This window comes from Hibiscus syriacus, unplaced genomic scaffold (assembly GCF_006381635.1).
Source record: "Hibiscus syriacus cultivar Baekdansim isolate YM2019G1 unplaced genomic scaffold, ASM638163v2 tig00110159_pilon, whole genome shotgun sequence".
NCBI classification, from domain to species: Eukaryota; Viridiplantae; Streptophyta; class Magnoliopsida; order Malvales; family Malvaceae; genus Hibiscus; species Hibiscus syriacus.
The window spans coordinates 950,610-1,022,698 of NW_024062607.1; the positions used below are offsets into that span (position 1 = coordinate 950,610).

Sequence of the window (72,089 nt, forward strand, 5' to 3'; positions counted from 1 at the left end):
AAATAGGAAATTTGTTGTCAGAAAGAGATATTGAAGTTATCGCGGTAGTTGATTCATAAATATTTTTTAGGGTGATCACACTAATATAATAAACATAACATTTTCATATAGATTGTCACAAATAAAATGTTAGGGTGGACACAATCAATAAAATAAATAATTAATCGAAGAAAATTCAAATTTCATGGTAGTCATATGCCCAACCTTAGCAAAGGGTGGATCTACCGCTGTTTACACATATATTTCAAAGTGGTTAAAGAACATGCAATTTAAATTTAGTCAAAAAATAAACTTAAAATAAAAAGGAAATTAAATAAATAAACAAATTAATGATTAAAATATAAAAGAATTAAGCTAAAGACTAAAACGACGTTGCATTAATTTTTGTGTTTTTGTTTATTCGAACATTATAAATTCAAACTCAACTCATGTACTATAATGAAATTATCACTTTAACTCTTTTACGGGGACGGAGCTCTTTTAGGATTCAAAGGTTTCGACTACTGTTAAAATTTATATATTTAATATAATTTTGATTTAATAGTATTTTGATTTATGTAAAAATAAATATTTAAATTTTAAAAATATAAAAATATATTAAATATTTAATTAAGTAGAGGTCAAACTAAAGAATGTTAAGTCCGTGTTCTCAAATTTTTGGTCTAATTACAATTTAAGTCATTATAAGTTTAAATATTAGATAAATTAGAAGCCGTCTTTTGAGCTTTGAGTTTATTTTTTTAATTTATGATGAATATAAGGTAATATATGTACAAAGACTTTCAACTATTTGACAATGAAAGCTCATACCCCTACATACGTGCTTGAACTCGATACCTCAAGGATAACAACAATCTCTTAATCTCTAAGGTCGCTTGGTACATGCTGAATTTAGAGTTTAATATCTAATAAGTCTTTATATTTTTCTTAAATAGTCTAATATTTCAGCCTCAAACCAATATTTAATTCTAACTCCGTCCTTATTTTTTTACTTATTTTTCAAGCTTAACACCTAAATTTTAAAATTATTTTTATTATTTTCAAATTTATGTTATTATAATTTTTATATTTATTATTTACAATATTAGAGAAATATTAAAATCAAATTTTTATCTACAGTTAAAAATTTAAATGAAATATTAATTATTAATTTAATATATCATTTTATCCTCTTAACAACAATTAACAACACGATACTCATTTTATAATAAAATTTAAAATTTAATATTTTATAATATTAAAGAGTTTAATATGAAAGTATTATTTTAAGATAATTTGTCGTGATAGTAATACAAGAGCAAAGGCAAAGCAAAGGCAAAGGCAAAGGCAATCAGAATGCAAGGTGGTTTGGTTCGAGTGTGGGCAGTTCCATATTAACATCACATAGAGGTTGCACCACGTGTTGGGGCAAAGGATGATCAAAGTCTAATCGTCTTCCTGGAAAAGGATAGGGGAGACAAGGATCCCGTAATTAAAATATCAACAGAAATAGGAAAAAAATCAATCCAAAAACAAATCAGGGAAAAGCTATTAAACCTCCACCTGTCCAAAGAAGCATAGAAACGGCTCCCACTACTTACTTTGTCCGCTTTGAATAAACTGTGATCAACCGTCCCTTGCTCTTTCTTTTGAGAAGCTTTTCCAAAGTTTCGGTTATCTCAAAGCAAAATTTGGATTTACATACATTCGTTCTGCTTCTGCACTTGGCGTTGGAATTTTCGGATTACGAACAATCCATGTTCGGTAACGTTAAGAAGCTGGTGGAGAAGGCTTCCACTTCCAAGAAGGTAAAGTTAAATTGCGCTGTTTCTATTCTGATTCTGATTTTCTCTTTTCTTTTTCGATTCACAGCAGTTTGTATCTCGAGATTTATTTACTTTTTCTAAAATCAGAAACTATAGTTTAAGCTGACGGGTTTTTGGTTCAGAGTTTTTGCTTCTTCTTTTCAAGCCTGTAGTAATTTGCAAATCAGCTATAGTTAGCAGAAGTAGATTCATTGCGTATTAGTTGAAATTTGAAATAGTTAATACTTTCGATCCCCTTTACCTCTCCCCAGTCCCCTGTGAAGAGGATTGGTGAAGTTTGTTGGTAGTCTTAGATCACTAGGTTTTGAAAAGAAGAACGCTTTGGTGCTATGCCTTTAGCAGCAGGGCAGAGGTGAAATCAGGAAAATTGTGCTGGGGCCAAAGCTAAAATAAAGTGTGTCAAAGTGTTTGAATTGAATTTTTAATTTTCAAGTGAGGTAAATAAAATGTAATTTTATTCATTTAACCACGGTATTAAAAAAGCGCTTAATTGAATTTTTCAATTTGGAAGGGACTAAAAATATATAACTATTACCATTTGACCAATGCCCTGCCTGCCCCACCATTGCTTCGCCCTGTGCTGGGGCTTTGAACATAGGCAGTGATGGACGTAAAGGACTGGCTGGACATATTTTCCTTTGAAAATTTTAAATTTTTGTATAATTTAAAATATAACTTTGTTTTTATTAATAATTTATTATTCGCTCCTATCATAACTTCATCCCGAATATAAACTTCTTTCATTTCTATCATGATGGATACTTATAATCCTAGTTAGTAACCAAACCTTGGATGCTTATCTTTGATTTGGTCGGTGGAAGTTTAAAAAATCAGCAGTCAAACCTGTCCATGTGATGGGCGGTGCTGTACAGGGGACCCTCATCCCATTCATTTTAATCTCAAATAGACTTTATTTTGTGGACCCACTCAAAAGAAACTTTATTTATTTATTATAATAAAATAAATTAGATTAGTGGAAGAAATTTCATAAAACTTGATCAAGAATCAAGATAATTGTCTTACCATTTCATCATTGCACAACTACTAAATTATCTGTTCTGTTAACAGTTATAAGTTATAGAATTAAAGTATTAGGCGATATAAACATTTATCAGAACCATCCATATTTGATACTAACTTTTTTCAACAGTAACTTTCTGGGTCTAAATTGTTAGACCTGGCAAGAAAAATGCATCTGGGTGTAACAATCTTATGACACAGTTACTGTTTCTATTTCAGCCTGGAGGAAGTTTTGATGGTTTGAAAGCTAGTGATGTGGACCCGCATTTGGTTTTTCATTATGGGATCCCATTTGGTTGTTGCATGTTTGCTTATGATTCCATTCAAAAGATACTTGCAATATCTACCGTGTGAGCCTCTTTTCCCTCTCTTGAACGGCACTATTGAATTGCTTGCTTGATAAGTAATTACAAATTCGATTTTCACTTCATTATTGGACATAGAATTTACAGAAGGGTAATTCTTGGATATCCTTTTTCATCGAGCATTGCAGATGTATCTGAAATCTGATTATGTTGCGATAAGTGATAGCCATATCCTACAAGCTGATTATTATTTAAGTATTTTTTTTCTATTTTCAGGGATGGCAGAATTAAACTATTTGGGAAAGATAACTCTCAAGCAGTACTTGAATCTGATGACATGGTGCCAAGCAAGTTTTTGGAGGTCTTTTGTTACTTTCAATTGTGGTTCTGCCGATACATATCATACTATCATTAATAATGCTATAACAGTATTTCTTTTTGTCTTGTAAAACTTATTATTTTTTTTTCAAGTAATTCCGAGTTACTAATATGAACCTTAATTTTTCTCCAGTTTGTCCAGAATCAGGGCATCCTTATAAATGTAAATTTCAAGAACCATATTGAGGCAAGTTACTTGCTGAGTTTATCAGATTAGATGTGTAGTCTACTTTTACTGTCATCAGAATCAGTATTGCCTATGTTTTCTTGATCTATATTTTACCTATAAATATGTCTTCTTTTTTCACTTTTTCCTATGGGAATTAATTTTTCTATGGAATTTTACTGTAGGTTTGGGACTTGGAAAAGAGGGTCTTGTCTCATGTACATGTCTTTAAAGAAGAAATCACTTCTTTCGCAGTTATGCAAACTGGCCCCTACAAGTAAGTCTATCTTCGGTTCTTAGCTCTACTTTAGGTTATTTTCAAGATAAGCACATGCAGCATTTGAACTTTCTAATTTCTGAATTTGCAGGTATGTTGGAGATTCTGATGGCAACATCAAGGTTTTCAAGATTGGACAAGAAGTACGTCATGTTATACAGATGAAATACACTATACCTTTCTCAGCTTCTCATGGTAAGTAGTAAATACATATCAGCTTAGGATTTGAAGTGTGTTAAGCATAGTCGTGCAGCATAATCTTGTAACAAATAAACTTGACAAGGTTCAAGCCTTACACCTTTAGGATGTTCTTGTTTACTTTCTAGAAGGTTTGGTGACAATGACATCATTATTCCTTCCCTGATTACAAAACCCTCTGAAATGAATAAAACATGCTACTTGATTCATTTGGAGTTTCCTAATGGCTCCTTAGAAACCTACTAAGCCAAACTTCAAAGTTGATTGTTTATTTGAAAAAGAAAAAAAAAACTCTGTAACCTCAATACTGTCCCTGATTACAGAACATACTTTTCATGTGTTAGTTCTGTTTGCAGCCATTCTGAGAATTCTTGAAGTTTACTTTGTGGCACCTTACATTAGTGATATATCAAACTTGATTAACCATCTTGTTTAGGAAATCCAACTGAAGTTTTAGCTGATAGGGCTGTTATGTCCATACTTCCTCAGCCAACAGCTGAAAGTAAAAGGTACTCTTACTTTCTCATTCTGTGAATTTTTGTTTATAATTTAAGTTCCGGGGATATGCAATTTTTCAAGTACCCTTGACTTTTATAGTGAGGATTTCTGACCTCTAAGCACATTTGTGTTCCTATACTTCATTTCTTTACCTTTTATTCAAACTTTATTGTTTTATCTCCGCAACGAATATGTTCTCATGTGTTCCTCAATTCATTACAGAATTCTAGTAATATTTAGAGATGGCTTTATGATTTTGTGGGAAATTCGAGAGAGCAAAGCTATTTTGGTTACTGGTGGAAGTATGTTCCAATCAGTTCATAATGAAGCAAAAGATGTGACTTCTGCATGTTGGGTGTGTCCTTTTGGTAGTAAAGTTGCTGTTGGCTACAATAATGGAGAGGTTCTCATATGGAGTGTTCCTACATCTAAGCAATCCGAAATCGGCATTCAAAATGCTCCCATTTGTAAACTCATTCTTGGGTTTAAATCAGAAAAGACTCCAATAGCATCTTTAAAATGGGTTTATTCTGATGCAAAAGCCACTCGATTATATGTCATGGGTGCCTCTGATGTACCCTCAAGCCTGCTGCAGGTACTTTATGTTTTGTTATCATTATCTATGGATTCCAATATGGTATATATCTTTTAATATCTTGCTTTCAACTTTTAGCCCAGTTAAGAAGAAAGAGAGAACTATTATAGACATTTTGACATGAAAACCTTAATCAATTATTGGATGTAATTTTTGACTATTAAGGTTTGATGAGGCAGGTAATCTTATTAAACGAGCATACTGAAACTCGTACAATTAAACTTGGGCTTCATTTGTCTGAGCCTTGTTTGGACATGGTGATCACTTCAAGTACCACTGAACAAAGCAAACTTAAACAAAAACTTCTCCTTCTGATTGGCAAATCAGGAAAGATTTATATGTATGATGATTGCTCTATTGAGAAGTATCTTCTACAATGCCAATCAAGGTCTCCACCCTCTCTCCCAAAGGAGGTAACGGTTAAGATGCCATTTGTAGATTCAAGCATCACAATCACAGAACTCATCACTGAAAACCTTTATGCATTAAGTTCAGATGAGGTAGGTTAATTGGAATATTTGTTTTCCGTTCTGCTGCAATTTCTTTTGATAAGTAACTTGTCTAACGTTTTTGTGCTGCTTCTTCTGCATTTTCTCGGGTATTGCAGGATTACATTCAAGCTGTCATGGATATTCCATCACTTGTTCCCTTAGAGATGAAGTCGAAAGATGGAGGTCACTCAAACTTGTACCAATTTAGTGGATTTGGGAAGATAAAAAACCTTTACATAACTGGACACAGTGATGGAGCCATCAATTTTTGGGACTTATCATGCTCCTTCCCTATACCAGTTCTGTCATTAAAGCAACAGGTAATATATATTCAAGAAGCTTTTGGATTCCATGCTGCATTAAGATCGCAAGAAAGAAAGCCAGGAGATTGATTATTTTAATTATATATGTTGATTTCTAGATTATTGTAAATTGGTTGGATAGTCCTTTACTTGTTTCCATTTTACATTTTTTCTTAATGCAGAGTGAAGATGATTTTTCTTTAAGCGGTATACCACTGACAGCACTATATTTTGATGGAAACTCCCGAAGTCTCGTTTCTGGTGACCAGAGTGGAATGGTTAAATCTACTGCAGATAGTTCTGTTGAATTTAATGAATTCTTCTCTTATCTAACTATTTCCTTCTTCTATCATGAATACTTCAGGTTCGCATCTTTAAATTTAAGCCAGAGCCACATACAGCAGAAAATAGTTTCATCTCTTTCCAAGGTACAGTTAAGTATACCTTAGGAATGAGAGGTTTTGACGTTGGGTTTAGCTGTTGTTTTTGGGTTTGTGTCATATTACTGCTCTCTTTTTTTCATTTGTATGTGCAACAAAATAATCTTTCCATGTTTTTCCCTTTGGACTTGAAACACAAGTATGAATGAGAAGTAGCTCAGTCATTTATAAGAGATATAGTTCAGATGTTCTATCAAATTTTAGATCTCAATTGCATGATTATTTTCTGCGCTCAATATATCCTAAAAGTGATCACCATGTTATTATTTTTTTTTCTGTTTAATCTTTCTGGTCCAGGAAGCACTAAGAAAAGGAACAATCATATTGTCCACAGTGTAAAGGTCATTAAGCTTAATGGTTCTGTACTGTCTTTAGCCATATGCCAGAAAACAGGACATCTTGCCGTTGGATCTGACTGTGGAGATGTATGCTTATTTTCTTTTGATTCTTTCCTTCCTCATGTAATACGCAAGTTGTTTTCGAAACTTTTGGACGTCCAGCTGATAGTGAGGAAGTAACAGTGGCATGTTAGCAGGGGCGGATGCACTAAGCCCCCTAGGGGGCCAAGTGCATCCCCATTATTTAGGGAAAAAAGTGAAACTTAGTATAATATGTTAAAGAAAAATGGAAAAAATAAAATTTTTTGTACCCCCATTATTTTTAAGAAAAGAAAATTAAAATTTCGGACCCCCATCGTTAAATTTCTAGATTCTCCACTGCATGTTAGTTTAATAATTTTTAACTTTCAACTCTATAAACAGGTTTCACTAGTTGACACTGAAGGTCTCAATATCATATTTCAAAGTCACATTGCAAGTGATATCTGTCCTGGCATCATCTCAATGCAGTTTAAAACCTGCAGTCTGCAAAATTTTGAGAAGAATGTTTTGGTGGTTGCAACAAAGGATTCATCAGTTTTGGCCTTTGATAGTGATTCTGGGAACATGCTGAGTACTAGCAAGGTTCAACCCAAGAAACCCTCAAGAGCTCTATTTATGCAGATTTTGGGTATGTGCCTACTCTTAGCATTCTTCCTAAATTGAGTACCAGATAGCATAATCCATTTATTGAACACATAAATCTGATATTGTGAAGTACAAAATTGTAACTGCTGATTGTTTGGTCCACAATTTAGAACTCAGTGAAAAGTATTCCTTATTTGTATTCTACAGATTGGCAGGATATATCAGTTAGAGGAACAAATATATCTATTGGTAGTCCTGTTGAGGATGGCATACCAAAGCAATCTTTCATACTCGTATGCTCTGAGAAGGCTGCATATGTCTATTCCCTGATTCAAACCATTCAGGTAATCAGCACATTATTTCTGTAGGTACTCGTCATTTGTACCCCGCCCCGCCCTTCAAAACAAAAATGAGGGTATACTTACACCTTTTATTTTGACTCAGGGCATAAAAAAAGTGCACTACAAGAAGAAATTTCATTCCACTTCTTGCTGCTGGGCCTCAACATTTTATACTGCTTCTGATGTTGGTCTTATACTCCTTTTCATTAGTGGAAAAGTTGAAATAAGGTGATGATCATATTACTGTGTTTTTACGAATTGATTTATACCAAATAAAAGAAGGTCCAGACTGAATGACTATTCAATACGTTTCAATGCTTTGATATTGGAACCTAGGTATTTTTTTGCAAATTTATTTCTGGAATTGTTCTCATGTATACAAAAAAAAAAAAAACTTGTGTAATATAAGGTCCTTGCCAGAGTTATCCTTGTTCAAGGAAACTTCAATCAGAGGTTTCAGGTATTCTGCACCAAAACCAAATTCATTATCTGACAGCACAATATGTTCTTCAAACTCTGGAGATTTTGTAATGGTACAATATAATTATTAATTTTACTAATTGATATTCATATATATTTATTTGAGGAGGTAGTTGCGTTACTCTTTTACTCCTAACAGGTGAATGGTGATCAAGAATTCTTCCTTTTCTCAGTTTTGCTCCAGAAGAAGGAAACTTTTAGGTATATAATGTTCTAAAATGTTGTCTGTGTGACTGTCTTTTATCACTTGTCTTTGTAACCATTTTTTCCTGGTCCTGAAAAATGGTTATGTAACTTGGAACTTGGAAGGAGAACACTATTACTTCATTACTTCATATCCTTTATAGGAAAATTTAAATGCAAATATAGCCACGGTGATCATTGTTTTCCGTAAATAGAAAATCACCATCTTCTTCCTGTTCTGCTTTCTATTTGTCTACATGTTTAGAAAACTGAAATCGGAGTTCAAGAAGACTCTTAAGGATCCCCTTGTTCTTTTGTCATATGGGTCTTTGAGGAGGATATAATTCAGTACTAATTTGTTTCATAGGAATTTGGACTTTATCAGCCGTGTGTACAGTAAAGATCTAATGCTTACTCATGAAGTACTTGCCTCTGGAGCCACAGTTCAGAAGGAGAAGAAAAAGGTAGTAATAGATTGCACTGCTTGGTCTCTGCATACTAGATACAACCTTCTGAAACTGATGGTTGTTCCGAAAATGTTACTTATTTGGCATGTCAGGGAATTTTTGGCTCTGTTCTCAATGACATAAAAGGCAGTCAAAAGCATGCTCCTGAAATGGAGACAGAAGATACTAGAGAAAGTATTGAGGAGCTTTCTACCATCTTTTCAACTGCTAATTTTCAATGCGAGGTGGAGATAAAGATAACCAAACTGCAGATGAGGATGAAATAGACTTAAACATAGGTAATCATGTTGCAAGAATCATGATATATTGTATATTTCATGTTGTGGAGTTGAGTATTTCATGTCTCAACTTATTACGTCGAATAGGCTGTTAGTCTACGGCTGGTTTTCATGAGGACTTTGCTATGCATATGGTGGATTGTTATGTTCTTGCATCAGCTTAATCCAATTCTTTTTCACTTTTTATTTTCCCTTTCCTTTGAAGATGATATTGACATCGATGATCCTGGAGAGAAACCAAAAGAGCAGAATATTCTAGCAGCTTTTAATAAGCATAAACTTAAATTTCAGGCTTTTACAGCAGGTCAAAATCCTTTTATCTCCGTGATTCAACAGACCCTCCGTCAGTGTATTCACTTTATAACAAATGATATCATATTTTCAGGTAAACTAAAGCAGATGAAGGTTAAAAATGAGAAAACAATCCTCAAAGAAGAACCACAAGATGAGAAGTCAAGTGCTGTTGATCAAATCAAGAAAAAATACGGGTTTTCTTTGCCAAGTGTGAGTATTTGCTGATTGCAAGCATCCTGAATGTTTTCATTTTGTTAGTTACCACAACATGCATATATAAGCTTGATAATTTTCTGTTTATTTTCTTTGAGAAACGGTGTCATTGATCATGCCAGACCTTGGTTATATGATGAATATCACCTAGTGAGCTTTCCAGTTTATCCTTGCTAGCATGATAATAAATTTCATCTTTGAATTAGATGAGATGAGCCATGATAATACTATCGTCATAGAACATAGTCCTCTAGACAGTGAATAGCAGTGCCGGAGACATTGGATGTCGTATCCTTGTGTAAGCAAATATAACAATGTTCATTTTATCCTCGGATGCAGGAATCAAGTGCGGCTAAAATGGCAGAAAGCAAGCTTCAGAACAATGTGAGAAAGTTGCAGGTACTGTTGTAGTATACTTGTATTGTTGAAGTTTTATTGATTGATATTAGTGATTTATTCACGACATCAATGGAGATGTTTATCGAAAGGAAAAAATGGCATTGATTAGAATATTATGGGGAAAAAAAGTAAGAGAACGTTGAAATATGGATTGGCAGGGAATCAGCTTGAAAACTACAGAGATGCAAGATACTGCTAAATCATTCTCCTCCATGGCAAGAGAACTGCTGCCGCACTAAAGAACAAGACAAATGAATCTCCTACATGGCATACATTATTGTTTTGTTTATTTACATGTCCATGTTTTGTATAGCAGTGAAAAGATCAGAGTACTTCACTGAAATGAATTATATTCTTTCTTTTTTCTTTTACAAGGTATTCGTTTTATTAGTAGGATACAACAATTATAACTTCAATTATTATTATTTTAAAATGCTCATTAAATTAAGAAAAAAAATCACCGCTTGTTGGTGAATACTATGATAATTTATTCTTATTTCCATGAATAGACAATAGTAGAAGAATTGGAAGAGGCCTTGTCTTGCGGATTTATGCAAATTTTGTCAATTTTAATTTCTTTAAAAAATATTAGTTTCTTTAATATTATAACAATTAATAATTTAATTTAAAATATTTTAACATTCAAAATTTTATAATTTTATTTCAACCAAGCACGATTTTTAACCTTATTGTGTTGAAGTAAGACTCGAGGCCGAATGTTGGATTTTATGTTAGAGATGATGTACCTATAAAATTTTAAGGATGAAAATAGTTCATTGATAAAAAAAATACAAAGAGAATATTTAAAGTATATAAAAATTTAAAATTTTCATATCCGCTTGCCTCTTGCCCCTTCTAGGAATATTTGTGCATATGTATATTGTTCGAACTCAAATATTTAAAGAAAAGGAAAATATTACCCAGTTGAAGTATTTTTTTAGTTAAAAATAATAATAAAGGAGGGTTGTTAGAGGTAGGGGTATAAACGAGCCAAGTCAAACTCAAGTATTACTGAGTTTGACTCGAACTCAAAAACTATAAATCTAAGCTCGACTCGAAAACTCGCAAGCCTAAAATTTTCAAACTCTCAAACTCAAAAAAAATTCAAGAACTCAACTGAAGATCAAAAGTCAAACTCGATCGAAACTCGATTTTGAACTCAATTCAAGCTCAATTATGAGCTCAATGGGTTTTATTTTCCTTTGCCGAAACTCATCCACTTTTATACACTCACTCTACCTCTTATTCCCCAACAACCAACGATGTCGGATATCAAACCAACTCAAGTTCAACGCTAAGTCTGACAATCTCAACAATTTGCCTTATCTAATCTAACATTGGTCTATAAAAACAGAAAAAGATCCTATTAGCTTCTGCAATAGCCTTCAATGGCTTCCATCATTATACCAATATTCATCTTCTTTTTCTTCTCTTCAACTTTCTCTCTCAACGTTTCTTCAATAAATTCTCTGAACCCAAATCTCACTTCCATACGAAGCTTCTGCAAATCAACTCCATACCCAGGTTCTTGTTTCGATTCACTGAAGCTTTCCATTTCAGTAAACATTAGTCCCAACATGCTTTTCTACCTCCTTCAAACCCTCAACACTGCATTATCCGAGGCTGCGAAGCTAACAAGTTTATTCTCCAATGGCGGAAATGGAAACGTGATCGTCGAGAAACAAAGAGGAGCATTGCAAGATTGCATGGAACTCCATGAATCAACACTATCTTTGTTGAAAAAACAATGTCGAGAATCGAAGATGAACACAAGCAAACCTAGTATATGTTGCTCTAGTGTCTGAAAATTGGCTAATAAATGAATTGTTTCAGGTGTTTCGAGATGGGAAGTGGATTGAAGAAGATGCATCTGTTCTTGTTCCCGGTGATATCATCAGTGTTAAACTCGGTGACATTATTCCGGCTGATGCTAGACTCCTCGACGGTGATCCGCTGAAAATCGATCAGGTTCTTCTAAAACCTGAACTGATTCGTTTTCTTTTTCGTGTTGAATTTTGTTTTCTTGATGTTAATTCACTTTTTCCATGTTCCAGTCAGAGTTAACTGGTGAGTCTCTTCCAGTAACAAAAGGCCCCGGTGACATTATTTACTCGGGTTCTACATGCAAACAATGAGAGATTGAAGCTGTCGTGATCGCCACCGGTGTTCATACGTTCTTTGACAAAGCTGCTCACCTTGTTGATTCTACAAATCAACAAGGACATTTTCAAAAGGTCCTAAGATCAGCTTATTTTCGATTATTTTCCATGTTCTTCATTTGTTTCATTCATGAAAAGCTTTGGTTCCCGATTTTGTTAAACAGGTGTTGACTGCCATTGGTAATTTCTGTATATGTTCCATTGCGGTCAGAATGATAACTGAAATCATCGTCATGTACTCAATTCAACACCGTGAATATCGTCCCGGAATCGACAATTTGCTGGTACTACTCATTGGAGGAATTCCTATTGCCATGCCCATAGTTCTATCTGTTACAATGGCAATCGGGTCTCATCGTGTTCTCAACCCATGATGCCCAAGTACTTAATGTTGTTTTATAGGCAGCAGGAATTGACATTCCAAGCTTTACTGAGTTCCCAACCTGGAAGTAGAAACCACTGCCAAAGAAGACATTTAGGAAATTTTCTTGCATGTGTATGTAAAAGCATCTGGGAAATGTTTTTTCAGCTAGTCATGGTAAGTTTATTGGATACTAAATGGTAAAAATAAATAATACATTTTAAGTATATTTTTTAAAATATCAATAATTTTGTAACAAAAGGAAATGTTGTTCTCCATAAAGGTTTTGAGTTTAAATAAATGTATCTGTAGGATGTGTGAGCATTGTTAATTAATTAAGAAAATTTTAAATATATATTACTTTATAACTATCCCAAATTCTACTTCCATTCTAAAACTCGTCATCATATTCATAATCTTATCATGTATTTACCTCAACTATTCATATGATTCAAACTCGTCATTTTTCATTTAAAAAATGGTGATTGTATGATATTGATGTTAACTGTTGACTAGGGTATAATAAAATATGATCCTATCACTTTAGTTGTATTTGTACATCAAATCTCCGTTTACATTATGTCGTCGAGTCAGTTCTTGAAATATTATGTTGGTGAGTCAGTGCTTGAAAGCAATGACGGTGTCGATAGTCATCATTAAGATATGATAAAATCATTTCTCAATCACCAAGTTGTGTATATTTATTTTGCATGTTGATATGTTTATGTATAAGTATGCAAATGTTTTATTTAGGAGTCACATAACATCATTTTGCATAATTTGTATGTTACCTTCATGTGCATAACTTAACTCCTATCGCATAACCGGGTTAAGGGTTTAGGGATAAGGGTTTAGGGTTTAAGGTTCATTGCAAAGACATTAATTAACCCATTTATGAGATAAGTACAATATAATATCTTGATATTAAATGCTCAAACCCTTGATATTTATGATATTTGAACTCGAAACCTCAAAATATAACAACAATTTAAAAAATTAGTTATTAAAAATTTGAGGTAGCTGTGTTATAGAATTTTTATTATATTTTTAAAATTTTATAATTATCAATAGTGTATTTTTAATATATTTTTAATAATGTAATTTTAAAAAATCTAAAATTATAATATAACATTTTTTCGAGCTGCTCACGAGCTTTTCGACTTGCGATATGTCGAGTCCATTTTTTTTCCATGCCACTAGAGTAAGTATTGACATTCGTAGCTTGGCTTCCATTTTTTTCCAGAATTGCTCTTGAAGATCTTGTAAAACACTTTGATCTTCCCATAGTGGAATCTTCTAGGAATTTGAATGTTGGCCTCACTGTTATGAAAAGGAAGTGCAGAGAATTCGGAATTCCTCGCTGGCCTCACAGGAAGATCAAGTCCCTTGATGGTCTAATTTGTGATCTCCAGGTCCTTTATCTTTCCTTTTTGCCGTTGAATTGCCACGAATAAAAATGCATGAGGGAGAAGCAGGTTGTTCTTGAATGAACGATCTCTTGGTACACACTTTGGTTCCACCATGCAATCAATCTACTCTTTATCTGCATGCATGTGTATACATACTTGTTCATGAAGAAATTCTTTCGTTTCCTTTCTTAACCACGAAGAAAACAAAATTTATGCAGGAAGAGGTAGATCAGCGGCAGCAGGAGGATGAGGCTGCAGCCTATGCAGTAGCAAAGAGGCGAATGATGTTGGAGACGGAGACAGAAAGTATCGAAAAGGAACCCTGCACCGAATTAAAGAGCGAGATGAAACGGTTTAGGCAGGATATTTTCAAGCGAAGGCATAAAGCTAGAGCTCTTAAAAATTAGTACCTATCAGTCTTCCATGATCAAATGAGTGAAGCAGATGATTGATATATAGAATCAAATATCTTCCTTACTTTTCTAGGACTGTAAAGCTCCCATTAAATGTATGTATGTATAGGATCATTGGCTGGTGCTTATATAATATAGTATTACATTTTCTTATACGTACAGACTATTAATTACATTTTCTCATGTTCAGACCATAGATGCTATATATACACTCACATGTGCTTCATGTGTAGAAGGAAAATGAACTTTCAGAGTATGAAGCGTGTGAAACTGAGGTTGAAAATTTTCAGGTCAATTGTTTCCATTGGTGGATTTCAGAATCTGATTCAGAGGTCCCATTTTTATCCTTTTTAAACTCATCCAATGGGGAGTTTGGTAGTAGTAGGAATGTTTATTATATTAAAAAGTAATTAATTAACAGAGAGAGCAGTCACCAGTGGGTCTCAAAGTGTTCGTCATCCCCAGTTTCCACTTACTTTTGACCACACACGAATGCAGTTGCTGCTCCCCGCTAATTCCGTTCCCATTACTAATTCAACTGGTAACTATGTGATTAGTAGTTAAATTATTAAATTTTGGTTCGTTTTAATACTTCAATTTTTTTTAAATCATACTTAATTTTTATTTTATTTTAATACACGCCGTTAAAAACTTAACAGACGGGCTTATCGGCAGTTTCGTCTACGGTCGACGACTGTCGCATCTGTCGGTTGATGAAGTCCAAACTTTTCAACCTACATTTTTCAACCCTGGAATGCGATTCCGGCCTCTGTTTAGTCCGATGATCTTGAAACTGAACTATGTTGGTCGATTCGTCATTCTCTCGTGATCCATCGTTCGGATTGGTCGTCCATCCACCGGAGCTATGCGATGTCAGCCCATCCATTAAGCTTTTAACGACGAATACTAAAATGAAAAAAAAATTAAATATTAGATATGATTTGAAAAAAAAATAAAAATTTAGATATTAAAACGAATCAAAATTAATAATTTAGGTACTAAACAAGTAGTATACCCATTCAACTAAGCAATTAATCACTTCTGTTTTCACGGCTTTTTTTTTTCCTTTAAAAAAGTACCTTACAATGATTATTTAAGGAATTAAAATCCTTAAGCAAATTATTTATTGAAATCACTCCCTTTTACAATTTTTTTATTATGTCATTATGGTTATAAAGTAATATTTATTTTAAATAATCTTTATCATTTGATAATAAATTATTAGTCATCCTGTTACAGTCGTTGATGTTCGAATCTATGACTTCTATGAATAACAATGATTCCTTTAATTACCAAGATAAATTGATCCGTACTTTTTTTACAAATATGATTATTAATATGTGTCTTAACCTTATATAAGACGTTGCGAACTAAGTCACTTTAATGGTAAATGAATTGTTATTATTCCTTAAATTACTCGGTTTGAACACCAAAAATATTAGAGGTGTAAACGTTTTATGTCAAATAGTTGAGAGTTATGATGATTATATATTATTTATATTATTAAAGTTTTAATTTCGATAATTATATATTAAATTTTTGCTCAATTATTTTTTATTAGACTGCTAAAATATAAATGATAAAATAGAATTTTGATAATGAATGATGTATGACGGGTGAATTTATTTAAAGGAAAACTAACTGCGTATCAAAGGCAGTGTGATTGCAAATTCGCAATATTAAAGTCAACTTTATGGAAGAATTTATAAAAAGCAACACGGTTGCACTACAGTAAAACAGGTATTTTACGGTGCTTTTTTACCTATAGCGGCGTTATGATAAACGTCGTAAAAAGTGTCGCTGAAAATAACGTCGTTAAAGTTAGTGGCTTTTTTTAAAAAAAAATGCCGCAACAACATATAGCAGCGTTTGTTCAACAAACGCCGCAATAGGTTTTGTTATTTAACGGCATTTGTCAGAAAAACGCTGCAATAGGTGTTGATATTTAACGGCGTTTTTCCTACAAACGCCGTAGTAGGTGTTAAGATTTAGCGACGTTTTACTTACGACCACCGCAGTAGGTGTTGATATTTTGCGGCGTTTTTCACAAACATCGCAGTAGGTTTTCATATTTAGCGGCTTTTGTAGCGAAAACGATGCAATAAGGGTTGAGAATTAGCGGCGTTTCTAGTATACAAACGCCGTTAAATGTATGGTATATTGCGGCGTTTTTTTACAAACGCCGCTAAATAACACATAATTTAACAATTCTAAAAATAATGCTTGATTACCCCAAATATGTTTTTCCAACCTGTTCCATTATCCAACAAACAAAACAACAATAATATCAAACTTTATATCCATAACAAACAACATCAAATCCAATATAATAAATAAAAATTTTCATTAACATAATATAAGTTCAGTTAAACAAGGTCCAGTAACATTAACAACATGCTCATAACATAAATGAGACTACGATGGTGGATTATGAGGTTTCATTTTCTGTATCATTAGCATCATATCATTGAGTCGTTTTCCAAATTCTTCATATCTCTACTGATATGTTGTTTTTCTCTGTGTTGCCGCTGCTTCTCTCTGTGCTGCCGCTGCTTCTTTCTCTGCTTCCGTTGCTGCTCTCTCTGCTTCCCTTGCTTCATTTTCCGCTTTCAAGTTAGCCATTTGTTGGTCCATCTCAGCCAACTTTTCTTTTAAACGACTAACTTCATGGTGGGAAGATCGAGACTGTGATGACATGTACTGTGATGAGCTGGATCCAAAATATTTGGTGAGAGTAACGAATGATCCTTGACAGCGCACCCGACCATATCTTTCAGGACCCAAAACGTCATTAATAACTTGGTTTTCAATGTCATCATCATTAACAAGACCTTGACTCAAAGCAGTAGCATGATGCTCCGCCTTTTTCTCCCTCAATTTTTCCTAATAATAAAGTGAATAATTAATTAAAATAAAAAATGTTATGGTACAAATATAAATAAAGTCAGGTAAATTTAAAACATCTACCCAATAAACGTACCATAATTTCTACAGCGTCAGCAGTCATAGGAGTGTCATCCTTCTTCGTATGTGTCATATCGAAGAGTTGGATTCGACAAACTTTAGAACCGGATGTATTTTCCAGCAATGTACCATAATATAATTACTATGAGTTAGTATGTACATGAAATACAAAAAACTATTTCAATAATCTATAATACCTCCTTATGAGCTATACAAGCAAAGCTCGTTGATCCAGCCGTGTGTGTAAACTTTTGTTGTTGTCTGGTAGCAACACCAACATGCTCTCGGTCCTACAATGTCAAACAATCACTTTTAATGATGATTTAAACTTGTTATAATTATTTCTGAAAAATACATCATACCTATCTTTTTTTTGAACTCTAAAATCTGACTGCATCTTTCCATTGGTACCTGAGCATTCCTGGTGGGACTGTTTGCAACTTCTCTTCAAGGCTGAGATCATTCTTGAAGTATTTCTTCTTTAAGGAGCTCTTGTGGTCCCTCCATCTCTTCCCTAACACTTGCTTCACATAATCGTCAGAGACCTCTAAAGAAAATTTCTCCTATACAGCAAATAAGTGTGCACCGTAAGTATAAATTAGTATTGAATTTCTATAGAGTATCTATTATAATGACATTATTACCTTAACAAAATCCAACGCTTGATTTTTGTTACTATTAGGCATTTCGCGCCATGACTCATAATTGATCGGTAACAGATTCACATTACGTCCAACTATGCCTAAGTAACCTACTAGAAGACGTGATTCTGGGCCAATAGGTTGACCGACATCATTTCTTGAAACTTTGACACGATGCCCAGGAGGAAGTTGGTATAATTCTTTCAAAGTTGTACGTCCTCGAGTCTTGCGCGTTCCAACATTTTCAACTATATAATAAATTATTAAATGCCAGTTTTGAAAATGAACAAAGTAGTAAATAATGTTTCGAAGATTACTTTGAATTTCTACTTCTTCTTCAACAGTTTCAGGAACTTCGAATACATGACAAGACTCCTGATTTTTTCGATCACCCCAATACAACATGCAATCATTCAGACAACTATGAATTTTGTCATATCCAAGACCCAAATCTTTTATCATTTTCTTCACATCTTTGCATGATTGAGGGATTTTTGTAAAAGGAAACACTTCTCCTAGTAACTCCAACAATTGTGTAAAGGAGTTACCAGTCCACCCTCCCAGGCATTTTAAGTGGAAAAGACGAATGCAGAAAGAAAGCTTTGAAAACTTTGATCCCTCATAAAGTTGTTCATTCATTTCATTCAGCAACTTGTAAAACTTTTCTTCTTCAATATTTGGCTCTTCATCACATCCAATTCTTCCCGTCTCAATGAAATCATTAACATCATTCTGACAATAATTTTCTGTAACATACGGCTGATGATTGTGCATATTAAATGCATCTCGTAACATCCCTTCCATGTCATCTTCTCTGAAAGTTGGATGGTGAGAATGAGCAGGATAAGTCGAATAACTCGTGGAAGCAGATCTATCTGATACAAACTCTCCATGAAAGATCTATTTTCTATACCCCCGAACAAATCCAAAAACAACTAGATGCTCGTACACAACTTCACGAATGTGCCAATTAATGTTCACACAATTCTTACAAGGGCAAAGAATCATATTCTCTTGGCTTGCATTCAGAAAAACTAAATTTAGAAAGTTTTCGACTCCATTTCGATATTCGACGCTAACCCTTGAGAAATCCATCCAACTCTTATCCATTTCGTATTTTTGGAGTACAACCGTAAGTTTGAAAGGCATATACCATCAAACAATTATATAAGAAGGGCATATACGATAAACATGGAAAGGGAGGAGTACAACCGTAAGTTTTCTTTCAAGTAAGATTCTCAAAGTTTTGTTTTTCGACAAAAAAAAAAAAGCTACAAAGTGATACTCTCTAGTTTACAAGCAAGCAGAGGTTACAAGCAAATTCAGAAGCAAGGGGACTTTCAAAATCTGGTAAGCATTTTTGTTTGTTCTCCTAAATTAATACTATTGGAAAAGGTTATTTGCTGTGTAATCTGCCAATCCTAAATTAATCCCAGCCTTAGATTTAAACCCTGGAGGTAACTAATAATCCTATCTTAATATTTAAACCCTAAAAATATCTTATAATTCTAACCACATAATATATGTATGATTAATATTTATGGCTGAAAGGTTGTGGAAAACATACCTCAAAATCGACCAACGTTGTCGTGACCTTAAACTCCCAGCAACACCGATAATGTAAGGAGAAAGCAAACTGCAGAGGCTCACACGACAAACCAGAGCCGACCAGCTGCTAACCAAGTTGGCTAAGCCTTACCTCAACGAAAACCCAACCCCACGGTAGCCTTAATCGGCCGAAAAACACCCCAACGACGGTGATTGTGAGCCAAAGTTGTTGGTTTCGCACTCCAAAATAGCCCCCAACGAAAACAAGGGTCACAACATGAGGGGATATAGGGAAGAAGATCGAGGACCTTACCCTTAAATACGAATGGTGACGGAGATGGGCTGAGTGGACAACGGCGGGGTTAAAAGGGAGAAAACATAAAGGTGGGGGTGCAACTCGAGAAAAAGGAAAAAGGGATAGGTTTTTTGATATAAAAGATAATTTATTTTGCGGCGTTTTCTAAAAAAACGCCACGATTGATAAAGCCTATTGCGACGTTTGGAGACAAACGCCAATACAGTACACTTTATTGCGGCGTTTGTTACTAAAACGCCACTATGAATGAACCTATTGCGGCATTTTTAGATACAAACGCCACTATTGATGAAACCTACTGTGGCGTTTTTATAAAAATGCCTCTAAATTACCACTCTATCGCGACGTTTATTGGAAAAACACAACTAAAAAATAACCCTATTATGGCATTTTTAGCACAAATGCCGCTATATTATTACTCTATCTTGGCATTTTTTTGAAGAAAAGCCATGATTTGATAAACAATAAATTAAATGTATGTATATACCTATTACGGCATTTTTTTGTAAAAATGCCACGATTGATAAATCTTATTGCGGCGTTCGTCTCCAAATGCCGCTAAAGTACACTTTATTACGGCGTTTGTTACTAAACTGCCACTATAAATGAAACTATTACGGCGTTTTTAGATACAAACACCACTATTGATGAAACCTACTGTGTCGTTTGTATACAAACGCTGGTATTTGATAAACATTAAATTAAATGTATGTATATACCTATTGTGGCGTTTTTGTAAAAACGCCACTATTGATTAACCTATTGCGGTGTTTTTTCTATATAAACGCCGTAAAAGGTCATTTATTTAGCAGCGTTTATATCCAAAAACGCCGCTAAATACCTTTATTTATATAAGATTGACATATTTTAAATATTTCATTTTTTCTCTATACAAACTAAATTAACAACAACCATACATTTTAATTAATACATAAGTTATGCATAAAACTACTTAACAACAAAATACATTATAATTTAGAAACATTAAAGTTATGCATAAACAGTCTTCACCATATTGTTCACTACAATTTAGTCTTCATTGCTCCTTCGTGGGAAACAGACGTAGGAAAGCTGTTTTCCTTGTTTGACAATGCATCGTTAAGTTTTTCCTCCGTGTAAACTCTATATGGAGAAACTCTTCATCCATTTCACCAAATAAATCTCCTACCTCCGGTTCACCAAGAAGACTCCTTGCGCGTTTTAGTGCTTCACTTGAAATAGATAACGACCCTCCACCTACAGTATGAAACTTGATTGGTGGTGGCTTGGGAACTGAATCAAACATTAAAATAAATTTAAATAGATGATATAAACGTTTACTTGGAGTAAAAGTAGAGGAAACATCGTGTTCATTGAGGATCGATACTGCTTTTGCAATTGAAGATTCTTTTGAGTGAGCGTACAAAAAGGGAAATATATCGGTAGAAAGATTCATAGATTATTACCTTCAAGTAGGAGATTGGCCATGGAAGGGTATGGAGCAATAGGACTTCCTTTCGAGTCATCATCGAGTTGCGACGGCGAGACCGGACCAATAGCCTCCCAACAATAATTTAAACCATCTTCAGAGCAAATAAGCCACGTAGACATTCCGACGATAATTACTCTTACTCAATGCAACACCTACTCTCTTTTTTTCTCAAATACGTAAGCTTTTTGGGTTTTCCCCATTTTCATAAAACCAACAAAAACAAAATTGAAAAAGATCATTAGTGATAACAGGGATCAAACCGTGGAATTGTGTTATAGTTCGTCGGTGAGAGGGCCGATTGGATCGTCGGGACAAACAAAATATGATGTCGCTTGGAATCTTGTGATGGTCGTTGTTGTTTCAGAGAAGAAACTGTTAGGGAAGAATAGTTGAAATGGTTTTAGGGTTTAGGTAGGAGAAAAAAAGGACAATATATTAAACATTTTGCGGCGTTTTAAAAAAACACCACTATATCACATGTTTTTTGCGGCGTTTATACAAAAAACGCCACTATTGATCAACACTATTGTGGCGTTTGTCAAAAAATGACGCTAAAGTATTATTTATTGCGGCGTTTTAGATTTAAATGCCGCTAATTTATCACTCTATTGCGGCGTTTGTGGTATAAATGCCACTAATTTACAAATCTACTGCGGCGTTTGTGGTATAAACACCGCTAAATTAACACTATATTGCAGCGTTTTGGCTGAAACGCCACTAAATATCTACTCTATTACGACGTGTTCATTATAAACGCTGCTATTTATTAAAACTTCTATGGCGTTTATTTAAAAACGACGCAAACATAATCTTAATTGCGGCGTTTGTTGTAGAAACGCCACTATGTACCACCCTATGGCGGCGTTTTGGGTAAAAACGCCTCAATATTTCTACTCTATTGCAGCGTTTGCACAAAAAACGCCGCTAAAATCTAAATTTGTGACGTTTGGATTGAAAATACTGCTATATATTTAATTTTTGTGATGTTTACTCTCCAAACGCAGCTAAAAACGTCACTACATAACACTTTTGTTATAGTGTTGCCAACGCATTGCTATTACACTATTCATATTATATACATTATTTATATATTCAAACAAGCGAGTGAACTTCGGGGGAGAAAAGCAAGAAAATTTTTCATTTTCGTCTGCTCAGGGAAGAAACAAAGTCGATTCCTTAATTATCCAAAAAAAAAAGTCGATTCCTTGCAACAGTCAGGAAGACTCTTAAAGCACACAACAACAACAACAAAAAAAAGGAAGCTTGGAACCCCACCTTTTCCACTATCTTTGCTTTATTATATATAAATATCAGCATGCGTTTTACTTTTACCCTACAACTTTAGCAAGCTCCAACCTTTACTGCTGGGAATGCTGTTCTTGTTCTTCACAGAAGCCAAGTGAGATTTAGTAGAGCTGTTGTCGTCCATATCAGTATGGGTAATTGTTTTGGATCTTCTTCTTCTTCTGATCGAAATGCTAGCCATGTTTACAGCTCCACTACCCCAGGTTTGTGTTTGTGTCTGTGTTAACAGGTACATCGAATAATTGCAGCAACAACATCGAGTCTTCGGCGACCAGCTGTGTTAGCAATTGCAGGAGTCAGTTTTCTCAAACAGTGAGTGAAATTGTGGAGGAGGAGAATCCAGATGGGCGGATCCTGGAAACTCCCAACTTGAAGGTCTTCACTTTTGTGGAGTTAAGACCGCAACCAAGAACTTCATTACGCTGTTGGGCGAAGGCGGTTTCGGGAAAGTGTACAAAGGTTGGTTGGATGAGAAAACTTTAGCACCCTCCAAGGTTGGCTCCGGCATGATTGTTGCTATAAAGAAACTGAAACAAGAAAGCATGCAAGGTTTGGAAGAGTGGCAGGTGAGCCAAATATTTCATCTTTGTTTGATGATTATTTGTCTTCCAAACTATTGCTCTGATGATGACTAGTCTGAAAAAGAAGCAAAAATTCAAGTTGCCTTTAGCTTTCTAATCCTTAATCCTACCTACCAGAGAAAATATGTGCTTTTGCAACTGTTTGATGATTTTCAAACCATTAACCCCGAATGTGGGTCATAGACTATAATGGTCCAGCACTGATAACATCTTCTTCTATACAGTTTAACCACACATGACGGTTAGTGGCATTAATGTCTCAATGCCATCGCTTTCTTTCTAGCTTTGTTGAGGCAATTTTCTTGCTTTAAACCGCTTTGAAAAGTCATTTTTTTTATTCAAGACCTTGTCTATCTGAGCCAGCAGATGATGTTGATTCTTCACTATAATTTTGTCATTATTTTTTGCAGTCAGAGGTGAACTTTATAGGAAGATTATCTCATCCCAATTTGGTTAAGCTGTTGGGATACTGTTGGGAGGAAAAAGAGCTGCTCCTTGTGTATGAGTTCATGCAAAAAGGAAGCTTGGAAAATCATCTATTTCGACGTACAGCTTACGACGTTAATAAGAATTAAAGCCTATCTCCAAGGATAAATGTCATGTTGATTGCTTGATTGTTTTTTACGCAGGAAATCCAGCAGTTGAACCTATATCTTGGGAAACCAGGCTTAAAATCGCCATTGGAGCTGCTCGAGGTCTTGCGTTTTTACACTTTTCGGATGTCATTTACAGGGATTTCAAGGCCCCTAACATATTGCTTGATGGGGTTAGTCCTTGATTGCCTCCTGCCTCTGTATTTCAACGGATATATCATATATAGTATGTTTCCCAAAATGAAGTAGAGCACTTAAATGAGCTGAAGTTCAATGACCATTCAATCGAACCAAGCAACATTTTTCCATCTTGTAATGATTTTGGCTCTTGTTTACATCTGCATACCTACAACGCAAAAATATCGGATTTCGGCTTGGCCAAATTGGGGCCTTCCGGTGGTGACTCGCACGTGACGACCAGGGTTATGGGAACATACGGTTATGCTGCACCGGAATACATTGCAACTGGTAACTATGATATACCATTTTATTTCTGGATGTAATTTTCAACTAATACTTGTGCAGATGCTAATGTTTAAGTTTCTGATTCTATGGCAACAGGACATCTATATGTGAAGAGTGATGTGTACGGGTTCGGTGTGTTGTTGCTCGAGATGATGACGGGGTTGAGAGCATTGGATACAAAGCGGCCGGACGGACAACAAAATCTGGTGGATTGGCTTAAACCAACACTATCACATAAAAGAAAGTACAAAACCCTCATGGATGGGCGGATCGAGGGTCAGTATTCATCCAAGGCTGCATTGCTAACAGCCGAGCTCACCCTGAAATGTCTAGAGCATGATCCTAAAAACCGTCCGTCGATGAAAGAAGCCGTGGAGGCATTGGAACGGATTGAATCACTCAATAAGGAAAGATCAACGGACCCCTCTAAATCCGGCTCCATTCATTCCTCGACTCCTCCTAGGCATGGACAACAATCTAGCAAGCGTCGTTCCGCAGGACCAATCCGGGGGAAAAGCTAAGTAATCAAACTGGGGCACAAGATCCTGCATTATGTTACTGTAAGGGGTGTATGAATTTGCATAAATATGTTTCTCCTCTTGGTGGAGTGGTGGTTTTTTACCCCCCCCCTCTTTGGTTTTTGATTCTAATGAAGATGCTCATCATCATTCATTTGGATATTTCTGCATATATAACAATTTAACAAATTTTGTAACAGGAAACCTTCATACATTTGTTTTGTTCTGTGTGGTGAGTGGTGACTATTATAGATATGTCTATAAGTAAATTCTTTTTGTTAGTGTAGAATAGAATGAAATCATTATTGAGTCGAGTCGAGTTATTGATTATTTTAAATTTGTTCCATTTAATGTTATTGCTTGATTGACTTTCACACTTTCTTGCTTGTGGGCGAAAGGAAAGATAAAAGAGATACACATGAATTATTCAAACATATTTACTCTTTTATAAGTGATTGAATAAGATATCTCAACCAATATAAGAGTAGATATTGAACTCTATACATGAATCATCTACCATTGAAAAATAATAATTACTTAAAAGTTTTCTTTAAATTGTTGTTGAGAAATTATAATTATAAAAGAAAATCAAAGCAATGTCAATTTAAAATGCTTTTAGTCTGTGTGATTACAAGATAATATATGTTCATCATATTTTTTTTACTATTGATAACATACATCCTGCAAATGTATCTGTTCGAAACAATTTTTTATGGAGAATAATATTTTCCTTAACCACTAAGATCATTTTATGAATTGTTAATCAAATGTAAAAGTTATATATAAAATATGAGATTTGACGATATATAAAAGATGAGACTTGACATGATTCAAGATGACTATCTTTACGAATAATAGAATAAATAACCTACTATACACTGTATACTTTTTTTGGGTATTAAGAAATACGATATATTTTACAAATGAAATATATTATTAAAATTCTTTTAATATCCTTGCAAAATTTATTTAAAAGGATGAACTACACAAATGGTCATTTAAGTTTGATTAAGCTTTCGTTTTTCCCATTAAAGTTTTAAAAGTTACAAATTGGTCACTAATGTTATCGAATTGAAGCAAATCAGTCACTCAACGTTAACAACCGTTACTGTAGGTGACGGAAAGCTGATGTGGCATGCTAACCACTGATCAGGCATTGTTTGACCGCAAGAGAGCCATTTTGACCGATCTTTCTCTTCCATCTCCACAATTCTTTTGTTGTTGATTTATACTACCAACCCCTTTTCAGTGTATTTTTCATCATATTCTTGTGTGTCTAGTTTAAGGATTAAGGGTAAATTTGAAGGGGAAAATAGGGAAAATGTTGACTATTTTTTTACTAAGCATTTGCTAATCCACCAAAGGAGGTGAACAATCCATCTTCTCAAAAATATTCAAAGAAGCCTAAACAGTCCATCTTCTCAAAAATCTTCAAAGAAGCCTAAATAGCCCCAAAAAACCCTAAATGAATTCCTTTCTGATCACCTTTACAACACTTTCTTTCTGAGCTTTGGCAACGCTACGGTCTTGGCTTATGTCCACCATGAAAGTTAACCTTCAATCAATCAGAGGTAACAAGTTTTGTATGAGAAAATAACTTTAAATGGTTCACATGGGGGTTGCCCAGGTTCCTTTGTTGCGGTGTCTCGTGTCTCTTTACACTCTTACCCTTTACGCTTTCATATTATTTACTCTATTTGTATTCGTTGCACCATTATAGATCTACGCATCATCATCATCATCAATAACTTGGATTTATGTCATGTTATCCGAGTTATTCATCATCAACTAATTATAAATCTCAAAGCAAAGGTATTTGTTTACATGTTTAAAACCAAAAGTGGCATATATGCTTTAAAATATAAAATTTTGCTAGATTTAAAATATTAAGTAGAATAACCATTATCATTCACTATATGCTTTATTAATAATGATCAAACAATTGTCTCTTACAGTTTATTGCATGTAACTGTAAAGGGCACGAAATTTGACAATGGCCAAAAGATTAGGAGCCACATGTGGCTAGTAGATTTGGCTAACAACGAACGTGTGAAAAAGATTGAAGCTGAAAGTAAAATGTTGAATGAATCACAATATATAAATAAATCTCTCAGCACTTGGAAATGTGATTTATGCCCTTGCATCTAAATCTGGCCATATTCCTTGCAAGTTTCTCCATCCCCCCATCACTCTCATGCAAACACAACAAAATGATTGGAGAAACCACCAGCCCCAATTTTTAGAATATAATCAAAATAACAAAAGAAAAAAAAACCAAATGTTATCTCATTGGATCTTGCATATCTATGTGCCCTACTGATCTAACCAACCACTATCCCATTATGAATTAACCAAATGAATAGAGGATAACAAAAAAAAAACTCATAAAATGTTCATAGGAACCTATCATACCTACAACAAGCTTTTGCATTCCAACTACTCCAAAGATGGTATGAATCTTAGGAACACGAACAGAGCTGCTTTCTGCAATAGCATCTATAGAACAGACAAAGACGCCCAGTAAAACATCTAGAACTTTACCAACCAAAGACCAAAATTGAAAAGATAAAAGAAACCCACCAACAAGCTTGATTGAGGCGTCGACACGACTAATTGACAAAGAGGAAGCAAGAGAGCCATCGGTGGGTTCGATCACATACTCATCAGGGAACTCCCATTACCTCAGTATTGTATATAGCCTTTGGCATGACTCTACCCTCTCCATCATTATTGGAATTTTATTTCACTACAAAATCATTTTCCACAATCAAACACAAAAAAAAAGTATTTTTGAAGAAAAAATGACCTTCAATGTATCTGTGTAAGAGGAATTTGCTGAAAGGAATAAAATTGAAGGCATCCAAAGAGAGGAAAGATTCGAAAAAGGAAAGGGTACCTCGTAAAAAGACGAATTAATGCAAATATCCTATGTGGAGTGTGAGATCGAAGTTTTCCTTGGTGAAAAACAACAAAAAGGGGAAAAATCCATTTTTCCCCTTCAAGTGCAAGTGCAAGTGCAAAAACAGAAAGCTGATATATTAACGTTGTTTGAATGTTTTGCTTATGTTTTTCTTGTTTCTCTCTTAGTGTTCTTTTAAGTTTTGTTGAGCGGAGGATTTTTGAACAGTTTTTACCTAATAAAAGCAAAAAACAAAACAAAACAAAGGGCTCGACGACTATTATTATGCTAATGTTCCATTCGATGCTTCCAATTCCTGCCCATTAATGGGGGATCATTGACGTGGTCATTATCCATTGCTAATAATAGTACTCAGTTATTCATTCTCTTCTTCCATTCCCATTAATCTCACTTCTCCATCCCAATATATATATATATTTATCTTTGATCGAATGATAATAAATTCAATATCTTTAAATAAAGTTTCATGTTTGAGTTTTATAGTCGGAAAACAAAAATGGAGAAGTTTTTCCCCTTTAGGGTTCTATATAAACAAGATTCATATCACAATCGAACACCGAAATTTTAGAACAATATTGATATAGAGATCTAAAAGAGAATGTGTGTAACTCTAATTCTGTGTTTAAATTTTTCTGATGTTTTCAAACAACGTGTCACCATATTTTTATAAAAACTTTCAAATATAATTTGAGATCTTCGATGTCAGTCTAACTTAGGTTAACTGTAGAGCCTATTAGATCTGATTCGATGAGTGCTCGAGGTCGTAGAACATGTCATGGCCGGAGTAATGGGCGAGCGACTCAGCCTTCTGTTTCTGTAGAGGACCCACCGTTAGTTAGAGATCCTTCTATTTCATGTGTCCATTCGTCTACTTTCTGAGAGGATACTTTCACACCTGTGAGAGACCCTCCTGTCACTAAGGATGAGTATAGTGAGATGGATCAGGGTGCCATAGACAGAGTTGTCTACCGCATATTTAAGAGGGCAGCTAGAGCTCCTGCTAATATGTTTATTGTGGATATATCTACATCTCTGGTAGCTGCTAGAGTGGTTATGTTTGAGGGCATTACTTGAGGACCTCCGACAGATGTTGAGTATTGGTTAGAGGATACCGAGATGACTATATATAAGATGGAACTGAGGCCCAAGCAGAAGTTGAAGGAAGACTAGCTTTGCTTAAAAATGAAGCGATGAGATGGTGGAATTCAATTTCCAGGAGTATCCCGATGGATCAATTGACTTGGAACTTTTCAGGAGATGTTTCTGGAGTCGCTACATCGGAGAGAGATACTTACAGGAGCGACGTTAGGAGTTTCAGATTTTGGAGCAGGGTGATATGTCTATTATGGATTATGAGGTCGAGTTTATCAGAATGAGTCATTATACTCAGGGGTTGGTGGATACCGAGGTAGATCGATGCTTGAGGTTTGAAAACGGACTGAGGTATGAGATCAAGGATTGGATTGCTATCCACCGGAAGAGGGACTTTGATACCTTGGTAGAGATAGCCAAAACTGTTGAGCAAATGGAGCAAATAGGTATGGAGCGTAATAGGGATAGAGACTGAGACAGAGATAGAGACCGATTCAGGGGTTCTTTTGGTTCTGGTGATATTTCTGTGCGTCCCAGCAAGAGAGTTAGGGACGAGTCTTCTCAGAAAGGTAGTATGAGTTTTAAACCACAGCGTCATCTACTCTGATAGTTTCAGTTTCTAGTCACGGTGGTTCTTATGGAGTACCGTCTCTGCCCACGTTTCAGTACTGTAGGAGGTAACATTTTGGAGAGTGTAGGAAGAATACAAATATTTGTTTCAGACTTGAGTATGACAACCATTTCTTAAGGGATTGTCCAGAGTCAATTCTCATTGTTCAGACACCAGTTCAGACTCCCGATCGTACTCCGAGTACAGTTTAGACTTTAGCTAGGGTACATAGTTAGCAAAGAGCATCTCGGTCATTTAGTAGGGACCGACCTTCTCAGAGTAGGGGTACAACTCGGAATGAGGCCAGACAACCTGGGTTGGTATATGCCTCCAGACGTCGACAGGATCGCAATGAGCCTGTTGTGATTGTAGGTATCATTACTATTTATTCAGTTCCATACTTTGTTTTATTTGATCTTGGTTCTACTTGTTCCTTTGTATTGCATTCTGTATCTGGGGTCTCGATATTCTAGTTGAGAATACCTGGAGCTTTGTAACAGTTCAGATTCCCATAAGTCAGTCCGTAGAGTTGGGCCGAGTTATAGAGTGTGTCCTATAGAGATTAATAAGGAGACTTTGGAGTCTCGCATATGTTCAGACCGAATAAATTTCGAGGATGAAATTTCTTTTAAGAGGGTGAGTTGTCACACTCCAATTATGGGGCTAAATTTTTCTTAATTTATTCCGAAGATTAATTTGAAATTTTGATAAATTTTGGGGACTAAATTACATTTTTTGTTAAATTCAAACCTAAATCAGAAAGTATCAAAAGTTGGGGGACTCATAGCATGATTTTACCATTTTCTTTTTTTGGGTTGGGTTTAAAACCCATTTCCCTGAAATTTTCCATTTCGGGAAACGAATTCTTTCTCTCTCTTCAACCTTCCATTTTTGAAAACTTGAGTTAAATACTTTTAAACGCCGTTTCACTTCATATCGAAGCTCCATTTGATACACTGCCTATACTATGGTGTTCCTTGCATCGTTGTGAGTTCAACGGTGATCATTTTGTCATCTCTGTCGCCGATGTGAGGAGATCTCTGTCGCCGATGTGAGGAGTAAGCGATAGTAAGTTTTTGACGAAGCGTTATCGAGCTCTCCACTGTTCACTGGGGTGAATCGAGCCTTTTAAGTGTCTTTAAATGCTTTAAAATGAATTTTGGTAATTTTTACGAATTTTTTATACTGAAATAAGCCTACACGCACCCCCATGCACCGTCGCTGGGTGTGGGGGAGGCCCACCGCTTGGTGGCATTCTAGAAACGGGTCAAACTGACCCGCTGACCCATCTGACCGCTTAGTATAACTACTGCTTTTCCCCATTTTAGTTGCAGTTTTGTTGGATGTTTTGTTTCTGAATATATGAAAAATTAATGCTTTATCAATTCTGTCTTCCTCAATCCTCAAGTTGGCCTTTGTCGTGGTTGTCTACAAAACTTTGACAATCTTGTGAAGATTTGAGCAGACCAGACTGCTGCATTTGCAAAACTAAAACACTTGACAACCCATTAAAACTAGATCAGAGCAAATTTTGATATAAATGTAGAGTATTTGAATACTTCAAAACTTATACAACAAAATAGTATCACATTTAGTTATACATGTTTTTGCTCAGAATTGCTACATTATGGTCTTATTCCATTGCAGAATGCAGGTATTCAGAACAATATGATTAGTATATCGGAACAATAATATGCTTTGCGACTTCCTCTCCTCACATAATGAAGCGTTTTCTCCATCTGATTCCATCGATATCATCAAATGCTTGGTCTGGCATTGAGGCGAGAAGCAATCTTTTGACCCAAAGATTTGTCAGCCTGAAGTTACAAGTCACAACAAGATGATTAAATTATTAAGCACTACTTAATCATTAACATTGTGTCTTCTTTGGCATTACAACAGATCGAAGTGGTCGTATAAACAACCGCAAACTCATCGTGCCCTAAGAGAATTAGTGTGACAAAAAACACTAAAAAGCTTCATCCTTCCACATTGTGTATGGTTAAATGTCCATACAAGCCAAAGATCAAAGAATGAGATTCTCACCTGAGACCAGTATGAGATCCAAACGCTGCGGATCTCGTGTGTGACCCTCGGATCAGACAAGGCATCAATCCAGCGTTTAATAAAGCGTTCTTGCCTGAGAGACAAACATACAACCAAAATGGAATTCTGTAAGTAAATATGTAAAGAAATCAAGCAATGTCTTGTCCACTATGAAAGTAAAAAGGAAAGAAAAAAACATGTCGGGTGAAAAGGACCGGTATCTATCACCAGCCTGCTTAAAGTTGTTTTCCTTCTCAATAATGCACTGACAATAGTTAAAGAAATCATAAACTGATCATTATCTAGTCGGAAGTAGAAATCAAATCATATTCTAAGTTGGCACCTCTGAGATTCAAGCTCAAAACTTAAATTAGTTGAAATAAGATCTTAGAGAAATAAGTAACCTTCTCTCTTTTGCCGCTACAAATGGAAGAAGGAATAGGGTGCTGCTCAGCATGGCGAACAGGATCATACCTCGAAGGGAAGTAGTTCACCTGAAAGGATATTGTCAACGATAATTATGCAAAAATAAAATGATTCTTGATAACCAATAGACGCAGAATACATATAAAAAGGTTACTAGACCATTAAAGGAAGGACTCTACAGAAACTCGTGATCACTTAAGCGTATCTGCACAACAGGAAAAGAAAGATAGAGAGAGAGACGTAATACCTCCTCATCTCTTTGCATAAAATTCATAAAACCATCATGGTGATTATTGTGGTGAACACATTTGGGAGCATTTGCTGGAAGCTGAAGATAATTCTGTCCAAGACGGTATCTTTGAGTGTCAGAATAGGAGAAGATTCTGGTTTGGAGCATCTTATCATCTGAATAATAGATGCCAGGGACAATGATGGAAGGGCAGAAAGCTAACTGCTCGTTCTCTGCAAAGAAATTATCAATGTTCCTGTTTAACACCAGTCGACCCACTGGCTGCAACGGGAAGATGTCCTCTGGCCAGGTCTTGGTTACATCAAGTGGGTCAAAATCAAACCTGTTCTCATCAGCAGGATCCATTATCTGAATGAATAGCTTCCACTCAGGGTAGTTTCCGGCTGCAATCGAGTCATAACGATCTTGTGTAGCGTGACTGTGATTAGCTCCACCAATTCTTATGGCCTCATCCTCTAGCAGAGATTTTACGCCGCAAGTGGGTTTCCAGTGGAATTTCACATAGTGTGACTTTCCAGCCTTGTTGATTAGAGTGAAGGTATGAACACCAGAGCCATCCATGTGCCTATAATCCTGTGGAATACCGATGTCATCAAAGAGGAAAGTGAACATGTGCAAGCTTTCAGGATGGTGCGAAAAGAAGTCCAGAATCCTCCAGTTCTCCTGAATGTGGGACTTTGGGTTGGGTTTGAGAGCATGGACCATATCAGGGAACTTCATTCCGTCACGGATGAAAAACACAGGGAAATTGTTCCCCACCAGATCAAAGTTTCCCTGGTTGAACAACAAGGAACCAAAAAGAGCAAACAATTAACTTCACTTCTCATAAATTAAAATGGTATTTCTCTGACTCAAATACCTCAACAAATATGTATATGAGGATATTTTCTCTATATGTATGCAGATAGTATATATATAGATATACAAAGAAGGAATAGTGTGGCAATGCTTACAAAATTAGGAAAACAGAAGCAATCAAACAAAACTTTAGATATTGAACCAAATCTTTAGTTACCTCTCGAGTGTAAAATTTCACAGCGAAACCTCGAGGGTCTCTCAAAGTTTCAGGACTACCACGTTCATGAATGACAGTGGAAAATCTAACAATGACTGGGGTCTGAACTCCAGGGCCACGAAGGAAATCAGCACATGTGAGGTGAGATATATCATGAGTGACCTCAAAGAACCCTTTTGCACCGGCTCCTCTAGCATGAACAACCCGTTCAGATATGCGTTCTCGATCAAAATTAGCTAGCTTTTCCACCAAATGATAATCTTCTAGGAGAATCGGACCTGTCATATGATATAAGCATTATTAACACCTCCGATTTTACTGCATGTATCTTTTGCTTTTGCTTTGCCATAGTGCTAGTCCGCCCTAAATCATATAGAACCAATCAAAGAACTTTACCAGCAAAAATGGCTGGCATGATGCAAGAAGCTTTGATGTCTTATAAGAAACATGATTCAAATCAATTGATGTTAACATTTCCAAAATCAACACCTTAATAAGGCTAAAAGCAGTAAATATGAAACGCATCCAGATCGACCCAAAAGATTCAACATTGATGATTTAGAAAGTCTCATATTCATCTATGAAAACGCTACAAGGAATAAATATGGTATAGGCTCAGCAAGAATCATATATAATTACCTCTTGCTCCGACAGTAAGTGATGAGTTATTGTTCCAAACCGGAGCACCAGAATTGGTGGTCCAGAACGGGGAATCAAAGGCACTTGAAGGACGCAACTGCATACAAAAAATAGCTCCAATAAGAATTAAAAATAAGTAGGCACAAGCAAACAAATTGAAAATCATACAAGATTATATGAAGTAAACGACCAAAACCCAGAAACTGAAAACCCGAACTAAAGGAAATTACACATGATAGATAGCAAGAAAAGGCAGGATAAGTGAAAATAAAAAAAACTAAGCATTGAAAATAGACATTGGAACTACATAATTTGATATAGATAATAGGAATACTATCTCTCTGCTTGGTAGCTAAGAAAATACGGGCAGATAGAAAGGAACTTAAAGATTACTCATTCTTTAGAGCAAGAGCAAACAACAATCTTTAATGAGATAACTTTCTCAAGTTTGTTCAAAAGTTTTGACCATTAACATACTATATCCTCTAAAAAAATTTCCCAGTAAACAATCAAAAGACGCACAACAAAAAAATCATATTAAGCAATTAAGAAAAGCAGTGCTCTTTTTATTATTTCAGACTTGGTAGATATAAAGCATCCCAAAACAAAGATAAAAAACTTGGAGAACAACTGAAGCTTAAGCAATGGGGTAAGTGGTACCTTGTAAGGATCCATGATGAGACAAGAGAAAGAAGGTAATCTAGATTGGAGTTACGAGAATGAAGGTAGCTATCTGTTTCTGTTCTAACTTATACATCTGTTTTTTTTCTTTCTATGATAATAACTGCCAATTTTTAATATTAAAAAAATTGTACACTTTATGTATACCTTAAAATATTGTTCATAGAAATGCGGGGCATGTTTTCCTCTTTAGTTAAACCATGTTTGAATAATAAAATAGGTAAATTACATATTCAGAATCTAAACCATCAATTTTAATACTTAAAATTTTAATTTCTTTTAAATCATATTTAAAGTTTAGATTTTATTTTATTTTATTTTAATATTTCATTTAAAATTTAATGTTAAGTTTTGGTCCGTTCAATGCTCATTAATTAAATCAATTGAATTGGAGTAATTCATCAGCAATTGGTTGAGGCCAAAAAGGAATATAAAAAATGAAGAAGATAAGTTAGAAAAAGAATATAAGGACGTCATAGATTAAGGATGGAAGGCCACAAGCCCTTATGCTGAGGTTTTGGCCTTTGGGAAACCTTTTGAGTCACCAATTGTTGGTGGGTTCCTTGAAAACTCCTCTTTTTTTTTCTGGAAAAAAAATGTTTTTGGCGTGTTAATAATCTGCAGTTGCATGCATTTTGTTTTTGCTCAATCGGATTTATGGCTTACAAAACACACTCGGAAAAGGGTTGATGAGGTGGAAGAGCCACCACGCCTCCAAACCATTTCTCAATTCAAACAATTGTTTTCCCAATCACTAAATATGTGATACAATAAATGAAATTATCTCAAATTGAAGGATGGGTTTAAAAATCCAATAGTTAATATAAGATTAAAAAAATTATAATTAAAAAAATTATCAAGAATGTTTTAGGTTAAAATCAAAAATACTATGTTTTTCATTTCAAATTATGTAAATTACATAACAATTTCGGTTGTAGTCCAAAAAGTTAGTGTCAAAACATTCTTAGTTGTAACTGAAATTGTTATCAATTGTTTAATTTTTTAGAGTAAACAAGTAATATTTTAAGTTAAAACTCGTTGTAATGTAATGTTAGGTTAGACATGATAACATTTTAAATTAAAATTATATAACTTTTAGATTGGACATGATAATATTTTAAATTAAAATTTATCACAAATTAACTTTAAATTAAGTCGCCGTCCATCGAAACTACTTGAAAATGAAATTTGATTTTATTCAAAGTGAATCAGTTATTTAAAAGGATGGTTTTTAAAAAATCTAAGAAACGATGGATTTTGAAGTAAAAAATAATTTGCTGGACAATACAGTTTCATTGAGTGAAAATATACTTATGACTCGCGGCCTTGGCTCATCCAAGGAAAACCCAGATTCATTTAGACCAAGCTTAATATCCAGATTGTACAACACATTTTCCCTGACCTCTCAACAAAGAGACTACACACCACTTCTTTAAAGCCCTGCTTCTTTGGTCCGTCCTCTACTCATGTTCAAAACAACAGACCTCTACATAAACTACATAATGGTCACATATTACTGGCCATGATTTCCCAGTAAGCGCTCCACTGCAGCATGAACATTCCCTGAAATCGCAATCAATGCATGAACATTCTCTCGATAGTCAACGAAACCCATTTCATGAAGTTGCAACAATTGAGTGGCGGATAGGTCCTCTGGAGGTACTGATATGATGGAATGAATATTGTCAATTGGTGAGGAGGTGAGGAGGAAAGCAGAAGTAAATGGGTCCCCCAAAAAGAACTGCGGACACTAACCATCAGGTCTATTAGGAACAGCCAAGCTGCCAGCTCCAAGTCCTGCAAACATGGTCCTCAGTGCCTCCAAACCCGTGTTGTTGACAGTTCCTGAAAATATATTACGATTATAAAAAATACTCTCGTTTACCAAATCGTTTCTAACAAAATAAAAATTGCTACTTGTATACCCCCTCGTATTGTTGATGAAGGAATGAGATGACATTGATTCCAAGTCCTGAAAACATGGTCCTCAGTGCCTCCAAACCCGTGTTGTTGACAGTTCCTGAAAATATATTACGATTATAAAAAATACTCTCGTTTACCAAATCGTTTCTAACAAAATAAAAATTGCTACTTGTATACCCCCTCGTATTGTTGATGAAGGAATGAGATGACATTGATTCCGCAAAATCATTTATAACAATGCTAACTCTCATGTAATCCAAGTCTCACAATTTTGAATTCTCAATTCACTAATAGTTAATACTAAACCATTGCCAATCTCTTTGATAAAAATGAAATAAAATTAATTGCCTCAAAACATACAGATGGAGAAAATTAGACTAAGTCATATCACTCGGTATATGATGATGTTGATTTCAATAAACAATATGGTAGTATTTCGAGTGCATGCAACGCAATGAGTGAGAAAGGAGGAGAGAGAAAGAGAGGTTGTGACAGGCCGTTCATCCTCCGATGAGGAATGGGCTGTCTTTGTAGATAATCTTAGCAAGAGAGTTACTAGAAGAGAGTTAAGAGAGATTTTCAATCATTATGGTCAAGTATTAAGGGTCTTTATTCCAAGTTTTATGGTGAAACCAAATTATAAGTCATCAACGTTCGCCTTTGTGCAATATGCGATGGAGGAAGGTTGTAGAAGAGCGATACAAAATGTTAATGGAACGCTGATTGATGGCAAGAGAGTCTCAGTGGGGGTTGCAAAGTATAAGAAGGGAAGGAGAAGAGAAACAGATGACAAAAAGTTCCAGGTGGAAGGTAACAAGCAAGTTAGAGGGGAGAAAGGTAGGCATCAGGAGGTAATGGAGAAACCGAGAAGTCTGAGGGATGGAAGAACGTATAAGGAGGTGTTGAACGTGGATAATAGAAGGAGAATGGAGCATGAAAGAGTGGGAAATAAGGAAGGTCAAAATTTGAAAGCAAATGGATTAAGGAACGTATGGGAAATGCACATTCCTAAAAATGATTCAAGCTGGGTGAAAAAATCTTTAACAGGGGTTATCAAATATCCCTTACAGTCTGATATGGTGAAGAAGGCTTTGGCAAAGGAGGGATATGAGGTCAAAATAGTAAGCTGGGGATACGTAAGAAATGCTTGTATTAATATATTCAATTCCAATGAAGAGTTCTTAAAGGCTTGGTCGAATAACCGAGAGAAGTTTTTCTGGTTTCATTGGTTATCTCCATTGTTGAATGAGGAAGGAGTTCCATTGGCGTATTGTTTGGTAGAGCTGGTTGGGTTACCACTTCTTAACTGGATGGTACCTTTTCTGGAGAAACTAGCAGGTAGTTGGGGAGAGTTCGTTAGTATCCTGGAGGAGACAGAATAGAGATGATCTATCATCAGCGAGATTATTGTTAAGGGTAGCAAGCCCTTTTGATGTACCCGAATTTATTAATGTAGGGTCATATGGAAGATCTTTTAAAGTCAAAATTAATTTGGGATCGAAGTGTAATAAATTCCAAGCTGCATTCGGAGAAGAGCTGCAGAAGTTTTCAGACGATGGATGCAGTGCAGATTATTCGAAGGTGTTAGTTCAAAGAAGGAAGAAGACAAGTGGGAGATGTCAGCAGAGGAAGTATGGTCAAAGGTGGACACGTGGCTACAGCAAGGACAAGAAAGTGGGAGGAATGAAGGAGGCGGGGAACAAACTCTGAAACAGAAGTCCCACACGAAACCTATAATTAATGGGTTGTCAGATCATTTTGAATTTGAACTTGAGTCTAATCTCTATAAAGATTATGCGGGCCTTGGGCTGCGAAAGGAAGTGGATCATATACATTTAGTCCAATTTGACTCTAACTGGGAATCATATTCACCAGTCAAGAAATTAAATCCTGTTGGGCCTGCTGTTAAAATAAAATGGGATGGGTTGGATAAGCATAATAAGTTCCAGTCTCTTTATGAATTAATGGAGGATGATAGTTGCAATATTATAGAAGAGGAAAATGAGGGACTTCTACGAGATGATGTTAATGTTCGTGGTAAGAAAGCAGAAGGAAGTGTTCTGCAGGAGGAAAATAGTGAAGGAATTGTGAAGAGCTCCAAATGCTGGAAAATGGGATGTCCTGTTTCTGCATGTCTATCAATTAGAAGTGCACCAGGTAGAAGGAGAGAAAGAGGTCACTTTGCTAGAGTCTATAGAAGGTCAAGAAATAGACGAATCTGGGTATGTGCGAATAATGAAGTTGAATTATTTTGTTCAGAGGTTAGTCCGAATCAAGTACAGAAGTTTAAAGAATGTAGAAATTTTCAGCAGAGTTCTTCAGAAAATAGGGGAATTAGACAGGAAAATGAGATCAATTAATCAATAGATGTTCAGAATACACCTATAGTTCCATTAATTTGCAGTAATCATTCAGAGAGTATGACAACAACTTTTTATACTGCTTCAGGGACAGGAAAAAATAAAAGAAGAGAAGAGTTTTAATCAATGAAGCTTTGGAAATGGTTAATAATTCTACTATTTCTTCATCTCAATTCTCGAAGTTGTTGGAGGAAGCAATGGCCACATGTGAAGTTTATCAGATGTAAGGTATTTCTTTCAAGGAAGGGAATAAGGCTTTTATTGAAAAAATTGTAAGTCTTGAGAATGGTTTGGAGGTAGGAAGGGAAGGGTGAGTGGCTGGTCAGCAGGGTATGGTTTTGGCGTTTGGGATTAAAGTCTTTATATGCATAAGTTAAGTATTCTTACGTGGAACATTAGAGGTTTAGGAAGAAGGGAAAAATCTGTAGCAGTTGCGAGGCAAGTAAAGAAGATCAAACCGGTTTTGATTTTTATTCAAGAATCTAAACTTGATCATTGTCATGTGTCGATTATAAGGAGAATTGGGGGAAATTTGCTAAAGGGAGTGATGGTGTCTCCTGCACAGGGGTCTAAGGGTGGATTGATTAGTATGTGGAATGAAAATGTGTTCAAAGTCACTACTCAGCATGTTCACAGTAGGTTTATTGCATTAGTGGGGAATTTTATGAATGGCCAAAAGGAGTTTGTCTTTATTAATGTCTATGGACCTGTTATAGAATCTGAAAATGAGGAATTTTTTGGGGAGTTGCTGAATTATGTTAATTCGATGAATCTACCAGTGTGTATAGGGGGCGATTTTAATGTGTATCTTGATCCGGAAGAAAAGCAAGGGAGATCACAAAATAGACATGCTATTGAAATTCTTAGATCATTTGTGCAACAAGCTAATCTTATGGATTTGCCCATGTCAGGAGGAACTTTCACTTGGTGTAGTAATAGAGAATTTTCAACATGGGTTAGACTTGATCGATTCCTAATTTGTGGCAGATTTTTGAACAGTTTTCCTAAGATTTCACAATGTCTTTTACCCAAATCAGTTTCAGATCACAACCCGGTCTTGCTGGAAGATGTTAGTCACAATTGGGGCCCCAAACCTTTTAGGTTCTTTAATTTTCTGTTAGAGGAACAAGGTTTTGATGCATTGGTTGAAGACTGTGTGGTAGCTGAGAAGAAGAAGAAGAAGAAGAATAGAGGGGGAATTTTCAGGATGTTACGAAAAAGAAGATCAGAAATTGGTCTGGCAGTAGTCATTTAGGGCTGGCAGACTCCATTTCGTTGCTTGAACTGAAGATAAACTACTTGGATTTAAAATCACAAGGTGGAATGTTGTCTACGGGGGAGTGGGATCAGTTGATTGAATCTAAAAAGGAGCTTTGGAGGTTGCTTAGGATTGAGGAAAGTATTTGGTGGCAGAATTCAAGAAATAGATGGATAAAAAATGGAGACAAAAATACGAGGTTTTTTCACCTTAGTGCTATGAAAAGGAATAGAGTCAATATTATTCATTCTTTGAAATTTCAAGGGGAATTAATCTCGGATCTAGAAAAGATAAAAGGCAGTGTGCATGAGTTCTACAGGACTGCTTATAACACAAAATCAGCTTTGGAGGTAGAGGGCTTAAATTTTTATTTTTTGAAGATAACAGCAGTTCAAAGTGATTATTTGGAGGTGGAATTTACAGAGCAAGAAGTGTGGCAAGCAATTTCTTCTTCGGAAAGCGCAAAAGCTCCTGGGTCGGATGGTTTTACCATGGGTTTTTATAAGAAATACTGGAAAAATTTGAAGGAGCAGATTATGGAGTTTTTCTCAGATTTCTATGAAGGAAAGAAGTGGGTACATGGGGTTAATCACGCATTTATAACCTTGATTCCTAAGAAAGGTAATCCTGAGAGTATAGAAGACTATAGACCTATTAATCTTGTGGGCAGCCTATATAAAATACTTTCAAAAGTTCTTTCAAAAGAGGCTTATATCTTGTGTTAAAGATATTATTAGCCCTAATAAGTTTGCTTTTATTCTGGGGAGGCAATTGTTGGACTGTGCTTGTTTGGCCAATGAAGGAATTGATTTTTGGAGGAAACAAGGGCTTAAAGGGTTGTGTTTAAAGTGGACTTCAGCAGAGCGTATGACACAGTGGAATGGCAGATTCTTCTAAGGATAACGAAAGAGATGATTTTTGGCGAGAGGTGGTGTTCTTGGATCAAGCAGTATATTTCTACAGCTTTAATATTGGTTCTAGTGAACGGGTCACCTACAGAAGAGTTTTCTATTGAAAAAGGCTTAAGGAAAGGATGTAGCATTTCTCCTATTCTGTTTAATGTTGTTGGGGAATTACTTCATAGGATGCTGACTAAAGCAGTGGATTTGCGGATGATTTAATTATTTTTTGTGGAGCTTCAATTACACAGATTAAGAATGTTAGAAGAGTATTGAGGATTTTTAGCCTAATGACGGATCTTCATCTCAATTTAGCTAAAAGTAAACTTTATGGTATTAATGTGGAGAATGACATCCTTGAAGATTGGGCAAGAAATATTGGTTGTTATATTGGTTCATTTCCTACGGTATACTTAGGCCTTTCATTAGGGGCAAAAAAGAATTCGGAGAAGTTGTGGGAGCCAGTCATCGAGAATTTTAATAGAAATTTGGTGGGGTGGAAAGCTTCATCTTTATCCATGGCTGGTAGATTGGTGCTTATAAAGTTGATTCTTTCATCCTTACCTATCTTCTACCTATCTATTTTCAAGAGGCCTTCTACTATTTGTCAACGGTTAAATTCTTTGATGTCGAATATTTTATGGGAAGGAGAAGAAGAGAATGCATTGGGTTAGTTGGAAAAAGATATGTAAGTCGTTGAGTGGTGGAGGCTTGGGAGTTGCTGATTTGAATCTTACCAATAGAGCGTTGTTGGGAAAATGGGTTTGGAAGTTTGGAAATGAAAAAGAGACGATATGGAAGAAATTCTTTTGCAACAAACACAATGTGAGTTGTCATTCCTTGGATATCACTAAGGTTCTCTCTCAAAAAGACTCTTGGATTTGGAGGGGATTTGTCAATAACTTTACAAAGAATGATTTCATTGGAGGTTGCCTTAGATCTCACGCAAAAATACAAATAGGGAATGGAAAATCTGTCTCTTTTTGGAATGATACTTCGCTTGGGGATTTCCCATTGAAAATCCTTTTCCCTAGGATTTTTGCCATTTCTTCTCATAAAGGGGGCAATGTGGCTGATTTTGGAATTTTTGATTTGAATGGATGGGAGTGGAATATCAAAACTAGGAGGAATTTATGTGATTAGGAAGTGCTGCAGTTGATTGAGTTATTGGACAAACTTAAAAAAATTAAACTAACTGAGTCATTGGAGGACTGTTTGTTGTGGGATGGAATGGGGGAGGGGCAGTTTTCTATTAAAGTTTGCAGGAAAGCTCTTTCGTCTGTTTATGAGGATACATTTCAGTGGAACAAAAGTGTATGGCTGGGTCTAGTTCCACCTAGAGTGGAGATTTTCCTTTGGCAGTTGTCTCATAAAAAAATTGATGCCAGAGTGGAATTGATGAAAAGGGGTTCCTATAGGGGAGAATATTCTCTGCCCTCTATGCAACCTATGTGATGAATCAGTCCAGCATCTTTTCATGTTCTGTCATGTTTCGTGGGAATTGTGGAATAAACTAATATGTTATTGGGGTATTAGTTTAGCTCTACCGCAAGACCCTCCATCCTTACTCAGTTCTTGGTCTGATTTTAGGCCTTCTTCAGATATTTGGAAGTTTATTCCGGGGGTAGTGTTATGGTCAATTTGGAAGATTAGAAATGAAATTATCTTTGATAAAGGAAAATTGGACAAACTTTCATTGTTTTTCATTGTTCTTTTAAGGCTAGCAAGATGGTTTTTAGTTAAGTATCCTCTTGCCTCTATTAAGGTGGATTCTTTAATTGGTGATTCTTCCTTGGCAGATAGTATTTCTGCTTCTAAGGAATTGTCCAGGCCTATGTACTGTTAGATTCCTCCTCCAGTAGATTTTTTTAAGATGAATATGGATGGGGCTTTTAGTAGAGTTGGGAGGGTTGCTGGAATTGGGGGTCTTCTCAGGGATTTGAATCGGGTTACACTTATGTCTTTTTCAGAAAATGTTGGTCCTACTCTTCCCTATCTAGCAGAACTGAAAGCTATCAAAAAAGGCCTTGACATCTTTGTTTCTTCAGAATGGTTGTCGAAGGGCAGGCTTATTATTGAAAGTGATTGTAAGCTTGTAATGGATTGGATCAAAGACCAAGCTTTAGTTCTTGTTTTCCTTACAAATTTTGTTAAGGAAATTGTGTCTATTATTTCTGTTAGAGATTTTATTGTTAGGTGGATTCCAAGATGTTGTAATTGCGAGGCTGACAAGCTAGCAAAGGAGGGGATCGGGTGATTTTGCATTCTGTTTTCAGTTGGGGATTGTTTTACAGATATGTTACTATAGGAGTGTGTGATGTCCTATGTTGTTTGTAAAAGTGTATTTAAGTCTTATGTAATTCAGCTAACATTAATAAATTGAGGTACTCTTTTCCTCCTTCCGCTAGTTGGTTCTTACCTTAGGGCAAAGAACCACTAAGAGGGAGGTTTTTTAATGAGACCTCCTATTCCTATAAAAAAAAAAAAAATAAACAATATGGTAGTATGGATACCACTAATAAGAACAAGGGTGAATTGTGAAGCCAAAGAACTCCTAAAAACCAGTTAGAGTAACAGTGGAACAGCAATTTCATTAAAAAGAAAAAAGAGAAAAATGATTTTGGATAAACGATGTATGTACCTGTAACTGTACCTGCACCACCACCCGTGTGAGCAGGCACCCTGCGAGCATATTTAGGAAAAAAATTATAAGCAAGAATAAATGTTTCATGCAAATCCAGTAATGTTTTGGTTACCAATGAGCAAAAATACCAGCACTTCCAGAAGCTCTCATCTTTATCAAATTTCTTTGGTAATGAATGTTTCACTTCACTCTCAAGCATTTGGTTTTTCCTTTGTTCTAGCTACTTTTATTTGTTTATTTCTTGGCAGTTTCAAAAGTAAGTTCATAAAATATAAAACATCATAAGAACAATACTTACAAGAAAACAATATTCACATGTGCGGTCCAAAATCAGGTTTATGCATATTGCAGGTATTAATACTAATAGTAATCTAAAACTGATTTTCATCTCAAAATGTACCAATATCAATCAAACATTTTGAGACTGATTGAAAACATTATTAAACTGCATCCAGAACTAAACTAGATACAATTAAGCTATGCAATTTGAATTGTTCCAGAGTAACTAATTCAAAAGGAAACAAGGGAAACAATCATGTTCTCACCAGGTTGACTGCGGCCGACTAAGCTGTGAAAGAAGAGACTGCTGCAAAGTCAATAGTTGCTGCAATAGGAAAACCAGAATGGTGACATATTCCAATATTCCTTTTGCAAATAGTTTATTTTATATCCTAATTTTAACAACATTCCTGACAAGAACATTTCAAGTGAAAACATAACTACAGCCAAATAGAAAATCAAGCAAGGGTATGCAACAAGAAATTTCAAATTTTACTTTTTCATGCTGAACAGCTTGTTGGCAATTAGAAGTACACTACTATGTGTTTTCATGCAGGAAAAGTCAACTGACGAAGAGATTGCGAGTTTTGCATCACTTCTCTTGGTTGAGAAGAGCCAGTCAAGCTTTGAAGTTGAGGACTAAGAGCAAGAGCCTGGCCATGGAAATGTCAGAAAACAAAAAACCTAAACAAACCCCACTTATAGGAGAATACAAGATAAACTAAAACCTGGTTCATGTATTGAGGGGTTGGACAGGAGGCTTTGCATCATTGGAGAAATAATAGGGTTTTGCATCAACTGATTCAGTGAATTAGTATCTTGCATAGCACCAAACAAGCCTTCAAACGATGGAAGACCAAGACCACCTAACCCTGAAGGTGCCTGTGGCCTAGAATCTGCACTATGATCCGACCTTGTAGTGTTAGTTTGGGCACCTCCACCTGCAAGATTTCATTCAATAAGTAGTTTCTTGGTAATAGTTCTCTTTGTCATTTTTCGAAAAAAGGGAACTATAACTCATAAATCATCTTCAGAAAGTAAATCAAAAGAACTAAAGATCAGATAACTGCTTCAAAGATAAAACATTTTGAAGAATGGTTTGAGATGAAAGGGCAAGAAAGCAAAAGCTTACCCGCAGAAGAAGACCAAGGGTTTGGTAGTGGATTTGTATTAGGAGCTGGTGAATCAGTAGTTCCAGAAGCCGGCGAGGACTGGTTAGTTGACCTATCTCTGACTTGATTCCCTCCTTGAGATCCTAGGAGGGCAGCAAATGGGTCTGTACCACCATTTCCAGTAGGCCCAGCCAAGGTGGTTGAATTCATGAAAGGCTCTTGAACAGTTTCATAAATCCGGTGAAGCGTGTTAAATCCTTCCGGAAATGATACTATGTTGCTCATTGCTCTATCTGAATTCCTCAATATTTCACGCATGAGCTCAGGGTTTCTTGCAGCTTCAAGTGTTCGATGGATAGCAGCTGGATCATTAAGTAAGTGTGCAAGTTCAGGATTTCGGTCGATTAACTCTGCAAGTTGAGGATTGTTCATGATCAAGTTTCCAACCATATCAGGATCATTTATTAAATTCCGAACAGTAGGCATATTCATAAGTTCTGTCATAATGTCGCGGTTTTGAGTTAATTTCCGGTGTACTTGTTCAAAATCTGGGAGCCCAGCTCCAAATAAACCAGCACTGCCACCTAAGCCTCCAAAGCCAAGTCCCGGAAACAATGAAACCTTTTGACCAGCTCCTCCTGGTCCCAATGTCCCGCCATCATCTAAGCCGACACCCCTTGAATTTGTTTGAGAGGTGTTCGAACCGCCAGAACTGATTGACCCAGATGCATTGGTTGTTGTTGGTGATGGTGTTGGTGCAAAACGACGAACCAAGCGGACGGTGTGATCTGCCTCCAAACCTGAAGTATAAAATTAATCACACCCTCAAACATTTAAGTAGGCGTAACTGGTGGAAGTAACATCTGGGATTTCTTTCAACCACCCTCCAATCTACCTTCACCTCGTCGTAGTTCCATTAAACAAAAAGCAGAACTTACAGAACAAGAGGTATTGTAATAACCAATAATGGTAGCTTTTTTAAATACAGTGAACTACCCCGTTGAACTAGCTGGAAAAATAAAAAACCAAGCAAGCCGTCCCATAGAATCTCATTAAATCATTCACGGGTAGCATACCAAAATATTTAAGGGAAACAAGCTTCAAACATTCGATTTAAAACACTGGATTATAACTCTTCTGTCATATCAAATGTCAAAGGGACAAACAATGAATCCAGTAGCTTTGAATTAAGGAAGAAATGCGAAAAACGAAACAGAGGATGAGTTAAACGTACCGTAGCTTTGAAGTGTTTGGTCGTCCTTCAAGATTCGGCCCTTGTAAATCAAACACTGCTGATCGGCGGGAATATCGCAGTTGCGCGCCAGAAGTGCCTTGAAAGAAAGGACAGTGGAATCAAGTTTGATCTGAACGGAGAATTTGGAGGCGGGGGAACAGCTGATATCGACAGTGACGGCATCTCCGGCGGCGTCGGTTTGGCTGACCGCTTCCATAGCAGAAGTAATATCACCTCCTCCCATAGTGTGTGTGCCCCACTCACCGCCTCAAACGCAAAAGCTCCCAACTTTGGCCAGCAACAATCCTATATGGGTAAGCACTAAGCAGGGAAATGAGTAGGGAAATTTGATACTACCGTAAAATCCAAGTAAAACGCAGGTGTAAAGAGACATGAAACTGCAATCCGAGACAAAGTATATTTTTTTCAGGGACAATGAATGAAACGTAAAAATACAGGGCAAAAAATTTAATTAATTATCACAATAGAATATATAAGAATTTATTTTAAAATTACCATAATTTTTAAGCTTAAATATAGGGATTGTAAAAAAACCTGAATCTGATGGTGAAAATCGAAAATCGAATTTAACGGGTTGGGTTCGGGATGATAAACGGGGAGGGGAAAAATCCGTTTATGTTAAACGGGGACGGGTTTAGTAATCTCCGCCCCGATTACTCGATTACCCGGCCCGATTACCCGGCCGATACCCGACCCGATAAATATTAAAAATAATTATTTTTTATATATAATATTAATAACATATTTTAAATTAACCCTTAAATATTTTTTATTATTTTTTTCACCCCATACTGCCCCACTTTAAAACATCGTCCCCGCTTCAATTTTTAAAATTTACCTCAATTTTCGCTCTCTCAAAATATTCTTTTTTTCTTTTAATAGTGAAAATAGTGATTACACTTCTTATTTGCAATTACGTGTAAACCTTTAATATCTTTTAATAGACAAACATTGTCTAGTTAAATGGGAAAAGTCTGGTTGGTTTGCCAGAATTGTGCCACTTCCAACGAACGTGTACTTGCTGCAGGGTCTTCGTCCAGTACACCATTACACATCTGAAGCCCACCACTAGTATGGGCAAGCTGGAAATTATGTCCAGCAGAATTTAAAATCAATGCAACTTGCATATTGTCTTCGTCTCTTCGACAACAACCATCATTTTCACATCGCATTCCAATAACCTCATACAAGCTGTCTCCATTACACAAGTTTTAACGTTCCTCTTGACAAAGCGAAGCATGTGAATTAGTCATATTAAAATCAGCCTCGGGACCTATACCAACATCACGTTCTTCCCTAGCAAATGGAACAACAACTGCTCTCTAGTATTAAATTCGAAAATTCTAAAAAATTTCGGTTATTCAAAAATTAATCGAAATTTATTCGGTTCAGCTAATATTTTCGAAGAAAAAAAAAATTTAGTTCGGTTAACGGTTAAAGAAAAAAAAACTCGGTTAATTCGGTTAATGGTAGTTCGGTCGGTTCGGCCACCGAATTAACCGAATGAACAACCCTACCAATACTCGTTTAAATAAACGTTTATACTAAACGAGGATACTCGTTTCCCCGCGGTTTTCCCCGATTACCCGATGGGGATCCCCGTTTAAATCCCTACGTTTTTTAAACGGGGACGGATACTGGTTTTTTAAATGGGGACAGGGAGACCAATATCCGACCCGAACCCGGCCCGTTGCCATCACTACTTAAATACATTATTATCTCTCCAAATTATACCCTTTGTATTGAGCTACTCCTTAAAATATTTTTCGATATTTTATCCCCTAAAGTTAAAAATGTTACCTTGATTATCCCAAATCACTAATTCTGTTAAAAAAGACACTGGTAAATTAATATTAAGTCCCTCAACTATTCTCATGGCTTTATTTTAGTCACCCAAGTATTTTCTTTAGTCTGCTAACTTTTTTTTTACAAAATCATCACTAGACTATTTTTTGTCTCACGACACTTGTGACGGTTCTCCAGCAAAAACAGATTGATAAATGAACCCATGTTGTTGTTGCTGCTGCTTTTAAGACTAAACAAAATCATTTGTTTGTTGATTTACAGCGACGAACAGAGCATTGGTTGAGGGAAGTAAAGAAGACGATTTGTTTGTCTTCTAGCTTCCATGTCGCTAGAAGACGATTTGTCCACCATTGAAGCAAATAATTGAACAGGTTCCTGACGTTGTTGAGGGCTACAAATCTTTTTGTGAGATCTTTGTGACATGGAAGCTTCACCAAAACCTGAACTTAAAAAACGAATGGCCGGGGCATTCCATATCGTATATCCTAAAACAAGGAACTAAATTGCCGTCAAATCTTCTAGCGCAATGAACTTGCTGTAATTGAGACAAATCATCAAACAAGTGGTGGGCAACAAAAAATGAAAACCATAGAATAAAATACCAGAAAACTAAGAGTTGGGTAATGTTTATACAATGGTTTTGGGTGCTTTGGTGCGAATTAGTTGCTCGAAAATATGAGAAGCGACATTGTTGGTTTTAAACGTCACCTTCGAATCAAAACTTTTAAACAAAAACAAAGATATTTTTTGAATTTTTTTTTATTTTCTAGTTTAGATTGGTTTGGCTCTTATCCAAAAAAAAACATGGTACAGTAAACAAAAAGACTTAAAATACACTGAGATATCCTGTAAAGTATTTTTTAAAATGTTTTAATCTTTTAATTTTAAATCATTATCTCGCTTGTCCTAGATCGTTAACACCATTAAAAAAAATTACGAATCAATCAAAACACACTATGTTACCTCTTAATTCTTATTTTCTTTATCTAAATAAATAAAAAATAATTAAAAAATAAAATTATATAAAATATCAAAATTACCCTTCTTCCTCGCCCCACTCTTTCTCTCAGATAATAGTAAAAATTAAATTTAGATTGTGTTGGTACGAGACGTGCCGCGATCTTATCTTTCTCCTTTAATAGTTCTAATATTACAGAATGAAAATATTTTGTGGAAAAAAAATTCATTGATAGAATCATTGTTTCGACCATGATCTAAATTTATTGGTTATGGCTTATATATCATATTAACTGTAGAGAAAAATAAAAAGAATTATCCCATTCACATATATAAAATAGATATTCATAGAGAGTACATCGATTTTTTTTTTATATAAAAATAAATCGATATATATTCTAAAAATCATACTTACGAACCAATTTACATCAGTGATTAAAAGAATTGTATTTATTTGTAAATGTCAAGGGTTCGAACACCAGCGGCTGCAACAGAATGATTGAACATTCATTATCAAATGATTGAGAGTATTTTAATAGATACTATTTTATTTTATAATCACTTTAGCTTAATAAAAAAAGAACTACTTTACTTCGTAATCACTTTAACTTAAAAAAATCATACTTAACTAAAGGTTGTTCCTCTATTTTCTTTTTAAAAAGATATAAATTAAACTCACTCATTGACCTAGATTATTTTAGTCGAACTCGAATTATCAATGAATAATAAAATTTCCTTAACTACGGGACACTAATTCTAATCCTATATTCTTAAATACATACTAATTATCATAAACTTGCTATAATTACAATGAATTTGTCGTCAAATAAAATTTGTTTAATTTGAGTAAGTATGTTTGTAAAGTAGGGATGGCAAACGGACGAGATCAGTGCGGATATCCCTTCTTAAATCCCCATACCTATCTAATATTTTCATATTCACCACTTACCCATCATCCACGACGAGTAAAATTTTTAAATTCACACCAACCCACGCATGTACATTCTCAAATCTACCCTCACGTCCACTACCCAATTGGATATCTATCACCCATCTTGTACCCACCTATACATGCGCATACTCGTCTGACAACAACTTCGCAGATTACATAAGCAACAAAATATAAAACAAACACATCCATTAAGAAGCATAATAAAATAAAGGCTTATTTCATAAATAAGTATATAAAGTATACTCTTTTTTCATTTAAGTACTTAGGTGGCGTTTGGTTCGCTAGAATGTTTATGAGGGAATTGGAATTTGTGAAGGAATTGAAATCTGTAAGAATTGGAATCCAATTCCATATTCTGTTTGGTTGGCAGGAAATGGAATTGGAATCCAATTTCATATTCTGTATTCTAATTCCATTTCCTGCTTGGTTCGCATATATGTCAGATGAATTTGATTTCAGTAATGTAAAATGACAAAATTGTCCTTCCTGTTTTTTTGCTTTATTTTAGTTTATTTTACAACTTACATGTAGTAATATATTATAAAAAATTAAAAAATATTAAAATTTCATTTTATTGATTGATTATTCATTTTAATAAATTATAAAAATCATGCTAATAAACATTATAAGTTAAAATCATCGCAATCAAAATATGTTAATAAGTTACCAAAAGATAGAGCAATATTTCTATACATTCCAATCGGAGTATGTTAATTAGTTACCAAAAAATATATCAAAAACTATTTTTATTCAATATATGAATTAGAAACTCGACCCGACACGACTCAAAATAATAAAAAAATTATTTTTATTCAATAAAAACATTGACTTAATTGAAAAAAAATTATATATAGAGGGGTATTATTGTAATTATTTCTAAATATATAAGATAAAATTATATATTTTTTTCGGGTCGATCCGGTTTTTTTCACCCTAAACCCGAACCCAACCACACCTGACCCGAATATCACACTTAAAAAGCCCCGACTCGACCCGAATATCACACTTAAAAAACCCGACCCGACCCGAACAAAATAAAGTTTCATCCTACCCGACCCGAATATATGAATTAGAAATCCGACCCGACCCGAAATAATAAAAAAATATTTTTATTTAATAAAAACAATGACTTAATCCGACCCGACCCGAATTATATATATTTTTGGGTCGGTTCGATTTTTTCACCCTAAACCCGAACCCGACCCGACCCGAATATCACGCTTAAAAAAACCCGACCCGACTCGACCCGAATATCACACTTAAAAAACCCGACCGAACAAAATAAAGTTTCATCCGACCCGACCCGAATATATGAATTAGAAATCCAACCCGACCCGACCCGAAATAATAAAAAATTATTTTTATTTAATAAAAACAGTGACTTAATCCGACCCGACCTGAATTATATATATTTTCGGGTCAGTCCGGTTTTTTTCACCCTAAACCCAAACTCGACCTGACCCGACCCGAATATCACACTTAAAAAAACCCGACCCGACCCGAATATATGAATTAGAAATCCAACCCGACCCGACCCAAAATAATAAAAAATATTTTTATTTAATAAAAACAGTGACTTAATCCGACCTGACCTGAATTATATATATTTTCGGGTCGGTCCGGTTGTTTTCACCCTAAACCCGAATTTGACCCGACCCGAATATCACACTTAAAAAACCCCAATCTGACCCGACCAAAATAAAATTTCACCCGACCCGACCCGACCCGAATATATGAATTAGAAACTCGACCCGACCCGAAATTAAAAAAATATTTTTATTCAATATATGAATAAGTTACCAAAGGATTGATGATGGTAGTATGGTCAAATTTCAATTCCCTCCAACAATGGAATTGAATTCCATCATTTTTTGGATGAAATTTACTCTCTCATTTGATAGAATTGAATTTCATCAGAGATTCCAATTCCCTTGAAAAACTTGAATCAAATATGGGAAAGTGATGGAATTAGATTCCAATTCCCACCAATTCTAATGGATTCCATTTAACCAAACGCCACCTTAAAGTATTATTCGGTCAAAATAAATACCTAAAATCATCTTTTTAGTCAAAATAAGTACCTAAACTATTCAATTTTTTATCTAAGTTCTAAAAAAGTTAACATATAGAATTAATTAAAGAATACATTAGGTACTTAAATGAAAAAAAAATTGGATGCCTTAAGTAGCTATTTTGACAAAAAAAATATATACTTTATGTACCTATTTTGACCAAAAAATATACTTTAAATATTTGTTTTGATTAAAAATACTTTATGTACTTAAATAAAAAGGTTGTATACTTTAAGTATTTATTTGCTATATAAGCTTAAAATAAACCAATGATTAATTCAGTTTATACCCTAACATTTAGTTAAATTACAAGTTATGTCCTATAAAATCTTAATATTTATAGAACAATATTTGAGATTATACCTAAATTTATAATGGTCCAAAATTTATATGGTAGGTAGTTAATGGACAGACGGATGTGGGGCGAGTAGATGCGGGGCGGGCAGATGCAGAGTGGGTAAGGTCTTAAACCCGTCACCTACCCACTACCCACGTCGGATATGACTTTTTACATCCATACCCGCTCACTATCCACGGCGGATATGACTTTTTACATCTATACCCGCTCACTATCCATCAAACTTATATCCATCTCCGCTCTAATTAAAACGAATACGATGTAAAATCTATCAAATTATACCCGTTTGTAATCATATAGTAGAGGGACTAAGCTTTAAGGAATAACGCTACTCTAGCTTTGGAATCACTTCTGCACAAAATTTAAAGCGATCAAATAAATAAGAGTGGTTGTAGGTACGTATTTAATTTAATTAGCGTACATGATTGTTTTTTTTCACTTCATATACGTTATTGTTTTGTTCACATTAAACAGTATCTTTTCAGAAAAAAGAAAAAAAGGTAGCAGAGAAAAGCATTATTATATAGTTGTAATTAAACAATATAACTATTTACATACAATTAGTTGGTCTAATTAAATGAGGTACTAAGTTTTTTAAATAAAATTAGGGGTTCGAATCTTGATATTTACAAATGGAGTAAACTAGGTTAGGAGGATCATCCTCGCCTCTACAGTACCCAATCTGAATTAGTCGATTAATAGATCGAATATCAATAATTAATTAAAAAAAATAACATGACTGTTTTATTTTGGTCTTATATATTATAACAGTGTCCCAAAAAGAGCCCACAGTGGAGCGCGTAGAATGCGCGTCATGTAAACGATTTAAACTAAATCAAGAGCTAATTACCTCATCCATCCTCAAAATATAACTTCATTCTAAATTGATCTTTATATTTTAAATTAAAAATTTGCGAATCTTATTCTAAATGCTCTTTAAATTTTTAAATATTCAATCTTATTTTCAAACTATTGATATTTTGCTAACTATATCTCCAATTAATAAATCTATTATTAAAATTATTGATTGTCATGTAAACGTTAATATGTATTATGTAATAATATGTCGTAGCATAAATAATAATTAATATTATATATATATATATATCTTTCAAAATTATTATTTAAAATGAAATTAAAAGATTCTTTGATTTTTATTTTTGTTACCTTGATTTGTTTATAATTTTTTTACTTGTTTTAAAGTTAAATCATTATTTTATTTAAAATTATCATTTATATCACATTATATTATTACACAATACATACTAGTGACAATTAACGGTATTTATATCTAAAGTAATCTCTACGTTAAGAGTATATGATAATGTAATTTTTTATAAAAAAAAACATTATCATACACTAATAGTTTGAAATAAAATTGGAAAGATCACAAGTTTAGGATCGATTTAAAATGAGAGTTATAATTTAGGATAAACTTGAAATACTTAAAAAATAGAATCAAAATCCAAAATTAGAGATATAGTTTGAGGACATGAAATATACAATTAACTATAAAATTAAACTTAAAAAAATCTAAAATATCTTATTATTTATATCTAAAAAAAAGAGTAAAAATAAATAAAAATCTTAATTCACAGAATCTTATCAGTTAACCAAATTAAACCAAAAGGTTAGTAATATTTGAAAGCCATCACATGCGGCGAGGCAGGCTCGTCACACAAATTACAACCCAGATGACCGTTGTTAGGACAAAACTTGTAGAATTCATCCAACGGTCACTTTTCAATAATTAGCCGTTGCCTTTAAAAAAAATACTCATCCATCCCCCCTTTTCTTTCAGACAGACTTTATCTATCTACCTGTATTTGTAAGATCTCCGCTTCCACAGAGAGAGAGGGAGAGCCGTTTAAACTTCTTTAAATGCTCATTCACTCGCTAATTTAAAGAGGTTCCACTTACATACATTGGCCTTGTTCATTTGGAGGGGCTGGTGCTTTTGTTTCTTCTTTCAGATACACGGAATCGATAAAAAAAATGGAACATTTATCTGACGAGAACAATCCAAATCTCACCAAACCCACAAGTTTTCAAGGTATTTTTTTGGTTTCAGTTTCTTCTCAGTTCAATATTCAAATCTGGGTGTGTTTACTTAACCCACCCACCCCATGGATCTAATAACGTGCTTGTTTGGTGTTATAGGTTGCAGAAAGTTCGTGCAGGAGATTAAGCACAACAGGAGAGCTTTAAGTGTGATTAATCAGAACTTAGTGGGAGCTAAAGCATACCCTTGTGTTGTTAATAAGAGAGGCTTGTCAAAGTAATATCTCTCACTTGCTTTATTCTTTCATCTTTTAATTGTCTCTCTTGAAAATATCTGATGATTGTTTTCTTTTTTTCCCCTCAGAAGAAATGAATGTTTTGGGGACAAGCAGGTTGATTCTGTGCATAGACCTATTACCAGGTTAGAGATTTGAAATTTCAACCCCCTTTGTTCAAGTTTCTCTTTTGCCTTCCAGCTTGCTTGTCAGATGAGCAAAGCCGCAAAGGTGTAAAAGATTCAAATTTTGGATCTTAGATCTCAGTCAACTAGAAAAGTCGCGTCTTTTTAAAATCATTTACAAATCAAAATAGCATACGAGGATAATGTTCAAACTCATTCTTTCATTGTTGATATTCAGGAAGTTTGCTGCCCAAATTTCCAGTACTAGTCAACGGCATTGCCCCGAGGTACGACGAATGAGAGTAACCTCACTTACTCGAGTTCGAGTAACATAGACAAAGGTATCATTTATAGATTCTGATGGCTTGTCCTTTGAACAGGAATCTAAGAAGCTGAAACCATCAGTTTCAAGCTCAAATGAGTTTGGAGATTGTATATTCATAGATGTGGAGGAAAATAAGGCATGTGTAGACCATCCAGTCCCCATGTTCTTAGAAGAAGCAGAAACTAGCCCAAGTGAAAACGATGAGATTGAGGAAGTGGAAATGAAGGATATAGTTGAAGAGCCGATTGTTGATATTGATGGCTGTGATGCAAAGAATCCACTGGCAGTCGTCGAATATGTTGAAGATTTACATGCCTATTACAGAAAGATGGAGGTAAATAACATTCCATATCCATTTGTTTTCCTAAAGCGAAATTTTAGTTACCATGTTTGTCAGTTCGCTGTATGCAGAATTTTAGCTGTATTTCACCTAATTACATGGAGCAGCAATCCGACATTAATGAGAAAATGAGGGCCATACTGATCGACTGGCTTATTGAGGTATTTGAAGTGTTCCCTACCGAATCAATGCCATTAATGGTAGCGGTTGGTTCTGGTTCAAACTTTTAATGACATAATTGGCTTGCAAAATCAACAGGTGCACGACAAATTCGACCTCATGGGGGAGACATTGTTTCTAACGGTTAATATCGTGGATAGATTTTTGTCTCGACAAACAGTGGTGAGGAAAAAGCTTCAGTTGGTTGGACTTGTAGCTATGCTCTTAGCATGCAAGTACGAGGAGGTTTCTGTTCCTGTGGTGGGGGATTTAATCCTTATATCTGACAAAGCTTACACCACGAAAGAAGTTCTGGAAATGGAGAAATTGATGCTCAACACATTGCAATTCAACATGTCATTCCCAACACCCTACGTTTTCATGCGGAGGTTCCTCAAGGCGGCTCAGTCCGACAAGAAGCTCGAGCTTCTGTCGTTCTTCTTGATCGAGCTGGCACTGGTGGAGTACGAGATGCTTAAGTTCCAACCATCTCTGCTAGCAGCTTCTGCGGTCTACACTGCTCAATGCAGTCTGTATCGGTTCAAGCAATGGAGCAAGACGTGCGAGTGGCTTAGCAGCTACACAGAAGATCAGCTATTGTGAGTATTTTTTTTTTTCATTTCTTGCCAACAAAATCAAGTTACTGATGATGTTTGTGTGTGTTTTTGTTGTTGCAGAGAGTGTTCTAGATTGATGGTTGGTTTCCATGAGAAGGCGGCTACAGGGAAACAAACAGGGGTACATAGAAAGTACTGCACATCCAAGTTTGGTTTCACGTTAAAATGTGAAGCAGCGATGTTTTTATTAGAGTCCCAACAACGACCATAGCACATGCAGCTACTGATTGACCTTACCTGATTTGATGAAGAGAGAGGACACCTAATTTTAATAAATTTGAGCAACTTTGGGTTGTTTGAAATATCTTTACAACTATGGTTTAAGTATGTTCAAATTGAACATACTTTTAATTCTCTCACTAATTCCAACCTTTTAATTTATTTTTACTGAAATTTTCGCACCATCTTTGGAGTTGCACAAAAAAGTACCCATCCGGTCCCCCCACTCAATCACAAATTCCATTGCAAATTCTTCATTCCGAGCTTTGGTGTCCTCATGGCTAATAACAAAATATTCTTGTAGTAAATTTTGGATTATAATAAGCAATCTAGTAGTTGCTATGCTTATGCTATATAGTTCGAAAATGCGTTACTGCTTTCGTTTTGACCCTGCCATTATTACTTTTATTTCTAATCTTTGAAGACGATGAAGTTGCCAATCTTTTAATATCCTCTGCTTCTTGGTCTCACTGCACCACTTTTCTCCGCCGCAAATTATGGCCACCCAACCGGTCCCGGCAACTCCTTTTGGTACTTTCGAACTTTGAAATTTCATGAAACCTGCGGTTACACTCCACAAATTCACCAAATTGAAAACAGAATTTGTAGGAAGAAACGTGAAAAGGCACAGGAAGTGCCAAAATCTGTTTCTGAAACAGAAAAAAAGGACTTAAAATTTGGACATCGATGTGTAGCGTAACCTGCTACACTGCTGGCAGAACCTCTGGCGAATGCCCCTAACCAAAACAAAAGCAGCCTTAGCGTGTGACTCGCAGACTCTGTTCCGCCGATGATATTGCTTTGCATCTTTCAAATCGGCACCACATTCGTCAGCTTGACAACCACCGGCAGCATCCGTGCAGCAGCTTCCAGAGTGTGAGTAGCGTATGAAAGTCGTACTCTCGAATCTCTCTCGAGGCACCACCCTTATCATGACTCTCCTCTCATCTCTTTGCTCCTCATCTTCACTATCTGTCTCTCTTTCTTCCTCCGTAAATCCCATGTCATCTTCCTCAACCCCATCAAACGGCCTTTTACCCATTTTCATAATAAACAATGATAAAAAAAAGAAACTGAAAATGAGAATCGTCTAAAGTTTAGGGTTCGTTGATTTGAGAGAGCTGAAAGAAGGAGAAGAAAAGTACAGAAGTGGGTGGGTAACGAAAGAAGACAATGGGATTAACAGTGAGAGTGGCCCACCATATAAAAGAGGCAAAGTGTGTGTCATATATTACGTAGTCGGCAACATAAAAGGTTTCAGTTTTGAGGGCGACGGTACCTGAGTGAAACCGGCGATGCTTAGGGAAAGGCAAAATGGGGTTTGATAAGTTTGAAGATTTAACGGTTGAGAATCCGGGGGTGCATGTAACGTAACATAATCACGTTTGTTCAATGACAAGACATTGACAAATGTAAGAAAACTTGGGTTGCGGACACTATAAGCAAGAACAACTCTGTGGCGCGAGCTGTTTCTGGGAATTTTGTTTTGTCGGAGATAGCTGACTCAGATTAAAGGTATAGGCAATTTTATATTAAAAACCTCAAATAAATAATTATTAAAAAAAAACTTCATAAATTATTTGAAAGAATAATCTTTAAATTGTCCACATCGAACGACCTCGAGACATGATACATCTGACTTGAAGGTATTTTTCAGGTAAATTAATAAAATAATTAGAGGATACAACTTCACATTGTCACCGGTTATACTACTGATATATCTGAAACACGCTAAATGTAAATAGTCAATAATATCCGCATCGGACAGTGTCACACGATTTTATATAACATTCTAATACGTCTTTATATCCCTACGAAATATAAATATTAAAAATTATTTAAATACCAAAACAAATAGACTAAATCAATAAATAAATAGTAAAAATAAAAAAATAATATTAATTAATTTATCTCATCATTTCGCCTCCAATAATTGAATATGTGACTTCGATTATGTCTTAATAGATTCGTCATCATTATATGAAATCTTTGAATATATAAAAAATGATAGGTGTGGTGATGAATAGGAGTGGAGGTAGTCCTTCTCGCACCCGGAGAAGTACAGTTTTAAATGTAACTCACATCCTGCAAGATACGAGTTACATTAAAATACGTAAAATTTATTTTGTTCCCAGTACCTCATAGTTTGTAAGACACGATATTACTTTATCTTTTAAATTTTAAAATATATTATAATTATAATATTATTAACTATTTATTTATTTATTTAATATTTTACACATATAATTTTTCATTATTCAAAATTTACAAAATATATTATAATTATTTTTATAAAATATCTATTTTAATTACTATATTTATATATTATTATATTTTAATTATTTATTATATTTAATAATTAATATTAATAATAATTATTATTATATTTATTTATTATATTCATTTAATTTCTACGTTTTAAATTAGGCTATTATACGAAATTCGAAAGTATCTTGCGCTTTGCAGATCGCGAGGTTCTTCATAAATCTCGCGATATTTTGGATCATAAAGTTTATCTCGTGTTTCGTAATGCGCGATGCCATTTTATATAATTGTTTTATTGGCTTACCTGGAAAATGTATCCGCATCGAATGTATCTCGTGTGTTGGAGGGTGCAATTATTTAACAGGCGATTTGCAGGCCGCGAGGTCGTCTGATGTGGACGATTTGAGGGTTATTCTTTCAAATAATTTCTGGAGGGCCCTATTTCTTTAAATAATTATTTATTTGAGTTTTTTAATATAAAATTACCAAAGGCATACACGTATTAGGATGGATGATTCTTGTGCGTTCGATAAGCGGCGATGAGCACTATTAACGATTAGTACCATTAATTTAATTTATAAAATTTAAAATTTCAAATGACTCAACGTATAATTATAAATTAGTTAAAAATTTAAAGGTAAATTATTTAAAAGTAGAGGGTAAATTATACCACTGATCACCTAATTATTGCTCATTTTCATTTTAACCACCATTTTTGAAATTTTGTCAATCAAGTCACTCAACTACTTAAATTCATTCAATTAAGTCACTTAACGTTAATATTGAAATTAAAAATATAACTTTTTTAAAAATCTAAAATTTTTAAAATCTTAATAAAAGAATATAAACGTCTATTTTCAAGTCGAAATCTTCTAAATATCTAAATCTTGAAATTAGAATTCTTAAATTTTAAATTCTCATATCCAAATTCCTAACTTAAAATGTTGTCGTATTTCATTATATGGCCCACATCGATAGGATAATGAATTTGATGTAGATGTTTGTGAATGAGTTAAGTACCATAGGGGAATTAACGACAATTTACGAGCAATTACAAACAAATTTACCAGAGAATTGATTTTACGACAATTGATTAAATGTCAGAGGAAAATTTATTTTACGACAATTGCAAACAAGCAATTTTACAGCCAATTGAATTTAAGATGAGTTCATTTTAATTTATTAATATTAGGATCAAATTGATAGAATATATAAGTAACAATGATCAAATGTGTAATTATATCAAATATTTTAACTGCCACGTCAACTTCTCCGTTAAATATTAACAACAAGTGACTTAATTGAATGAATTTAAATAGTTGAGTGACTTGATTGAAAATTTTTCAAAAATGGTGATAAAAATGAAAAGGAACAATAGTTAGGTGGTCACTAGTATAGTTTACCCTTTAATTTTAAATAATTTATCTTTAAATTTTTAACTAATTTATAATTATAGAATACTTTATAATTTTAAATTTTATAAATTAAATTAACAGTGCTCATCGTTAATGGGATTCATCGAGCGCAGTATAATTTTCCTATTAGGATTTCCCTTTATCCAGTTTTTCCTTTTTTGTTCATATCTCATAGCCCAAACTCCAAACACAAAGTGAGGGTCGGCTAATGACCCATTTCTTTTTTCTTTTCTTTCTAATGTTTGTAAATGATTTTTAGTCGTAGGGGACGTGTTTAAAAAGTTAATTATGAATTTAAGCAGCAGTTCCAATAGTAATAGATAATGGATGATTCTACACTCGACGAGCAGTAGTAAATATTACTAATGACGAACACTATTAATTTAATTTATAAAAATTTAAATTCTAAAGGATTCAACATATAATTATAAGTTACTTAAAAATTTAAAGATAAATTATTTAAAATAAAGGATAAACTATACAAGTGACAACCGAACTTTGACCCTTTTCATTTTGACAAATATTTTTAAAATTTTGTCAACCAGACCACTCAACTATTTAAATACGTTCAATTAAGTCACTTACTGTTAATATTTAACGGAGAATCTGATGTGGCAGTTAAAATATTTGGTATAATTACACATTTGGTCACTGTTACTTATATATTCTATCAATATGATTCTAATTTTAAAATTAAAATAAACTTAATTCTCAAATCAAATGGTGTGATTTATAATGACCTAATATTTAACTTTTTATTTTAATTTATTTTAATTTTAAAAGTTATGACATATTCTATATTTATAACAAAACAAAATTCATAACAAAACATTTTCTAAGAAATTAAATAACTCAAGCAATAATTTATGATATTAAATTTAAATCAAACTAAATTTATCACCCTTTTGATATAGGTCAATCTCTTAGTGTAAAATTTTCCATGCTAAGTCCACTGAGAATCTTACCAGTATAAACTTTTTTTAAAGATTGACAAAAATTTTATGGTAGAAGATGAATTTTTAAAATTTTAAAGGAATATCGTGCAAACGCGAAAGAAATATGTGTCACCTTTTTCTACTAGAAATTTACTGGATAAAAATTTATTAGTTTTACAGGTTAGACTATATCACATTTTTCTAGTAGAATGTCATTTACAAATAGTAGTAGGATAAAAATTTTGTCCAACGAACTTTATATGCATGGGCTAATCAACTATATTTTCCATAAAACTAAAAGAGGTTATGGTACCATTGACGAGATGCTTCTGAGAACCATAAATGAAATTTCTAATAAAAATTTTGTTTTGTTATAAATATAGAATATGTTGTAACTTTTAAAATCTTTTAAAATTAAAAATTTGAGGGTTAAGTTTATTTTAATTTATTAAAATTAGGACCAAATTGATAGAATATATAAGTAACATTGATCAAATGTGTAATTATACCATATATTTTAACTGCCACATCCACATCAACTTCTCTGTTAAATATTAACGACAAGTGGCTTAATTAAATGCATTTAAATAGTTGAGTGACCTGATTGATAAAATTTCAAAAATATTGGTCAAAATGAAAAGGGGTAATAGTTAGATGGTCACTGGTATAATTTACCCTTTATTTTAAATAATTTATCTTTTTAACTAATTTATGATTATACGTTGATTCCTTTAGAATTTAAATTTTTATAAATTAAATTAATAGTGCTCGTCGTTAGTGGTACTCATCGCTGCTCGTCGAGTACTGTAGAATTTTTCATAGATAATATGGTGGAGTATCATTTTTTTGTTAAAAAAATACCTAAATACACATTTATCTTTTAATTTATGTATTTTATATTAAGTTCTATTCTAAAGTACTTTTTTGGATTAAATTAACGTGGTTAAAAAATAGTATTGTACTTCCAATCATTTGATAATGGATGTTCATTCACTCTTGCAGTCGGATGATTCTTCTACGCTCGACAAGCAGTGATGAACATCACTAATGACAGCCACTACTAATTTAATTTATAAAAATTTAAATTCTAAAAGACCCAACTTATAATTATAAATTAGTTAAAAATAAATTATTTAAAATAAAGGGTAAACTATACCGGTGACCACTTAACTATTGCTCATTTTCATTTTAACCAATATTTTTGAAATTTTTTCAATCAAGTCACTCAACTATTTAAATGAATTCAATTAAGCCGTTTTCTATTAATATTTGACGGAGAAGCTAATGTGGTAGTTAAAATATTTGGTATAATTACATATTTGGTCACTGATACTTATATATTTTATCAATTTGGTCCTAATAATAGGTCAGTGATTATTTTGAAAGGAATTAAAATTTGGAAGACTAAATTGAATAAGTGGTAAAGTATAAGAAATGATTTAAGTAAGACTAATTAGTAAGAAATGGATTAATGAGAGGGTATTTTAGTCTTTTAAAGGAAAATGACTTTAAAATTCATTTTATGAGTAAAGTATTAAAGTAAGGAAATATGGGAAAAGTTAGGTTAGCAAAAAGCTATCCATTTTCTTCTTTCTCGTGGAAAAACTCTCCTCCGTAGCCCAAAGGTAAGATTTATATTTAGATAGTTTTTCCTATCATTTTTGGTTGGTTTTGAATCATTGAGTATATTAAAGGTTTAAAGAAGTGTTATATAAGATTAAAACTAAGAGAGGGATGAAATATTTGAGATTTAAAGAAATGGGTTTTTGAATGATATGTTAAGATATGAGTTTTATGGATGTTTACTAGTAGATTTGACTTGTCAAAAAAGTAAACGAGAGATTAGAAGCATTGAATGAGCTTAAAATAAGTTAGAAAATGTGGTGTGATTCTTATATTAAAATGATCTTGAGAGATTTTAGATGTTTTAAGAAGCTAAATGAAGGAATGTTAGTAGGGATAAGTAGAGAAGAATTTAATAGTATTGTTGGGGGTAAACATATGGAAATTTGATGAAATTTAGGTAAGATTCGGGCTGAAAAATGTAAAATATGGGTAAGTGTATCGGTACTGATAGAATAATACTGATAATATAGGCTTAAAATCAGTAGAATCTGATTAGTAGTATCAATATCGATTCAAGTGGTATCGATACCAAGAGGGGAGTATCGATACTATGATGATGGTATCCATACCATTGTTAACAGAATGCAGAAATGGTATCGGTACCGTAATAGAGTATCGATACCATAGTATAGTAGTATCGATACTCTTGAGTAATGTTTAAGTATAATTGTTAGGAAATATACTAACAATTGATATTATATGTGTGTTTAATGGATGTTTGAGTAGATCGAAATCAAGTTCCCGAGTCAAACAAAATGAAAGGCAAAGGCCAAGTACCCGAGTAATCAACTTTGTGTTTTGGATACAATAACGAGGCAATCCAGGTGAGTGCATTTATTATGTACGTATATGTTACTATAGTCATAGAAATATGATTGATTGATATATGTATGGTGATTACCAAATGGCACTGAGTGTGCAAAAAGTCAAGAAATTCATAATTTGTTTATGAATTTTCGTATGGGCACTTTATGTGTAAACTTAAGAAATTCATACTAAGTGGATGAATTTCTGTATGGGCACTCTATGTGAAAAACTTAAGAAAATCATACTAAATGGATGAATTTCCGTATGGGCACTTTATGTGTAAACTTAAGAAATTCATACTAAGTGTATAAATTTCCATATTGATAGTGGATCTACAACCCACGTACACCAGAGTAATGGTTGAGAAATAACTGTATAGGTACTACTTGTGTATATTAATAAAAATGATCATGACTAGAAAGTTGATAAAATACCATGTTAGCACTACGAGTGCAAAACTATATAAATTATAAGGAAATTAATTAGTTAATTGATATTATGAATAATTATTAGAGTAAGAACTGTTCTAATATAAAAGATTAATGGTATAGCTGTGCATTTGACAGAAAGGTGTCAATCATGGCAGTTAGATGAAAGGTGAAATGCCTTTGATTAAAAGACTAGATGTATAACAATGCATAACGTTGTATAATAATGTATAAAAGGAATAAAAGGATGGCATAATTGAAATGCATATGGATGCATTATCGGAATGAAAGGATGACATAAATGAAAATGCATAATGGTGCATTATAAGCATGAATGAATGTTGTCAATGAAAATAAAAAATAATGACTAAAGAGATAAATGAAAAAAGAAAAATATAAAGAAAGATAGGTATGCTAGGCATACTAAAAATAATTAAGATAATTGTGAATGGAATATAGTTTAACTGAGGAGGATTATAGGATCCTTAAAGAATATACGATTTAGTACGAAGTAAATAAATATGACATACTTATGTATACATAAAGGTTACGTTACAATTTTATGTATCACTAAGTAAATACTTAACGTGTGTTGCTTTCACACGTAGGTACAAGATGAGACAAATCAAATAAGGAGTGCAACAGTAGCAATATATATATCAATTAAGGTTGATTCGTCAGTAATTGTAGGGCAATCGAAATTATTTTGAAACTTATGTGACATGCAATTTAATTTAACAAAAAATATTTTAAAATGTATGAAAAGGGATAGGTTATTATTGTGATAGCTTATGTGGATTTAAGATTGAAACAAAATTTTTAACGGGTTTTAAAATAATTATTTGTTTTATAATAGTGATATGACATATGTATTTCATGTACGAAAAGATATACGAGATATGGGTGTTATATTTATTGGTATCAGAGCTACAGGTTTAGCCGATTCCCGGCCGAAATTGAGTTTAATTGAATTGAGAAAAAGGATTTCATGCCATTAAGATTGTCAAAGTTACTGATATGGTGTCAATTAAAGGGTGGTTGATGTCACTCCTTATTAACATGAGTGTTATTCTTATGTATGTCCTAATAGATGTCAGAAACTAAGGACAAATGTAACAAACAAGATCAAAATCGACCAAAGAGAATCCGACATGATTTTAGTATAATACCGTAAAAGGGTAGAAGTTTCTAGGGATTTTCTTCCATTATGTGGAATGAATGCCCCAACATTTAACGATTGTTCTGCATTTGAGGAATCTATTAAAAATTTTGAATGGTTTACAAGAGATGTTGAATCGGATGAGGATCTAGAGGAGATTTCTACATATAGTGATTATTCTGAGATTTCTTCAGGTAAGCTTAATTAATTGAGAAATATTTAAGTGAAAAAATTAAATTGTTCAAAGTATTGTTAATTTGAGTAAGAGGAAAGGAGTAAGCGGTAAATACATTGACCGCTAAAAGCCTATAGAAAGATGAATTATTAGTGGATCAAGTGATTATGAGTTTGTTTAAGAATAAATGTTAAGTTTTATGGACTTAATAGGGTTACTTTCAGAATGTAAATGGGGGAAATGGATTTTCTACCCATTTTATACTTCAATAAATTATTATTTAAAATCGAGATTAATTCTCGAGAACTTGGAAAATTGTCAAGTTCGTAATGATAGGAAAAGAGTAAATTTCTTTAATAGTGTAATTTTAGGATTAACTGCTATGAAGTTGTTACTACAAAGTTGTCAAGTCTTCTTATTAAATGATGTAGATAACTAGACTTTCATAGTTGAGAGACAAAATGTTTCAATTGCTCGAGAATATTTTAAATGGATCTGAAAAGTTACACGAATTTCCTCAAGAAAGAAATGAAAGATTTTAAAAATAAAAGTATTCTATTTAACTTAATCTCGAATGAGATGATAGCGGTAAACCCTAGTGGGTCATGGTGCAAGTGTGAGTTGGATATGTAGTAAACATTTGATAAAGATTCCAGGGGATATGTTTCCGGTGAACCTGATGAAATTATTATTTAAAGAGTTAAGATTATATTGGGTATAGGTTGTTTGTCTCCAAAGATGATTAATTCAGGAAAAAAATGTAGAGGGTATGAAAATTATAGTTTGTTTTGTGAGAAAGTAAAATTATCGCTCAAGGTGATATCGATAATGATTGTGAAGAAAATGATGTCATAAATATATATATATACAACTTTTCTGGAAAATGTGATAGATATTCAATTAATTAAAGTATAATTGTCAGATAATTTCACAAAATTGGGAATTTATAGATGTCTTTCCAGATAAATTCAAGGGTTACCTCCAGATCGAGAGGTGTAATTCAAAGTTGATGGTTATTAAGGTATTGAACACGTTTCTCTGATTTCGTATCAATTGATTTAAGTAAGTCAAAAGAATTAGAGGCTCAATTATAAGAGTTGATTGATCAAAATTTTATCAGTCCGAGTATTTCACTTTGGAAAGTATGTGTGTTATTAGCGAAAAGAAAAATAAACCTATTTTGTTATGCATAGATTTTGACAGTTAAATAAGACTCTTATAGAGAAGAATTTGTATGCCAAACTATGCCAATGTGAAATTTTGGTTAGCAGAGATGGCTTTCTTTGGCTAGGTTGTTTTAGCCTACGATATAAGAAGAGATCCTAAGAAAAACTCATGCTGAAGTTCGGATTTCTTAAGGACTTGCTTGTTACTATCGAAGGTTAGTGAAAAACTTTTCGACATTAGCTTTGTTGCTAACCAAGTTTTTAAAGAAACATATGTCTTTTGTAGAACGAAAAAGGGTCAAAAGAGTTTTGAAATGCTAAAGAGGATTGTAATAGAGACACTAGTGTTTATACAATTTGAGTTGAGTAAGGATTATGTAGTTTTTAATGATGCATTTATCAATGAATTAAGAAGTGTATTTATGCACAAAGATAAAGTTGTGGCATTTGCCTCGATAAAGTTAAAGACTCACAAGAGGAATTATATATGCATGATTTAGAGTCGGCAGTAGTCGAGTTGCCTTAAAAGATTTGATGTCATTATCTGAATATTGAGCGGTACTATAGTTGTGCTAAATACAAAAGCCTATAATACTTGTGGAGTTGAAGAGAGTGAACATGCGACAGAAAAGATGGACATAACCTTTAAAGGTGTATCAAATGATTATTGATTATCTTTATAGAAAGGTCAACGTTGTTGTGGAGGTACTTACTCAGAACCTTTTGCAGTTTTGCGAGCTATGGATGTGCAATTAACATTGAATGAAAATGGCATTGTGGGATGGATTAAAGATGACACCGATGTTTTTATTAGAGCTAATAATAGAATTACAAAGAAAATATGAAAATTTCTTAATAAGAATTTTATAAGTAGAAAATGAAGAGAGTGAGAACTTTTGAGGTTAGGTTCGACGGATGTCCGTATTATCTTGGGAGACTTGGTAGTCCTTGTAACACTCGTAACCCGTACCCGACCCGGATATGAGTCTGAGATGTCACATTGACTTTTTAAAATAATATTCTTACAAAATAACAGAACATTTGGACTTATATTAAGAAAATACAATAATATACTGTTGAATTATGTTTCGTTGTAACAAATTTAAGGCAAAAATATTTTTATGAATAGTATTGTATTGTATGAATAATACCAATGCTGTATGAATAGTACTGATATTGTGTGAACAGTAATGAACAATACCGATGCTAAAAAATTTCATAATGCTACAGGGGTATCGATACCCTGCTACAGTAATTTCATTTAAACATATATAAAACACATAAAAAAATTAAACTTTCATCACTATAAAATAACCATTTACATATATACGTTTAAAACATTACAAAAGTCGATCAGAGCATACATACTTAATTTAATGACTTTGTTTACATGCCAACCTATTTATCATATAACAAGACATACTGTGTAATTTACTTCTGATCTGATCTTCAGGTGAAGATATGTTGTTCTGCTGAGCTTATATTGGATCCTTCTGCTTTTCGGTACTTACTTGTAAAACGCTTACACGCTAAGTCATAGACTTAGTGAGGCATAATGATAATGTAATGAAATCACATATTTAATCTATGCAAATTGTATAACCACGTATCTTACCCATAATCTGATCAAATTAACCATCATGAATTCATACAATAAGTTCACTAGCCCATGATACAATATTGAGAACATGAGGTATGTGAGTACTATGAGGTTGTGCACTATGCTATCACCACAGCTCGTATAAATGCACCGAATTACTATGTAGAATTACACCGAAGTGCCACGTAGAATTGCACTGTAGTGCCATATAAAATTTTCCATAAGGACCACATAGAAATTCCTTAAGAATCATATATATATACCAAGGATCAAGTAGGTGTCTCAAAAGACCTCACACATATTCCAAAGAATACATATATGCCCCGAAGGACCACGTAGAATTATCCCGAATGACCGTGTAGACCCTCTACTCTTGGCATGCCAACTATACCTATAGTTCTCATCTGCATAACATGGGCTTTCACAATTCACATAGTTTATATCTCGTACACATATAAATTCTTACCTTATCACATAGCTCATGTAAACTTTTCATACATATTCACTTAGATCATTTTCACATAATACATATAATATGAATTCATGTCATGTATCATAATATGGAATGTAATCATGTACCAATGATATTGGAATTGGACTTATCACAAGTCTAGAGTTTAATATGCTATTATAACCATGCTATGCATATGCATTCACATATATTTCCTTGTCTTTTCCTCGATCAATCCTACTTGTCAGTTGTTCCGGAACTCATTTAGGCTCTGTATCTACATAAATATAATTTTCAAGACAATTATCATAAGCCTAAACATTATAATTCGATTCCAATAACTTAAACTAATTAATAAACATAATTTACATTTTTCCCTTAAGGGGTATCGATACCCCTAAGTACAGTACCGATACTTCCCTTTAGAAGGGTATCGATACACAACTGGGGTATCGGTACCCAAATTAAATTCGATATTTTTATTTCAAGGGGGAATCGATACACTCCTTAAGGTATCGATACCCTTATTGTATTATGTGATTTTTCGTTCAAGAGGGTATCGATACACATACATAGGGTACCGATACACTCTGCCCAAAATAGACTTTTTCAGCCGAAAATTCATCAACTCTTCACTGAATTTCCTCATACAAAGCTCATTTCATACCACCAAACTCAACTACAACCATTTTAACAAACTTCTATCATTCCCGCACCTTATTATCTCCCATACTTCATTCAAATTCTTAAAACTAAGAATCTTACTAAATTTTCCATGTAATCCAAACTTACTTCTAACACTTATAACTTTTTATTCATAGCTATGACAAGTCAAATTCCATCTCAAAGTTCCATTATTAACTCTTTTTCAAAAATTCACTTTGAAACTCATTCTCTTTAATCTTTTATAACTTTTTTATCTTTTGATTATACGACAACTTAAGCTTTCCTTAAGCTTAAGTATCACTTAAGGATCAAAACTCACTCTTAAAATCAATAAATAATCAATTAACCAAAAAACTCACCTTTGTCTTGAGCTTTCACGCAGGGAGAAGAAGGAAGAAAAAGATAACTCTGGAAGTTTATATTCCTTCTTCACTTCCACGTGGGTTTCCATATCTTATAAGGAAATAAAAAATATTTCTTGTCAAATGACCATTTTACCCTTTAATTCATTTTATAATTACTAATAATCCTTCCAAATAAGTCATTGAACTATTCAATTATCCTACTTTAATCACAAAATTCTAAAATTTTACAATTTATTCACTAACCAATAGTTTGGGATGTTACAAATCTCCCCCTAAAAAACATTCGTCCTCGAATTTTCATTGCACGAACAGATGGGGTTACTGATGCCGCATATCTTCTTCACGCTCCTACGTTGCTTCTTCTACGTGGTAATTTCTCCATAAAACTTTAACTAAAAGAATAGTCTTATTCCTTTGTTGTTTCACTTCATAAGCTAATATTTGAACAGGTTCTTCCTTATAAGTCAAATCAGATCAAACCTCAATCTCTTATGGTGTTACGATATGAGAGGGATCAGATTTATATATTCGAAGCATTGAAACATAAAAGACATCATGTATCTTTTCCATTTCAGGTGGCAAGGTTAGTTTATATGACACAAGTCCTACTCTCTTTACAATCTCATAAGGTCTAATAAACCGAGGACTAAGCTTTCCTTTACGTCCAAACCGTAATACTTTCTTCTAGGGAGATACTTTAAGGAAAACTTTATCTCCAACTGCAAATTCAATCTTTTTTTTTTAAGATCAGAATAAGACTTTTTTCGATCAAAGGCCACTTTGATATTATGTTGAATTTCCCGAACTCTCTCTTCCACATCTTAAATCAAATCTGGACCCAGAACACTTCGATCTTTGAGTTCATACCGGTTTAATAGAGTACGACATTTCCTATTAAATAAAACCTCATAGGGTGCCATCTTGATACTGGAATGATAACTATTGTTGTAAGCGAACTTTGCCAATAGTAAATATTTCTCCCACAATCCTTTGAACTCTATTACACATACTCTTTGTAACACCCAGAACCCGTATAATTATACCTATACAGAGTATAAATGTCACCCGAATTTCGAAAACCATTTTATCATTTCAAAATTGATTTAAACTTTATTTTCTTAAAATGATAACTGATATTATCAAAATTATCATATCATATGAATTATGATTTGTTATAACAAATTTAAGGCAAAAGATTTTTTTAAATAGTGGTGAACAGTACCGTGAACATTAATGAACAGTACCGTGAACAGTGAACAATGTACCGATGCACTGCTATAGTAATGTGAACAGTGTACCGATGCACAAAAATTTCGAATAAAAAATATGTATCGGTGCACTGCTACAGTACTGCTAACTTAAGATCATGAGTAGGATAATTCCTCTCGTGCGTCTTTAATTGTCGAGAAGTATAGGCTACCACATTACCTTCTTGCATAAGTACACAACCCAAACCATTATGAGATGCATCACTATACACCACATACTCTTTGCCCGATTCTGGGTTTACCAACACTGGTGCTTCTATTAAAATCTTCCTTAGAGCTTCAAAACTCTCTTGACATTTCCCAGTCCAAACAAATGAAATATCCTTTCTCAGGAGTTTGGTCAAAGGAGAAGCAATCATCGAAAAGTTTTTCACAAACCTTCGATAATAATTAGCAAGTCCCAAAAAACTTCAAACCTCTGTAACATTCTTTAGAGGTTTCCACTCCAATATTGCTTGAAATTTCTTAGGATAAACTCTTATGCCTTCTGCCGAGACAACATGGCCAAGAAAAACAACTTCTGATAGCCATAACTCACACTTTGATAGCTTGGCATATAACTTTTTATCCTTAAGTATTTCGAGCACAGTACGAAGATGAACATCATGTTCTATCTTTGTCTTTGAGTATACTAGAATCTCATCAAAAAAGACCGCCACAAATTGATCTAAATAAGGTTAAAATACTCGATTCATCAAATCCAAACGACATTACTACAACTCGTAGTGTCCATATCGTGTTCTGAAAGCTGTCTTTAGAACATCTTCGTCTTTAATATTTAATTGATGATATCCCGATCGAAGATAAATCTTAGAGAAAACATATGCTCCTTTAAGTTGATCAAGTAAGGATCAATCCTCGGAAGAGGATACTTGTTCTTTATAGTCACCTTGTTCAACTGTCAATAATCTATGCACAAACGCATTGATCCATCTTTCTTTTTTCACGAACAACACTGTTGCACCCCAAGGTGAAACTCTGTTGGGGCCATTCGATAAGGAGCCATCGAAATAGGCGTTGTACCTGGGAATACATCAATCCCAAACTCTACCTTTCTATCTAGAGGTAATCCAGGTAGCTCATCCGGAAACACCTCTGGATATTCTCGTACAATTGGAATACCTTCCAACTTAACTTCAGCAGTTCTCGTATCCAACACATTTGCTAAAATTGCTTGACATCCCTATGACAACAATTTCTTAGCAGTAAAAGCTGAAATCACATTGGATAAGGGATTTACCCTTTCTCCAACAAATATTATCTCTGAACCTGTTGTATCCTTTAAAACAATCTCTTCAAATGACAATCT

The 72,089-nt window shown here is 34.2% G+C and overlaps 4 protein-coding genes and 3 pseudogenes across 5 annotated transcripts; 4 read left to right on the forward strand and 3 right to left on the reverse strand.

The window, feature by feature from the left end:
• Positions 1-1,629: 1,629 nt before the first annotated feature.
• Positions 1,630-10,411, forward strand: LOC120216244 (annotated as a pseudogene).
• A 12,386-nt stretch (positions 10,412-22,797) lies between these two features.
• On the forward strand, positions 22,798-24,907 carry LOC120216245 (annotated as a pseudogene).
• A 6,157-nt stretch (positions 24,908-31,064) lies between these two features.
• LOC120216246 (catalase isozyme 2-like) lies at positions 31,065-34,546 on the reverse strand. Its single transcript, XM_039213728.1, has 8 exons — positions 34,498-34,546; positions 33,838-33,934; positions 33,199-33,476; positions 32,181-32,957; positions 31,912-32,001; positions 31,705-31,772; positions 31,508-31,601; positions 31,065-31,278 (listed from the first exon to the last, which is right to left on the reverse strand). The coding sequence occupies exons 1-8, from the start codon at positions 34,510-34,512 to the stop codon at positions 31,219-31,221; spliced, it is 1,479 nt and encodes a 492-aa protein (XP_039069659.1). The 5' UTR covers positions 34,513-34,546; the 3' UTR covers positions 31,065-31,218.
• A 1,322-nt stretch (positions 34,547-35,868) lies between these two features.
• Positions 35,869-46,519, reverse strand: LOC120216248 (ubiquitin domain-containing protein DSK2b-like). Of its 2 annotated transcripts, XM_039213731.1 has the most exons (9): positions 46,228-46,519; positions 45,014-45,793; positions 44,610-44,822; positions 44,378-44,534; positions 44,148-44,206; positions 43,600-43,640; positions 36,444-36,538; positions 36,274-36,363; positions 35,869-36,180 (listed from the first exon to the last, which is right to left on the reverse strand). In XM_039213731.1, the coding sequence occupies exons 1-4, from the start codon at positions 46,469-46,471 to the stop codon at positions 44,521-44,523; spliced, it is 1,251 nt and encodes a 416-aa protein (XP_039069662.1). In that variant the 5' UTR covers positions 46,472-46,519; the 3' UTR covers positions 35,869-36,180; positions 36,274-36,363; positions 36,444-36,538; positions 43,600-43,640; positions 44,148-44,206; positions 44,378-44,520. The 2 variants fall into 2 exon arrangements, with proteins under 2 accessions (XP_039069662.1, XP_039069661.1); XM_039213730.1 differs by having other exon boundaries at positions 35,869-36,363.
• On the forward strand, positions 42,838-43,215 carry LOC120216169. The gene has a single exon (XM_039213669.1). The coding sequence runs from the start codon at positions 42,838-42,840 to the stop codon at positions 43,213-43,215; it is 378 nt and encodes a 125-aa protein (XP_039069600.1).
• A 7,725-nt stretch (positions 46,520-54,244) lies between the features above and the next one.
• On the forward strand, positions 54,245-56,609 carry LOC120216247 (G2/mitotic-specific cyclin-2-like). The gene is made up of 8 exons (XM_039213729.1): positions 54,245-54,446; positions 54,554-54,671; positions 54,759-54,815; positions 55,033-55,081; positions 55,175-55,453; positions 55,531-55,620; positions 55,718-56,217; positions 56,296-56,609. Exons 1-8 carry the CDS (start codon positions 54,389-54,391, stop codon positions 56,444-56,446), a joined length of 1,302 nt encoding a protein of 433 aa, XP_039069660.1. The 5' UTR covers positions 54,245-54,388; the 3' UTR covers positions 56,447-56,609.
• Positions 56,610-56,638: 29 nt separating this feature from the next.
• LOC120216249 lies at positions 56,639-57,595 on the reverse strand (annotated as a pseudogene).
• Positions 57,596-72,089: the final 14,494 nt, after the last annotated feature.

Excerpts from the sequence above, each read along its gene's own strand:
- LOC120216246 (XM_039213728.1), bottom strand. Across the intron at positions 32,958-33,198 it reads TGAAATTTTACACTCGAGAG|GGAAACTTTGATCTGGTGGG; the intron begins GTAACTAAAGAT and ends TTGTTCAACCAG. Across the intron at positions 31,279-31,507 it reads GGATCTCATACTGGTCTCAG|GCTGACAAATCTTTGGGTCA; the intron begins GTGAGAATCTCA and ends TTGTAACTTCAG.
- LOC120216247 (XM_039213729.1), top strand. The coding sequence starts at position 54,389 with ATGGAACATTTATCTGACGAGAACAATCCAAATCTCACCAAACCCACA. Across the intron at positions 55,082-55,174 it reads GTCAACGGCATTGCCCCGAG|GAATCTAAGAAGCTGAAACC; the intron begins GTACGACGAATG and ends TCCTTTGAACAG. Across the intron at positions 55,454-55,530 it reads CCTATTACAGAAAGATGGAG|AATTTTAGCTGTATTTCACC; the intron begins GTAAATAACATT and ends CGCTGTATGCAG.
- LOC120216248 (XM_039213731.1), bottom strand. The coding sequence starts at position 46,471 with ATGGGAGGAGGTGATATTACTTCTGCTATGGAAGCGGTCAGCCAAACC. Across the intron at positions 45,794-46,227 it reads CCAAACACTTCAAAGCTACG|GTTTGGAGGCAGATCACACC; the intron begins GTACGTTTAACT and ends TTTATACTTCAG. Across the intron at positions 44,823-45,013 it reads CCCTTGGTCTTCTTCTGCGG|GTGGAGGTGCCCAAACTAAC; the intron begins GTAAGCTTTTGC and ends GAAATCTTGCAG.
- LOC120216169 (XM_039213669.1), top strand. The coding sequence starts at position 42,838 with ATGGATGGGGCTTTTAGTAGAGTTGGGAGGGTTGCTGGAATTGGGGGT.